Source organism: Molossus molossus, unplaced genomic scaffold, assembly GCF_014108415.1.
Source record: "Molossus molossus isolate mMolMol1 unplaced genomic scaffold, mMolMol1.p scaffold_m16_p_1, whole genome shotgun sequence".
In the NCBI taxonomy this organism is placed as follows: domain Eukaryota; kingdom Metazoa; phylum Chordata; class Mammalia; order Chiroptera; family Molossidae; genus Molossus; species Molossus molossus.
This window is the reverse complement of record NW_023425344.1, coordinates 52,203,628-52,275,716: the sequence shown is the minus strand read 5'-3', so window position 1 is coordinate 52,275,716 and position 72,089 is coordinate 52,203,628. Positions and strand designations below refer to the sequence as shown.

Below are 72,089 nucleotides of genomic sequence, written 5' to 3'. Positions count from 1 at the left end.
CTGGTTGGGGCTCAGACAAGAGACAACCAATTGATGTTTCCCTTTCTCTCTCTCTTCCTCTCTCTCTAAAAGGTGACACCATGTCCCCAGAGAGCCTGTCATTGTGCCTTGTGTTAAGTATTGTTGCTATAAGAGGCAAAAGACTTAAAATGATCATAGAAGTTTAGTGTGGGGAAAAATGACATCTTGTTGTTTCTCTATCCTTAGTCAAATAATTTAGAAACAAGAAGCAATGGAGATCTTTGAGATATTATATGTGCTGAAATAAGCATGACACGAGCTAGGAAAATGTAGGAGAATCCAGAAACATAAAATCTCTATTATACTATTACTATTCATTTCATTCATGTCTCTCCTTTTCCATATTTCAGGTTCTAACATGTTAAGTGTGACTGACTAAAGAAGATACATATATGTCTGAGTACGTTTGTGTGTGTAACTATCATACTATATAACAGCATCCTTCCGGACTGGGGATTCTCTGTCCTAGACAAGGCAAACCACTATGGTGTTTGAACCTGAATGTGGACAACACAGTGTCAAGTGCTTAATCTCACCAAGAGGAAAATAGGTTAACTTTTATTTTAAAATAACAATAATATTTAATAATATTCTCCAAGATGATGTTTTCTAAATCTCCAGAGGACATTCAGTTCCCTGAGGGCATCAACATGGCTCCTAACCACCTGTCCAGGGCTTCCAGCTGGTCTTCTATGCATAAATACCAGACAGCCCACTAAGTCCACACCTGGCAAAGGTCCACAGATGAGGCTCTGTGAATGACACCAGGGCTTTAGTGTTTGATAAACCTGGGACTGTCTTTTTCTTTAGGAATTAGAGGCACAGTGCCCAGGGATGACATGCTTTCCCGTAAAATTTCTGAAGCCAGAAAATATATTATTCTCTCAGCAGGAGCAAAATAAAATCTATGTATAAAATAAATAAATATTTAGCAGTCAACATAACATCACTTTATGTTAGCTGCATTATTATTCAATTTAGTATTCATCATATTTCTATTATACTTGGAAACTAGTAAATTAGATTTCTTCAGTTTGCAAGAATTTCCATAGGCACATGGTGATTTGAGAGAATCGAAGCTAATTATAAAGTATTTGAATTGCGTATAGTCAAATAATTTTATTTTATTTTTATTTATTTAATTGTATTATGTTTTTATAAATTTTTTTGTTTTATTTTTGTTTTGTTTTTTAGAGAGAGAGGAAAGGAGAGATAGAAACATTGATGAGAGAGAAATATCCATCAAATGCCTCCTGCATGCCCCCTACTGGGAATTGAGCCTACAGCCTGGGTTTGTGCCCTGACCGGGAATCAACCGGGGCATCACAGTCCATGGGACAATGTTCAATCCACTGAGCCACAGTGGCCAGGCATAGCCAAATAATTTTAAAACAATATTATAAATATCCTTTTAATAATTTATGTCAAGTATTACATGTAGTGTGAGTGCTGGCTACGTTAACATACTTAATACAGTGTGGAGTGAAGCCAGAAATCTGCCGAACACTCTCATCTCCTTCCTTTTTCTTCATATCCTTGTGTGAGGATTTTAAAAAAACAAGAAAATGATTTCCATCACATTTTTTGAAATATAAAATTGAATAAAGCAAACAAGTGCTTTATTTAATGGTGAATTTGAAAAGATGAAAGCTAATCAATTTATGTGTTTATTTGATTTGTGAATGCTTTTCACATGTTAATTTACTCTAATGTTTTTCCTAAAGCCACTAAAATGCTTTTTGGTAATACACCTCTAATTGAAGGTATTCCCCAGGGCAAATGACTGCATGAAAATAATTCTGGAATTACTCAAATTAATCATGAACATTTTTTACTTAAAATGTCCTATTCTTTGAGTAAGAAAAAATAAAATAAACAACTCTAGACCTACAGAAGCTTCCAGGCCAATACAACAGCCTGCTCACAGGACTCATGTTCTCTTCAAAGCTCCCATCAGAAGTTCTAACATGTAAGCAATTTCAATACATTTAAAATAGAAGTTATGAAAAATGCTTACAGGAGAAGTTATAGTTGCAGGCTGCTAATTTTGGATTACCTGAGAAACTCAAATTAAATCTAAACACTAAAAATACTATCCAGGGAAACAATTACAACTCTGGAGAATTGCCTTTCTAGCTTGTTTTGAAGGACTAGCTTGTAGCTGACCAATGCCCCCAGTAATAATGGAAAAGCTGAAGGAAAAAACAACAAAAACAATCAAATACCTCATCTATCAATTTGGGCTTTATGTATTTTGGGGCTATATTGCTGTCTTTCTGTACTTGAAAAAAAAATTTCAGTGTTTTAAGAGAAGGACCTGAAGGCAGCATTCTTGGTTTCCAACCTTATAGTGATCCAGAGGAACTCTACCAACGCTTATTTAATTTTAAAAAATCTTACCTTTGGAGAGGGTCGTTCTTCTGACTAGTATTCCAAAAGAGCAGAGAATCAGAAGGGAAACTTTTTATCATTCAGGGCCTGTAACCTGATTGTTTCGTGGTCTGACTTAGGTGGCCCATGCAATTCAAGAACTGCGGGACTCAACCCATTCTCTTACCAGAATTGTTGAAGAAATAAAATAAAAACAAAATCTGCCAAGCCAGAAAAGCTCTCCAGAAATGTAGAGGAGAAAGAAAACAGTTTTGTTATTTAATAAATTAAACCAGAGTGTTATATTGTCGCCGGTAATTCACTCAAGAAATTGCAAAGAGAAGAAGACATTCCATCCTTTTATATAGCCGACTACATACAACCCACAGCACTCATGTTCTCACAATTAATAACATCTAGTCCTCAAGGAAGAGGACTTGACAGCACCTTTCGTCATGCAGCTCATCCTAAATCTTCTTGGAAACTGGGGTGGCCACCTGGTTAGCTAATTAGCTTTATCCAATAGAAAAGGAAACTTCTCACTTATGACAGGAGGCAGTGTTAGAGTGAGAGCTAGACGGGCTTTTTCCCTTGACTACATACAATTCAAAGAGATGGCTCCCAGGACTCTGACAAAGACATTTCTGGGTTGTAAATCAGCAAGAGGTTTATTTAGCTTTTAAAAATAATTGCATACATTTCAGAGAGTCAAAGGAAGAATTTACAATGAAAAGTTTTTTTTAAGTAAATCTTCTAAGAAAAGGAAGTGGGGAGAGTCTCTTTATTGTCACCTGGGAGAATTCAGCCTCTTGTTTTTAATTTGTATTTCCTCTTGCACATGCTAGAAACCCTAGAGGAGATGAATTGTGTGATGATCAGAAGGACACAGTTAATTTAATGTAAGTGCTTCATGTGATCTTGTTCTCGGGAAGCTAAAATAATATTTAGGAAGTAATGACTAAACTGCTGGCTCGGTTATCACACACAATATGCATGATTGAATAAAAAAGATTCTTGCAGTATAAAAAATGCTATGGAATCTGATGTCTTTGAAGGTAAATGGATACGGGTGTTAGCAGGCTGGGCCAGTAGGTACATTTGAGGGAACATTCTGTTAACCTAAGTTATGGCAGGATGTCACTGACCAGTGTGGTCTTTACGATTTTTAACTAATGACCCAATCACTAAAAAATGTGTCTTCTTTGTGGTTATCATAGACAAATAAAGGGACAACAGAATGATGTCTCTATGAGGATAACTAAGCAATGTTATGCCATAACATCCGGAAGCTAGTAACTATAGATTTTAATGTCTCTGTTACAGTGGAACAAAAGCTTAATAAGCTCATGGGTAGATGTTTTTCGCTCTGATAGAGGCAAAATTTAGAGAAGATTTTATTTGAAGGTTAAAATTATATAATACCCAAAGAAAATGATCAGAAACAGAATGTAAATGTTGTATTGAAAAAATTATACAATTGATAAAGTGCCCCCAACAACACATGTAAAAAATTATCAATTAGATAATAGAGCATAAAGAATGATTGAACTATTAAGAGAATATTAAAGATTTGTGAAGGATCATGATCATGACTAATATTCTTTGTAGAGGGAATCTAATTGTAATAAAAATGTGCAGATGTTGTAAGACAAATAATGACGTATACCTGAGAAATATGTGGCAAAAGAATATTCACATAGGTCAGAGTATAAGCTGGGAATTAAATGGTTAAGAGGCAAGTCTGCATTCCATTTTCTCCTTTCACTAGGAGTAATGATGGGGACAGTGTCTCCCAAAATTTCATGTTCACCTGAGACCTGTGAATGTGCCCTTATTTGAAGATAGGGTCTTTGTAGATGTATTTAAGATATGTTAAAACAAGGTCATATTAAATTTGGGTGCACTTGAAAACCCATCACTGATGTCCCTATAATGAAAGACAACAAGACACATATAAAAAGCAGAATGCCACAGATGGAGGAAGACACTAGAATTATGTTGTCACAAGCTAAGGAATGTCAAGGACCACCAGAAGCTAGGAGAGAGGCATGGGACAGATTCTCCTTCAGAGCATCCAGAAGAAGACCAACTTGCTGGTACCTTTATTTTATCCTTATAGAAGACAATATAAGACAATACATTTTCATTGTTTTAAGTCACCTAATTTGTGGTACTTTGCAACATTGAGGAAAAAATGAAAGTAAACTCGTCAAATTTTCTTGTACATACAGTACGAATGACAGACATCCTCTTGAATAAATGATATCTGTAAATGGGGGAGTTCCTAACTATAACTTACGACTTTGATTAAATTTAGTTTTAAATTCTAGCTCTAGAAATCATCTCTCTTCTCTCTCTCTCTCTCTCTCTCTCTCTCTCTCTCTCCACACACACACACACACACACACACACACACACACCTCAGAGACCTGGCCTTTTCTCAGAATTATTAGCAACCCTGGAGGCAGCCAAAGACAGCAGCCCAGACCTGATTAATGGTCACACAGTCTGGACTCTGGCAGGCTAAAGATCACATCTTGACCTAAGTTGTGTTTCAGTTCCTGAGCCCTAAGGTGGAACGGCTCCTTGGCTACTCTCCCATGAGACTGGACAAAGGGATGCTGGAAAAGACCTCAGAGCTGTCCTCAAGACCTAAGAAATAATTTATTACTTTACTTCACCTCTGACCAATTAGCTCCCAGCACAACCTGAATCCCTAAACCATAGTGTCTTGAGATTTCGCCCTACATAATCTGTAACCTACACACCATCAGGGAGCTGGGTTTGAGCATTAGCTCCCCATCTCCAACTGGCCAATTCAATATTAAACTATTTGCTTCTATACTGCACACTCCTGCTCCTGAATTTCTTTGTCCAGTGAGAGAGCAATGAGGTGGACCCAGGGAAAAACAATGGAGTTTCAACAGCAACTATAAAATGCTTTAGCGAGATGTGCCTGATTTTCTGGGTTTGCTTATGGTTAACAGCCCTGAAATCTGTGGGTACAGGGGCATGGATTCCTGGAAAATGTTATATAAGCTATGTAACTGAGTACAAAATGGCAATGGTCCATGACTGAAATGCCTCCCTCTGTGTAAGTGACTGACAGCCCACAACACTGAGAGGTCTTGGATGTTGATCTGGGGCCGCAGCACAGGCAGACGTTGCACTGGAGGATCAAGGCCTTTCCTGTTTGCTTAGGTCTCACAATTCATTGTATCTTTTAAACTATTAGTAAACCTTGATTCTCAGGAAGATCTGATTTGTAGATGTCTGATTTGACAATCTAATTCTTTATATTATTTTAGATCATGTCTTAGAAATTACCTAGTTAAAATTCACTCTTATAGATAAAGAAACAGGGCAACACTACTTTTGTTTTCTTCATTAGAATTTTTACTTCTTAATCATTACTATTGTTGCATATAAATCAACTCATTTAACTCTTCTGAACAACCTACCTTTGATCTGTGGTTATATTGCTATTTTAAGTCCAATGTCTTTATCTCAGTGATATCAATGATTTATTATTTGTCAACAGGAATAACAATTTCAAGTTCAGGTTTGTTTTTACCAGTTGTCATATGGATTTTTTAAATCCCCAATTATTGCCCCCTGGTATGTGGCTCCTTTGTTTCCTACTGAGAATTACTTGGAAAACTTTTTTTCCTATGTTGCACTGTTGCTCTCTATATTAGGTTCTCTAGAGTAAGAGAACAAATAGGGTGTGCATATACATTTATGCGTGTGTGAATGTGTGTTTATTTAAGAAACTGTCTCAAGTCCAAAATTTGCTGGGTGGGCTGACAGGCTGAAAACCCAGGGAGGAGCCAATGTTGTAGTTCAAGTCTAAAAGCCATCTACTGGGAAGAGTTCTCTACTGCTCAGGGAAGGTCAGTATTTTGTTCTATTCAGGCCATCATCTGAATGGATAAGGCCCACCCACATAATGGAGGGTAATCTGCTTTACTCAAAGTCCACTGACTTAAATATTAATCTAATGAGAGACTTCCGGTCAAGATGGCGTGTAGGTAAACGCGGTATCGCGTCCTCACACAACCACATCAAAGTTACAACTAAACTACAGAACAACCATCATTCAAAATCGCCTGAAATCAAGCTGAATGGAAGTCCTACAACTATGGAAATAAAGCAGCAGCAGCATCTAGACTGGTAGGAGGGGCGGAGGCGCGACGGGCTGGTCCCACACCCACGTGTGGCGGATAAAAATCAGGAGGATACCTCGGATGGGAAGGTCCCTCCCTGAGGACTGAGGGGTCCCCGTCCCACACCAGGTGCCCCGCTCAGGGTTCCAGTGCCAGGAAGAGAGTCCCCAGAACTTCTGGCTGGAAAAAGCAGCGGGAACTGAGGCTCAGGGAAGCTGACACGCTGGAGACCCAGGCAGCTCCTTAAAGGGCCGGTGCACAGACTTATCAGACTCTCTCCCTCTAAGCTTGGAGGGGAGGCAGCTTGAGGGGCACCAGAGACATACACGGAAGAACTGAGCTGTTTTGCATTGGATCGAGGGCTGGAGAGGGGCCTTTCTCCAGGACAAACATGCTGTCAGAGGCCTTTGTTCCTTCGGTGAGCCCTTCCCTGGGGCTGCAGACAGAAGCCATATCTGGGACTCCAGCAATCTGGCTTACACTGGTAGCCCCGCCCTGGTGATTCCCTGAGGCCCCGCCCCACCCAACTTTCAGGCCCACCCAAGCTGTGCCACTTGCTTAACCACGGGATCCTGCTTCAGGTTTTTCCTAAATTCTTTCAAACAAGCAGCATCTGGTCTCAGCTAGCCCCATACCTCTCATTAAGTAATACACAGAAACAAACACAGGGAGGCAGCCAAAATGAGGAGACAAATGAAAGAACAGAACAAAACCCCAAGAAAAGAACTATGCGAAATGGAGATAAACAACCTAACAGATGCTGAGTTCAAAATACTGCTTATAAGGATGTTCAATGAACTTAGTGAGAACCTCAGTGAACTTAGTGAGGGCCTGAAGAGCATAAAAAAGGACGAGTCAGAAATGATGAATGCATAGTCAGAAATGAAGGAGGCATTAACTGAAATAAAGACTAATTTACACAGATTCAACAGTAGAGTACGTAAATCCAAGAAGCAAACCATGGATTTGGAATATAAGGAAGCAAAACACGCCCTATCAGAACAGCAAAAAGAGAAAAAAATCCAAAAAAATGAAGATAGTGTAAGGAGCCTCTGGGACAACTTCAAGCGTGCCAACATTCGCATCTTGGGGGTGCCAGAAGAAGAGCGAGAACAAAAAATTGAAAACCTGTTTGAAACAATAATGGCAGAAGATTTTTCTAACTTGGTGAAGGAAACAGACATACAAGTCCAGGAAGCACAGAGAGTCCCAAACAAGATGAACCCCAAGAGGCCCACACCAAGACACATCATCATCAAAATGCAAAAGGTTCAAGACAAAGAGAAAATCTTAAAAGCAGCAAGAGAAAGGCAGCTAGTTACCTACAAGGGAGTTCCCATAAGGCTGTCAGCTGATTTCTCAAAAGAAACTTTGCAGGCCAGAAGGGAGTGGCAAGAAATATTCAGAATGATGAAAAGCAAGAACCTACAACCAAGATTACTCTATCCTGCAAAGCTGTCATTTAGAATCGATGGCCATATGAAGAGTTTCCCAGACAAGACAAGAAAAAGTTAAAGGAGTTCATCACCACCGAACCGTTATTATATGAAATGATGAAGGGTCTTTTTGAAGAAAAAGATAAAATATGAACAAACAAAATGGCAATGAATACATATCTATCAACAACGGCATCTACAAACAAAATGAACAGGCAAAACAGAAACATTCTCATAGATACAGAGAACATTTTGTTGGTAGCCAGATGGGAGGGGGGTTGGGGGAATGGGTGAAAAAGGTGAAGGGATTAAGAAATACAAATTCATTGCTAGACTGACAAACCTCAGAGGGAAAGGGGTTGGGGGGGTGGGAAGAAATAAACCAAAGAACTTATATGCATAAGCAATGGACACAGACAATAGTGTGGGAAAAGGCGGGAGGGGGGTAGGAGTGGGGAGGATGGGGTCAATGGAGGGAAAATGAGGAACATCTGTAATACATTCTACATTCAACAATAAAGATTTGAAAAATAAATAAATAAATAAATAAATAAATAAATAAATATTAATCTAATGAAAACACACCTTCATAAACACATCCACAATAATATTTAACCCCATATCTGGGCACTGTGGACCTGCCAAGTTGACACATAAAATTAGTTATTGCATTCTCCATAGTACCCATCTTATATTTTTAATTGTTTATTTTCATCTCTTTTGTACAGTTTTTATTTTGTAGCTTTATTGATCTTTTGGAGAATTCTCCAAACAAACATATTTGTTAAACAAACATGTTTTTTAAGCAAACATTGAAGATCACACACAAAATCCTATAGAATAATACTTTTGGGGGACACTTGCAGAGAGAGTAGCAACATCAGGTATGTGTAGATACACACTGTTCATAGAATTTTAGAATAGCTCACAGGGATCTAGTTACACCAGACATCAGACTGCAGGAGAGGGACAATCTCTCTCTCATGATGTGAAACTTCAGCTGCATGACTACCGAAACAAGAGACCCTGCTCATTTTTAACCATGGGTTAGGATCTAGTCCAACTCTGCTACTTCATATTCATTGCTTAGAAGATTACCAGCCCATGATCTGGTGTGATGAGAAGCCTAGGATTTAAGTCTTGCTTTTTTAGCTATATAGCACAATGGGACAGTGGTCTTATCTTGGTATTCTTCCTGAATTACTTGCCTTAAGGATTTGGATATAGTTGGTTTCCATGGAGCTCTGTTGGTGCCCAACATCATAACCTAGAGGGAATTAGTTATGGATAAATGAACAATTATCTAACTTTTAAAAAGTATTTTCATTCTTATGAGATGTACTTTACCCATGACTAACAGTACATGTATTTGTTTTCATAATCTGTAAAATAAAAAATAAAAATCCTTTGAAGCATTCTTATAAGCCATCCACATCTTCATTTTTCATCGTTAATGTTTTTATATTTCTGTCTCCATACGACTCAGTCATCCATTTGTCAGAGGACTTTTGGCATCATCAGATATTTGCTTCAGAATGTGAGCACACATCCCATTGAGGTTTGTCAGATCGCTGTTAGTGACATATCTGCTTTCCAACAGTGTCTCAGTCATTAATCACAATGCATAGCTCTTCCCCTGGGGTCACACTGAAACATGCCTTCTGTTGAGTTATGCCCTGGAGACCTTTTTAAAAGCTTTCTTGAGTATAAGGTTTTCTTTTTTAGTTAGAATAATTGTTTTCACCCCTGGTTGCACATTTAATCACCTGGAAACTGTACAAATTTATAAAGGTCCCACTTTGGATCAATTAAAACAAACTATCTGGGGACGGTGAGCACGTGTCAGTGTAACACTCTCCAGCCAGTTCTAATGGGCAGCCAGAGCTGAGAACCATTGCTGAAGCACAAAGCTTCTCAAACACTAACATAAAATGAGTCATCTGTACATCTTGTTCAATTTCAGATCCTGATAGTGTATGCATGAGGCAGGGCCTGAGCTCTGTATGTCTGGTGGGTGATGCTGCCCCTGGAGGAGCAAGGCTTCTGAAGTTTTGGTTCCCTCTCAGTGGTTCTACCCTTACGTTGAAACATGCCTTTTCTAATGTGTTGGGTTTCTTAATCAGTATTCATGAAGTGTAAATTTTATGGACATAATCTTTCTCTCTCTTTCCAGTACAGTGAGTCATAATCCTTGTGAGGTACAGCACTGGGCATCTATCTGAAGGCTAAGGTCTAAAAGATGGTTTGGTCTGGTAATTTCAGATGTGCCTCCCAGGGCTGGGCCTGCGAGGTACACTTGGAAGGTGTGGGTGCAGACAAGGTTTAACCTTGTCTCCGTTCCAATGAGGAAACTCCACTCTTTTATTTGTTTTATCCTTCAATGTGATATTTCAGTTGAAACTATTTTTCAGTTGAAAAAATAGTAGGAAAACCACTCATTTTGAAGATGAAAAACCAGAAACACAGGTAGTAAATTGTGTACCTAAGTTCATTAAATATTCAATAAAAAATTCATGCAGTTCTGATAATAAAAAAAAATCACTGGCAACATGAAGTGATGGCCCCTGCTAATTTGACAGTGTGAAATAGGATAAAATAATCCCATGGTCATTTTGCTTTTAGTGTCCATTAACATGCCTGTCACTTGGGTGTTTATTTGTAGGTGATTCATCAAAGATATCATGGGAGCATTTCACAACAATACTGGTATGGCTCAAAGCACATAGCAAATAATGTAATAAAAAAGACTAAATTATCTGCAAATACCCAACAGCTCAGTAAATGAGCATAAACAAAGCACATATTATCATTCCCTTCCATTTATTCCTCCCAGCTGTTCTAAGTAACTCATAGAATTATATACTAGTTAGAAGTTACTGTATATAGTATTTTTCCTAAATTTGTAACTAACCTTGATTCTCTCTTTTCACTGGAAGAAAGGAAAAGATAGGACATTAAACTGCACAGCAGGGGCAAACATTTGGACTTGTCTTTCTGTAGTTACCCCCTGGAGCAGTCAAGAGCATCCTTCAGTGTGGCTATTAGGCAGCAGCCAGCAAAGTCATACTTAAGTAAGTACCATAAGCAAAGGAAACTTAGTGAGGGATTAGCAAGGGCAGATTCGGTATACTGCTCCTCCTTGATGCCTGGGATGGGCTTTGCTCATGTTCATGTTTGGAGGAAAGGAATGGCAAGGGCTGTCTGCTGACACCTAGAACAATTCATTTGGAGCCCTGGTTTCAGAAAGTGTATGAGTAACTTTCTAAGTACTAGTGAATCCAGGGCAGAGTAGAAACAGGCATGTCTGTCTTCTGTGGTCCACGACTTGTTATCATTACATGTGCTCTTGGACCTCAGTTCCATCAATTTTATGTTCCTTTTAGAAATGTGTTTTTATGTTTGAGTGCATAGGGAATTAATCTTTAAAACTATCTTATTTGAACACACTTGATAACATTAAAACGAAAATATTTTAGTTTATATTTCTGTTTCAGTCAACAGCATATAAATAATGCAAATATAGTTTAGCTCATAGGCAGATGCCTTTGTATTTGGAGATAGAAGGAAAGGATATAAAAAATGATGGGTGGGTTGACAGGACCAGTAAACCCTGCTTTTTCAGAGAAAACATTTCTCAACTCTGCAGTCTTTCTCTATGTGTATTCTGTATTTTTTTGTGATTCACCGATCAGTGTGACTCTATTCACTTTTCATCTCCTGCGAATTTGCAACAATACTTGATATGCTGGTCACCACCTCCTATCCTCAACAATGTTATGTATGCATTTATTCCTTTTTGCACATTTTGGATTTATAACTTCAAGCGTGACTAAGAGAGAGAAGGGAGATAAGCAGACTTGCTCCCATAAATCCTTAAAATCTTTTATTATTATTATTATCATTATTATTATTATTTTGGTGGTACATGCCCCTAGTGGGAACCAAACCCAGGACTCTTTGGTTCACAGGCCAACACTCAACCGCTGACCCAAACGGGCCAGGGTAGTTCTGTGAGCTCAAGAGGGAAGTAGGATTCCTCACTCCTCCCTTCTGCTCTAATCTTTCTTGGCACACAGGTTCTAAACAATGGCCCCAAACAGAACTCTCCTTTCTCTCCCCGTTTTGCCTGTTTACGCCGCACAGAGCTCCTTGGCAGGCCTTGTCTTAGGCCTGCCCGCCTGAGCAACCTTTGCCTTTGCCGCCCGGAGTTCATAATCTCAAGGCTCTTCACATCTATCAAATGATTTTCTTATGTGAAGTCAGAGTTCTTACAGACTCTGTGGCTATGTGATATTTATTTAACCTAATCCTATAAATATTCATAATGTTGTCCTACAGGAAACTTAATTCTCATTCCCCCTTTTTCACAACAGCAGATATTAGGAGGTTCTGAGGAAAACATCCCAAAGAGGACACACGCAGGGAAGTTTGCATTTCTACGATTTTACCCCATTCTGTTCTGCAGTCTGCAGTTATGCATAATTCAATTCAGCACAGGCCGACTCCTGCTCTCTGTTCAGCAGGGATGGAGGGGCAGGGCTACACAGACTGTAAACCACGGCACTAATCAAGCTTACACGTTCACGAGGGAAACAACAGAAACCCACAGAGTGGCTAGGAAACATTGCATGACAGCATGCGATTACATTCTTATATGTCTGCCAAACACAACACGTGCTGTAACAATCCACAAAACAAAAAGATCACTTGTTTCTGGGTTTCTCAGGGAAAACATTAGATGGAATTGGATTTTGAAGGGGAGGATGTGAATTAGGTGTCTGTGGAAAGGCAAAAACATGAGTCCAGTGTAAACGCAATTAAAACGGGAAAAAATAATTATTTTCCATGCTACCTTATGTGGACTGGCATTGCATGGCCCAAAGCTTGAGCGGAAGCAAAGGGACACTGGGCTAAGGACCAACCGGACATCTAATGGAACTGATTGGATAATAGATCCAAGAAGGAGGGACAGTCAGTGGAAACCCATTGTCTCTGGAAACGATGGGGAATAATTAATTACAAGGCCCCCGTTTCTTCATTCTCTAACCTGGAGACAGAGAGGTCAACAGATGTCAGACTTAACATGCTTTGCAAATGCAGTCAAACAAATGAGCAGTGATTTAGAAAACTACCCCAAGCTCATGTTAGTCTGTACGCCAGAACTCATATCTGACTTCCACTTTATACTGAAAGACTCTCCCACCATTTCTCTAATACCCTTCAATCTTCGTTGTTTCCCTTTGCCAACAACACGGTATTTTTGGTCAGAATGACCATCCGCCTCAAACTGAGAACTGATACAAGACAGTTTCAAATTCTCCATAAAAGCCACAGAAAAGAGCCACTGAGGCTCTTCAATGTCTGTCCTGAATATCTATCAAGTGTTGGAGACAAACCAAGATAACACAGCCAGTAAATTAACCACCTGCAGGTCTCATTGTAGGCTTCAAATGACAGCAGCAGAAACGATACCAAATGCTAATCTTTTAATAAAAAGGCAGTAGGGGCTTTCATTAAAGTATTCCTTTCCCTTTCGACCCCATATATGTTATTTGCAAAATTCACCGAGACCCATCTCTTCCACAAACCAGTCTGCCAAGGCCATTTAATCTGTTACCATGATCCTGTTGACTACGAGGGATCTTCCTCTTCGAATCCTTTGCCACAATGACTGTTTTATTACTGTAAAGTAATGAAGCGCTTTCTTAAAATGTTTTAAATCATGCAAGGTACTCATATTGAATTTGCTGCCACTGCCTTTCGGTCTCCAAATATTATAATTTTTTTTTTCTCTGTGTAAACTTTCAAGTAGGTATCTCTCCATTTTAACTACAGCCACCACAAAACAATGTAAAAACTATCTTTTTCCTGGATTGGGTGTTTGTCCAGTACTTCCATATAAACTAAAATAATCTTCATTTTTCTAATCATCTCACTTTCATAGTGTCCCATATCACTCTGTTAATTACCAATACATTTTCTATTGTTTGGCAACTAACGTTTAAGTTTCAGGAAAGAAATTTGGGTTTCTGCTCTTTATCAGGAGAAAGGTCCCAGAAGGATAGCAGGAATGTGTTGTGAGTAAGGTAGAAGAGAAACTCCTTGGGAGTAATAATTCAAAAGCTAAGTGAAGGGAAAAAAAAAAGAGTGTTTTCAGAAAAAAGGAATGACTACTCATCAAAAATGCTGACAGGTCTAGCAAAATAAGGCCACTGCATAGCAATGTACCGGCCAAAGGCAACCTTGACCAGAGAGCACTTGGGTGGACTGGTAAGGAAAAATGCTAGACTGAAGTGGTCATCATGGAGATTGACTAGAAGTGGAGACACTGTCTTTAAGTAACCACTTGAGGATCTTGCTGGAAAGAGATGAAAGATCAGAAGAAAGATTTTTTTTTTTTTAATTGCAGATACTAAGTGCTTCAGTCTCAAGATACAGGCCAGTAAAGAATGTGTTGGGGAATTTACGATGCATGAGAGAGCGAGAATAACCTCAGGATGAAAGTCCTTGAGAAGATGAGAAGGATGAGAGCCAGTGCTCAAGTGAAAATTGCTCTTCGATAATTGTACATGAGCAGTAAATGACAGGAAAATTGGTTCATTCTGTGGCAATTGGACATGGAAGAACTTTTTAGTCCCTTAATTTTGCCTTCAAAATAGAAAACTAGATTACTAGCAGAATTACTAGTTTCCATGTGTTCTAATATTAAAAAACAAAAACAACTTTATTTTTCTTAATCATTTTTTGGCTTGTTTGTTGTTTTGTTAAGAGACCATACCATGCCCTGGCCGGTTTTGCTCAGCCGTTAGAGCATCGGTCTGCAGACCAGGGAGTCACAGGTTCGATTCCAGCCAAGGGCACGTATCTTGTTTGCGGTTCGTCCCCGATCTTGGTTGGGGTCATGCAGGTGGCAACCAATTGATGTGTCTCTCTCACATCGATGTTTCTCTCTCTCTCTCTCCCTCCCAATCTGTCTGAAGATAAATGCAAAAATATCCTCGGCTGAGGATTAAAAAAATAATAAATAAAGAGACCATACCATGCCCTGGCCGGCATGGCTCAGTGGTTAGGGTGTCAGCCCATGCACTGGAGGTGGAGGGTTTGATTGTCAGGCAAGGGCACATACCTGTGATGCAGGTTTGATTCCTGGCCCCAGTCAGGTCTTGTGCGGGAGGCAACCAATCAATGAGTCTCTCTCACATCAATGTTTCTCTCTCTCTCTCTCTCTCTCTCTCTCTCTCTCTCTGCCCCCAGCCTCCCTTACACTCTCTCTCTAAAAAAAAAAAAAAAAAAAATCCTCAGGTGAGGATCAACCAAAAAAAAAATAAAAAGAGAGACCAAATCATAAGCAGAAAATGTAGGCACATGAAAGAGCTCAGGATTGTTCAGAGAAAAGCTAATTATCTCTGGGGCTGGGCTAAACTTGTACATGGCAAGAAACAGCAAGAGGTGAGCTTTGGGAAGTCGTCACCAATGGATTGAGAGAAACCTCGTACATTCGAATGCATGCAGACTTTGGGCTTCATTATGCAGATGCTGGGGAATTATCATTAATTATTAATTAGGGAATGGCCTGGTCAAATACATATCTTCAAAGGGGATTTACAGACGTTTGAAAAGAAATCAGAAAGCAAATAAAATTTAAGATATCTTCAATAATCTCATATTAAAGCCTTTTTATGTTGTAAAACCAATGGAGTCTTTCACCTTAGGAAGGTATTTCTGTTAAAAATGTTTTCTTCTAACAAAGATACTAGTAGATATTTGGGGATTATTTAGAAAAACACATGCATGCAAACACACACAGCACTGTGAAATTTCAAGTCAACTGAATTCAATGTAATTTCCATAATTAGCTCATCTTGTTCTGTTACAGATTCTCTGCTAAGCACAACATTTAAAACAAAGATGTCTCTTTTGGTGTAAATTTGTACAATTTCATCAAAATGTACACAGAAGTAAATTGGGTTTCTTGTACTATTATTTTGAAAGCTTTATTTTGGTTTATTATAATGGCAATGGTATCAAGGAAAGAAAATATGTATGTGATTTTGTAAATATATATAAAATCACAAAAGCTGTCAAAAATTTGTAAACATTTTTCACAATTTAGTTTTAAAGCATAATTTCCCCAGTTTACTCTTTGAATTAAACCTGTATGGAACATTTAACATGTCTGTGTGTGGAAGGAAAGCCTGGTTTTGGCACCGCTGCAGGAATGTCACGGTGGACCTGCTCACACAGGACTGGAAACAAACACTTTGTTGAGGCGCCACTGAGTTCACAGGTCTTGGTTGGGAAAAGAGTCTTCAATTAGGCCCAGTAAGGTTCTGGCACACCAAGACTCCTCCGAGTTCCTAGACCTGTAGTAACTTCAGCTGGTTAGAACAGTTGTAATGAAACATAGAATTCGGGTTTGGTATCTTCAGGGGAAGCGCTCTGTACATGGGGTAAGTGTCCTTACAAGGCAAGGGAACAAGCTATGAAGCTCCAAAGAGGAGACTTAGAGGCAGACAGAGATAACAGCTACTGGAAACGCCCAGAGGCAAGAGTGTGGACATTTTTTCTTTTCCATTTAAAATGCTCTTTTAGTCCATAGACATAGGTTTATAACAGCAAGCATTATACAAAACCATATTTCTATTCCATTCAATAAATATCTATTGAGTGGCATCACGCCAAAGAAGATGAGGCTGGATAGGCAGGGTCAAAGCAGAATCTGAGCATGCACAGAAGTGGCTAGAGGGACGAGGCCTCGCTCTAGCCAGGAAATAGCCATCTGTATTCTTTTTTTTTTTTTTTTTTAATCCTCACCCGAGGACATTTTTCCATTTTTTGTTCAGGTAGAGTGGGAGGGAGAGAGAGGAACAGAGAGAGAGAAACATCGATGTGAAGGGACACATCGAGTGGCTGCCACCCGCACAACCGACCAGGGCCGGGGACAAACTGCAACCGAGGTACGTGCCCTTAGCGGGAACCGAACCCGGGTCTCTCAGGACCGCAGGCCGACGCTCTAACCGCTGAGCCAAACCGGCCAGGGCAGCCATCTGTATTCTTTATGGGACTAAATTAGCCAATAAATTGGCCCAAACTGTGTATCTCTCACACAGAAGGTCCATGAAGCCAAATCACAGCAAGACACTTTCACACATCAAGTAAGTATTTTCTGCTTCCCTACCTCTTCTCCATCCCAAACATGTTAATCAGTGTCTTCTTACCCGATCCTGGGGGAGCCACACAGCAGCTGGCCAGTGTGGGAGATGAAGGAGGAATCGAGTCAGATCACACTTCCACTGCCCACTGTAGGTTTCCCTGCTTTGGGTGCACATGAGCTGGGGGAAGCAGTCATATTTAAGAGGGTTTTAAAATTATACTTGATTAGACTAAATTTTTAATACCCAGAAAAACAGGTTATTTATTAATTGAGAATGACCAGAGATGGTGTGGGACCTACTAGAGATGCTCTCAGAGGATAGAGAAGAATGAGTCCACAGAGTGAGTCTGCAGGCCTCTGGGTGCAACAATCACATTTGATCTGAGCTCAGCTCACTGATTAAATATACAAGGTGGGGGCAAAAGTAGGTTTACAGTCGCTTGTATGGAAAATAACACAAGAATTAATAAACAATAATGCAAAAATAAACTCTGTATTTTGCATATTCACAACTGTAAACCTACTTTTGCCCCATTCTGTATTTCATTTTTCTTTAACTGGCGTCACTTGGCACAGACCATGGTGGTCAGCTATGTAGCTGAATGCACTGCACACTCCACTTGGAAAGGGGTTTAACTGAGGTTGGCTGTGCAAAGGCAGCAAGTGCATTTTTACCGAATCAAATCCACTCTGCAAGGAGGGTCAAAGTAAGCAAAGTGCTGTGACTAAATGTAGCCATGCTTTATTCTGAAAAGATCTCAAGAGGAAGAAAAGGAGAGGAAGATAAATATGGAAATAGTAAAAGAAAAAGAAAAAAGTAGAATAAGACTACACACACTGGGAAGACGATGTGTCTTAGCCGGTATAGAAGGCCATTTAAAATCTGGTTCTAACTTCCTCTCAGACTGATTCCTCCTTCTTCCTGTCATATTCCTGCCACAGTTCACTTCTCCCTTGTGTGAACACACCAGGATTCTTTCCTATGTCCTATGTCCAACTCATTGCTTAGCTAGGATTGGCTTCTCCTGCAACCTATTTATGCCTCTGTTTCTTTTGCCTTCAGCATGAGTTAAATGCCCCCCCTTTGGAGAAAATGTCCTTACCTCCTTCAGGAGGAGCTAGACATTCTGGACTCTGCCTCCTCTGAGTAATTCTTCGTCTAGTTCACCTGAAGGCACTTCCCCTCCTGCACTACAGCTGTCTGCCTGCCTGCTCATCGTCTCCAAGCACTCCGAGCCGCTTGGACACCACTCTGTGTTTTATTTATTTTTTTAATCTCTGGAACCTGGTATAGTTCATTCTTCACACATATTAGTGATCAGAAGTGTTTATTTATTTAATTAATTAAATTATCTTTGAGAAGCTGAATAATGGTGGAATAAAGAGGAAATAACACTACTGTTATTTGTCAACCTTAGGCACCAAATTCCATTTAATTCAGAACTTTTTCACGGATTCTCAACAATAGGAATAAAGAAAAGAGTGGGATTTCCAGCCCAGAATTATTAGACAATGGCACTGAACTTTTTCTGCTGTCCTTCCCAGCCCTGAGGACCTCTTCCAGGCAGCTCAGCCTAGAGGTGAAGCAGCACTTCAGGAAGGACATGGCACACCGCTCAATTCACAGTTCAGTGAATTGACTAGGATGTCCAGAGGGGTGATCTAAAGAAATAACAGTGCTGATGAAGTGGCCTTGCAGTACATAACTGAAGACCTGCTCTGCACATGCTCTCTATGCCAAACGTTATAATGATGGTCAAGGAAATCCTTAGTTTTCTAAAATTTTTCTTTGGTGGAATGCTTCAACTTCTTCTTTCTCTATAGTTGTTTTGCTCTCCTTAAAAAAAAAAGTTTTCCCCAAAAAGATACAAGGTGCTTTAATTCAGAGATTCAAGTTTGTAAACTACACCAATTCGCATATTTTTGAGACTGCGTCAAATTTTATGGGAGTTGCAAGGACACACATGAAATAGTCTATTCAGAGCACCAGGCTGTACAATATCACTCTTAATTATACTTTTCTTGCAATTTTTAAAGACAATCATGTGGTTTGAATAGATTGCAAGATTCTCTAGTGTTTCTTTTCATTATATCTCCCACCCCATATTTTAAAAGTTATATCATGCTCACAAATTAATTAAATGAATAAGTCCAATAACTTTGGAAACAGAGCATCAATATAATCCTAGATCACTAAATATCCTGTTAATGAAAGTGTCTTGTTTTCTATTCTAATTTAGCAAACTTCAGTATTTGAAGAGGTTTTATTTAACTGTAATAATTCTTGTTGCAATTTTAAAGGATTTTTTTTTTTCGTTTTCTAGCCTTAAAGTCCACATTAGAGTTTAAACTAAGGACAGATTATTAGACTTATCAATAGGTCACAATCCACTATTCCAGTGCCTTTAAGCCTTTACTTATAAACTACAGGGCCTGCTTTCTTCATGATATTTTGCAAACAAGGAAGTTTTCTTTATAAAAAGAAGAAGCTATCCTTGGTTCTGTCTAAGCCTTTCTCAGAGTCCTATACTCTGTGATTCTGTTTCTACATTTCAACAAAGGGATGCACTGGTTATACACAATTCTGGCAAGTACCCCAGAGGGGCTGACTAACATGTCAAAAGTTGTACAATATGTAAGCAGCAAGGCTGGGATTTGAATTTATAGTTTCACTACAATATATTTTTCTACCCTTAATATATCACTGAGATGTTTTCTTTAATATTTCCATTACTTACACCATTTCACTCTACTTTTTTTTTGTTCGCTGTGTACCATGGTGAATGACATTACTTTACAAATATATATGTAAATAATATATAATTACATATATATTAAAACTATATATTCTGCCACATACTACTGCATTTATTTGGAATAATAAAATACTTGACCAACATTAAGTAATGTTACTAAATTTTATTATTATGTATCATATGATAGCAAATTTAATTAATTGTCTATTTCTTAAATTTGGTCTTGTTTTACTTACTCTTGAATGATTTTCTAATTTTAAGAACTTGCAAATTGTTTTCACTATTTTAGATTTCAGAATTAGAATAATTTACGTGTGTATTTATTTCTGATAGGTTGAGATAATCTTATTTCCATGTCTTAAGACTTATATTAAAATGTTTCCACAACAGTGTGCTTGCTAGAGTAATAAAACTTCACAGAGATGTCTTGTAATTGTCCAAGTTTCCTCAAAACTGTCTTTATAAAGAATACATTAGAATATTTATCTAATAACATACACACTTCCTATAACTTATGAGCTGCACCATGACAACGGAATGAAATACACTCAGTCCAAAAAGAAATCATATGAACATGTAAAGAATAATTTTCTTTAGAGAACTAAAATTTAATAACTAAAAAGGTGAAAAAATGTTTGAATATTACAAGATGAGATGTGCTCTAATAAAAACATGGTTGATTTAAGTAATTAAGACTGTAAAACATTTACTTATGTTTTATTAAGCTTATTTAAGGCTTTTAAATATTGATAAACTTAATGGACTATCTTTACACTAATGTCTGTGGTCTTTGGGTATAAATAATAAAGTTGGTATAGCCTTATGTACATACAAACTCAAGTATCTTGAAATTATTTGCTACTTATATTGATAACAGCCACAATCTTCTATATGTATCAGATAATGTTAGTCTCTATAAATAATGTTATAAATGTACAATTTCTTGTTCATCAATAAGAAAAATGAGTCATAGAAAAGCTTAGTAAATTTCCCATAGTTATATAGCTAGCAAGATGCAGAGTTAAAATTCCAATGCTTAAAACTTTAGTCTCTGCTCTTGATCTATACTGAACTGCCTCAATGAGCATTAATGTTATTTTTAGTTTAGGATACTTGTTTACCAGCAAACAAGAATTCTTAAAAGGATATTCTAAAATAAATGGGTTATTTCCATAGGTTCTGTCATTAGACACTCCTGAGTTTAAATATTGGTTTCAAAATTATTTGTTGGGTGACTTTATTTGGACTTTCTGGTCTTCATTTTTTTCATATGTGAAATGTAGGTAATATATACTTTTCAGTTATTGTGAAAATTAAATGCAGTAGTGAATATAAAGTACTTATCACACTACTTGTCACAGAGTCAGGTCTTAATACAAGGTAACTATCACTTCAAAATGGCCTTTTAGATTTTTTGTTAACAACTTGGCATGATTTTTGAATAGTTTTCTTCTATTATATATTATTAAGCATTTAAAAATATTCTTTTAAAATAAATAACCCTTATAGAATAGTGTTTTCATAAGTACCATCACTAGATTAAAAATCAACTAAGATAATATAGTTTCTTAATTACTTAGAACATGCTATCTAGTGTGATTCAGACTGTCTAAATCGGTTGAATTGCAGTCTTTGGAATGAGGACAGGATTCTGTATGGTTTGCTTAAGAATTCCTCGTTTTGAAAATTCAAAAGTATCTCAGGCTAGGTTTCTCTGTCCATTGGCTATCAGTTTTGACATTGCCACCCTCATCCCTGTTAACATTCTTCCTCGCTCAAAATAAACATCCTCTGAGAGGAGGGAGGCTGGACCGTGAACGCTGATCTCCCAGCAGTAATCCCGGAAGGGGACCGGGTGCATCTGTGCTACCGTGCGGCTGGCAATGTGAAGAAGCACATTTCCACGTCTGTGATAATGATGGACTTCTGAGTCTGTCCTCATTGGTTCCACAGCTGAGAGAAACACTGGATAATATGTGGTTAAATGCCTATTTAAGAACAAAAAGTACTATTTTCCTATAGTAAACTATTATTTACCGTCTTCATTGCCCCTTGAAGGAACATAATCCTAGGAGAGTTGAGTATGAAGTTACAAAGTGAAGAACTTGCCCAGCCGGTGTGGCTCAGTGGTTGACCATCAACCCATGCAGCAAGAGGTTGCTGGTTCGGTTCCCAGTCAGGGCACATGCCCAGGTTGTGGGCCTGATCCCCATGGGGGGCATGCAGGAGGTGGCCAATCAATATTCTCTCTCATCAGTGTTTCTATCTCTCTCTCTCTCCCTCTCCTTTCCTCTTTTTCTAAAAATCAATGAAGAAAAAAACCAAAAACAAAGTGAGAAACTTATGTTTGTCATAGGCATTTATTATTTGTTCAGCATTAACATCTATTTCCACTTTTCTGGTAGTAATGTCACACTTTTTTTGGTGGTGGTGGTGGGCAGGGCATGTAGTAGAAGGCATTCATTTTAAGGTCATGTGGTTTGTGTGGGGCTAGTCTCACACAAGGATGGGAATGAAGCTGTCAATGTTTAATCTCACCAGACAAAATGCTTTATCACAAGAAGAATATGAACCTGGATCCAATCTAGTAGGATCTAATTATCAGATTTATATGAAAACTATTTCAGAAAGACACAATGTTCTTATTTATTAAAATTTCCATGTTTTTAAGGTTTGAATCTGGTACTGTCAGAATCCAGCTAGCTGCTACAAGGAAAGTGTGTGCCTGAGAATTCAGTGAACATGGAAAAACCAGAGCCAAGAGATAGACAGATTTCAGCCAACATCCTTTGTGCTCCTGGATCAAGTCACAACTGAGTCACCTACCATTTGGATATTCAGGTGATATGAGACAAGAAATTCCCTTCTTTCTTACAGAAAGGTTTTATTTATTTTTATTTTTTATTGTTATTATTTTTTAATCCTCACTCAAGGACATTTTTGCATTTATCCTCAGATAGAGCAGGAGGGAGAGAGGAAGGAAGAGAGAAAGAGAAACATCGATGTGAGAGAGACACATCGAGTGGTTGCCACCCACACAACCCCAACCAGGGCCAGGGACAAACTGCAACTGTGGTATGTGCCCTTAGTTGGAACCGAATCTGGGACTCTCTGGTCTGGGGGCCGATGCTCTAACTGCTGAGCCAAACCAGCCAGGGCCAGAAAGTTTTGTTTTTTTTTAATTCCATCTTTATCACCCCCCACTTTCCTTTGTTACTGTCAGGATTTAAAAAATCCTTAGATCCTATATGCCCAACCTTTCCTATCTCTTCAGTTTCATCTCTTACTATCTTCCCACTTGCTCCAGTCACATCAAAATACTTGTAGTTTCTTAAATATACTAGGCCTTCTGCACCTCTATGCTTTGGCCTTTGCTGTTTCTCTACCAGAATGTAAACTTCCCAAAGGCCACATCTTATTTATCTTTATAGCCCACTCATCGGATGGCTGAATTAGTGGATATATTAGGTTTTGCTTTGTCTCTAAAGAGTTCATGAAGCTTTTAAAGAATTCAGGACCAAATTCTTGTTCATGTGTGTTATTCCAATTAACATAGGAACACCGCCTATATCCCAGGTTCTGTTCTGGGTGCTGGTGTATAGTGGTGAATGAAAGGCGAGGTCTGGAGCTCACAGTCTGGTGTTCAAATCTGAACTGATAAATACGTTCCAAGTGAAGCAGCAGAATGTAGGATTGTGGTTCTCTGGTTCACTACTACCTCTCTGGTCCTTACAGAACATTTTAAGTGCAGTTTCTAGTTCACTTGCAACATAAAGAGATCCAACTAATACAGAAATATATTGGAAGAGGTGAGGTGTTTCAAGTGTTCATTAAGCTAAGGGTTAGGAGAATAAAAGAGACCAGAAGCCGAGGAACTTTAACGTGAGAAAACCTATGGCTTTGGTTGCTAGCCCATGGAATTGTAAGAATGTAAACAGATAAAAACCTTATGTCAAATAAATAAATGAGCTGAGGTTGTTAAACCACTAACATAATTCCCAGAGCACACTCTCCAATCTATATCAATAAGAATTAGGCTGCTTTTATTATGTATTTTTCTAGTAATAGAAATTCTTCAGATTTGGCCATAAAGTATACCACAAAACAGTAATCACTACATGTTATTTTTCCCTTACCTAAATAGTAATTTTATGATGTATTCTTTTCCTTTAATCATTGTATGTTGTATTTATTAGATATTGTTAAATTTATCTCAGCTATTGGTCACATGACATGAAGATCCATGATTAAAACTTAATCGATAGTCTCTTGGGGGAGTCTCTTATTTTTTTATCCTCACCAGAAGATATTTTTTGCATTTATCTTCAGATAGAGTGGGAGGGAGAGAGGCAGGAAGAGAGAAAGAGAACATCAATGTGAGAGAGACACATTGACTAGTTGTCACCCACATGACCCCAACAGGGGCCAGGGACAAACTGCAACCAAGGTATGCGACCTTAGCGGGAACCAAACCCTGGATTCTCTGGTATGCAGGTTGATGCTCTAACCGCTGTGCCCAACTGGCCAGGGCTCTTGGTGGTGTCTTTAAGGTTTTATATATATATATATATAAAATCATGTCATCTGTAATAGTTACAGTTTTTCTTCGTTCCAAATTTGGATGCCTTTTATTTCTTTTTCTTGCCTGACATAGAACTTCCAGTACTATGTTGAATAACAGTGCCTAGAGTCTTATTCCTGATCTTAGAGGTAAAGCTTTGTTTTTCACAATTGAGTATGGTATTAACTGAGTGTTTCTCATAGGTGGTCTTTATTATGTTGAGGTACTTTTTTTTTACACTCATTTTGTTGAGTATTTTAATTGAAAATAAATGCTGTATCTTGTCAAATGCTTTTTCTACATCTATTGATATGATCATGATATTTATCCTTTATTTTGTTAATGCGTATATCACATTGATCAATTTGCAGATGTTGAGTCATCCCTGAACCCATGGAATAAACCATACTTGGTTGTATTTATTATTCTTTTAATGTATCATTGTATTCAATTTGCTAGTATTTTGTTTAGGATTTTTGTATCTATGTTCAGCAGAGATACTGGCCTGTAATTTTCTTTTTAAATTGTTCTTGCCTGGTTTTGGTATCAGGGTAATGTTGGCATCATAAAAGAATTTAAGAAGTAGTCTCTTTTCTTCATTTTTGGATGAATTTGAGAAGGATAGGTTATTAAATCTTTTTCTAATGTTTGGCAGAATATGTCAATGAAGTCATCTGGTCTAGGACTTTTGCTTTTTGGGAGGTTTTTGATTACTGTTTCAATTTCCTTACTAATGACAGTCTATTTAGATTTAGCAACTCTTCATAAAAATCCTAAGCAGTACTAGTAACAATAAATAAAGACAATAAAGGTGCAGGCTACAAAATCAATATGTAAAATTCTGTAGCATTCCTATATACTAGCAATGAAATATCAGGAAAAGGAATGAAGAAAACAATCCTATTTACAATTGTAACACGAAGAATACATTACCTTGGAGAAAAACTTAACAAAGAAGTGAAGAAGCCATACACTAAAAACTACATGAGACTGTTGAAAAAATTGAAGAAAACACAGAGAAATGGAAAGATATTCCATGTTTATGGATTGGAAGAATTAACATTGTTGAAATTGCCATATTACCTAAAACAAAATACAGACTTAATGCAATCCTAATGCAGTCAAAATCCCAATGGCATTTTTGCAGAAATAGAATAAAAATGCTCATATTTTTATGGAACCACAAAGACCCCCAAATAGCCAAAGCAATCCTGAGACAAAAAGAACAAAGCAGAATGTATAACACACACTAAATTCAAACTAACCACAAAGCTACAGTAATCAAAACAGTATGGTATTGGCAGAAAAACAGACACATACACTAATGGAACAGAACTGAGAGCCCATAGATAAATCCACACATATGTGGGCAACTCGTTTTCAACAGAGAAGCCGAAAACATACAACAGGAAAAAAATTTTCTTCAATAAATGGTGTTGGAAAAACTGGAAAGCCATATACAAAAGAATGAAACTAGACTGCTATCTGATATCATAAACAAAAATTAATTCAAAATGGATTAAAGACTTGAATGTAAGACCTCAAACAATAAGATACATAGAAGAAAACAAAAGCACTAAACTTACGGGCCTTGGCCTCACATGGTGTCTTTGTAAACTTGACCCAAGGGCAAAGAGAAAAAAGCAAAAAGAAATAAATGGGACTTGCCCAGCCAGTGTGGCTCAGTGGATTGAGTGTTGTCCCATGGACTGAGAGGTCCTAGATGGATTCCCGGTCAGAGCACATATCCAGGTTGCAGGCTTGATCCCCAGTGGGGGACATGCAGGAGGCAGCTGACTGATGTTTCTCTCTCACATCAATGTTTCTATCTCTCAACTTCTCCTCCCCTCCATTTCTCTCTAAAAAATCAATAAAAACATTAAAAAATAAAAATAAATGGGACCACATCAAACTAAAAACTTCTACACAGCAAAAGAAACCATCAACAAAATGAAAATTCAAACAATCAAATGGAAGAAAATATCTGCAAATGATACCTCTGATAAGAGGCTAATATTTAACATAGATAAAGAACTCAAACAACACAACAAGAAAAAAAACAAACCATCCAATTAAAAAATGGACACAGAACCTGAAGAGCTACTTTTCCAAGGAAGACATACAGAGGCCCAACAGACACATGGGGAAAAAAACAAAGAAGCTCAATGTCACCAGTTATAAGGGAAACGCAAATCAAAACTACAATGAGATACTGCCTCCCACCCATTAGAATGGCTATCATCAATAAAACAAGAAATAAAATGTGTTGGAGAGGATATGGAAAAAAAAAGGAATCCTCATACACTGCTGGTGAGAATGTAAACTGGTACAGCCATTATGGAATATATGTAAAACAATGTGGATGTTCTTCAGAAAATTAAGAACAGAGTTACCATGTGAATCAGTAATCCCTCTTCTAGGTATTTACCTAAAAAATTTGAAAACACATATTCAAAAAGATATATGTACCCCTATGTTCATTGCAGTACAGTCGGCCCTCATTCATCATGGTTAATCAGTTCCAAACTCTACCGCAATAAATGAATTTCCACAAAGGAGGATTCTTTATTTATATACAGTCATCCCTCGCCACTTCGTGCTTCAACTTTCAAGGCTTCACTCTATTGTGGTTTTTTCAAATACTATACCATACTATATATAGTGAAGTATATATAGTATATAGAGTGATGCTGTGAAAGTTGAAGTGCAAAGTGGCAAGGGACGACTGTATTATTTATAATAGCCAAGACATATAAACAACCTAAATGTCCTTCCACGGATGACTGGAAAAAGAAGTTGTGGTACATATGCACAATGAAGTGCTACCCAGCCATAAAAAAGATGAAATGTTACCATTTGCGACAACATGAATGAATCTTGAGCATATTGGGCTAAGTGAAATAAATCAGACAGAAAAGAACAAGATCTTCATAAAATATTCTATATACATTGTCCTCATGAGTAGTTAACTCATTTTTTGTACATTATGGTGTTAAAATGAATCATTGTGCTTTGATAGTAAGAGTCTCTTAGGGAAAAACACCTGTTAAGTACTCACTGGCCTCAGGATCAGCTAATTATCTCAAACAGACCTGGCTGGCAGTTCTCCTACTCTTTCTTTTGGGGCAGCCATCTTTTAACCAGGAGACAAGTAAATATATCAAAGATGAGAGAGTGGAAAAATACATGGAACCTTTGATGACATTGTCAAATAGCTGCACCAAATGTGGCAGCTCTCAGAGGAAAGGTAAACTGTGCTATCCAGAATGTTTCACTGGTAGTTTTTCAGGTGTAAAGGAGAAAAGATCCATTACTTGCTACTCAGTATTGTACAGCTCCATATGGGCTTACACAAAGGTTTCTGAATTAGTCAGACAGTACTGGCTTTTCAGTGGAGAAGACACTCCGAGTAAGGGTGTCATCATAAAACAGTAACACCAGTTCACCTGGGAAGCTTATGAAGACAGCTGCATTACTTTAAAGATCGTGTCTCATGTTATTGGAATAAAAGTTTGTTTATAAAATGGTATCAATTCTCAGCTATCCCTAAGCTCAATGGAAAATATGTCTACCTGAAGTTCAACTGCATCAAATCTCTGTCATAAAGTCACTTTTCTTTCTTCCTGATTTTCTTTAATTTCTTCGCTGTCTTTGTAGTCTTTGACAGAAGTAAAATGGATATATATTAAAAAAATGGTCTAACAGTGTATTTCTAAATGAAGTATCTAAGTATTCTGAAATGTGTTATGCATTATTCATCATTATATTGTTTCCCTACAGTTTTTATGAGAAAACACATCATTTCTTTTCTTTTTTTGGTAACTCTGCTGCTTGTGGGTACATGTTTATAAAAGACGTTTAGAAGTGAAAAAACAAGTCTGATGCAGAACATTCAAGGAAGCTCCATCTAGAAGTACAATCTGATGAAAGAGCACAGGTTTTGAACTACATGGGGACCTGTGTTCTGTTCAGAGCTTACTCAGAATTTGGCTATACAATTTTAGATAAGTTACTTGCTGTCTCTGCATTCTAGTTCTAACACCTATAAAATGGGAATAAACAAAACAAATGTATGTAAAATTTTTGGCATACAATCCTCAATAAGAAACTGAGTTCTTATTATTGTTGCTGTTGTGATCCACACTGTAGGGCATCTAAATACCAGTAAGACTTAATTCATCATATCCCTTGAATTTATTTTGTAGTTGCAAGGATAAGACAGAACAATTACAATACAATTTAAGTTGTCATACAAGAGGTGCACAATGCTTAAGGGAGGGAGTCAATGTCCTTGAGAAATTTATACTCTAGTTGCAAGACCAACACAAAGTAATTACAATACAACTGAAGTTTTCATACAAGAGGTGCACAATGCTTAGAAGAGGAAGTAAACACCTCTGCTGTAAGAATACAAACAGACTTTCTGAGACATAGCTTTGTAATAGATCTTGGACAAAGGGTAGATAGGCAGCTGGGGGAATAAAGCAGAGAATAAATCATAAATGAAAAAAAATACAATAATCTAGGCTGACCATCTTGGTTTAACTGGAGAGCAGAAAACAGTTTGGGTTGGAGACACAACCAGGGGACAAGAGTCAGGCTGAGGTGAGCTTCAAGTGTCTGTAGTATGTGCTTTATGGGACAGAGAGCTTCTGAAGGTATTTTTACAAAGGAAAACAAATTAACCCTCCATTTCAGGAAAATGACTCTATAAAAGGAATTGAAAGAGAAAACTGAAAGCCAAGATGGGGTTCAGTGAAAAGACTTTTGCAACCTTTAGGAAATAGGTAATAATTGGTGGTAATAAAATGGTAGATAGGTAACAGACAAATGTAGGGGATTTAATTAAGATGGTTTTCAGGAACCGGTAGAATGTGAGGATACCCATCAGAAAGTGATAGTCTCTAACAAAATAATCTTCAATATCTAAGTACACCAACTGTAAACAGTATTTCAGTACATTGGGGCAGAGGAATATGCTCAAGTTCTATACTTGAAACTAGAGTTGGACTCGTGATAGTTCGCTTACACATGTCAACTGTTCTCCTTGCCAAGCACCTCTTGTTCTCATAATACAATTGTACGCTGCTGACATACTGTTTCTGTGTCAAGCAGGAGGCGATAACTCCAAGGTCACGAGGAGAATGTATGAGTTTATTGTGCAGAAGGAAAGCCTTTAAGAAAGTTGCAGTCATCTGCTCAAGTCCAGAAGTCTGGTTGCTCGAGGTGTTTTCTGAGACAGGAGAAACACAGACTTCTCCCCCAGTTCCCTAAAACACCCTCTGCCCTGCTCCTAGCCACCTAGAACTCCCTGCTTTTGAACTTTGGGGAAGATGAGTCTTGGAGCTCTAGCTCTGCAGGCCTCTCGCTGTAGCCTTCTGTGTGGCCCAGCACTAGTACTTCAGCGTATGGTTTTAACTGCTCCTCAGACACACGAACCACAATTTGGAAGACTGGACAATAAAACTTCAAAAAGTTTCCCTCCTTCAGTGCAGAAAATAACATTTGCATATTCGAATATCACAAATCTCAAATCAATTAAAAACTCAACAATTATTTTCTCCAAGGCCTATTAATATTGAAAAGGTTTTAGCTTGAACTACATAAATGACTGGAAAAACACAATAGTTCCAAGACCAGAGATTGATTTTTATTTGCCAGACTATTTGCTATTATATAATTCCCAATTTTCTAGGGATTTATGTCACCCTAAAAGCTAGCATTTACAACTATTATCAACATAATTGTAACATAGAAGAATCCAGGGGGTTGCAATTCTCTTTATAACAGTAGCACTAATTAACTAAGCCAGTAGGAGTGCTGGATTTAAATGTACTCGGTAGAAAAGTTGGAATAATTGGTTTTGCTCTGCACAGACTTATGGGAGTCTTAGCACGACTGCTGAGTACCTCTGATTAAGCTCTTCAAAGCAGAGCTGCCATTCTGCCAACTGCTCCATTATTGAAAGACTTGCTTTTTTTATGTCAGCGATGCTATTAACAAGGGGGTTAAAGTGGGCCCTGAATCACCTTTATAAGGAAGATGGGCTCAGCTAGGACATAAACTTCATTTATAAAAATATTTTCAAAAGCAACAATAATTTCTATGGAACAATGCTATGATTTCACCAATTATAGCTGTATTCTTTAAAAGAAAAAAAGTCAACTTTTAATACAAAAAAATACAATGTTCCTTTATTTGCTATTGTAGTTTTTGTTTCTAAGAAAGATAAGTACATTTTAAAAGCACAGAGATAATTTTTTGTCTAAAATTTCAAATACAAAAGCAAAGGGAGAATTGACGGAATGTACTCTCATGCAAGGAACTACAGATTTATCACCATATGGGGCCCTTGTGTGTGTGTGTGTGTGTGTGTGTGTGTGTGTGTGTGTGCGCCTATGTGGATCAATAGATATAATACACATGCTTGTTTGTCTCATACACAAATAGTTAAGCTGAAAAGGGTCAGGCTTTGAAATGTTATCCTAGAAAATAGATTTATCCAGGCAAACATATATTAGTCACTTTATATATTTAACATACCGTAAGATTGGTTATGAACATAAGACCATTTTGCTTACATTTTTTTTCCAGAGAGGGCTTTCCATACATCTTTTCTTTAAAACGTCCTTAGAAACAATTGAACTACAAAACCATAGGTATCAATAGTATTTCAATATAACAGTAGAGTTGACATCATCACACACTAGCTCTTTTTTTAGTCTCATCGCTATTGGTTGCTCCTGCTAATTCTTCCATCAATTTCTGTTTGGTGTTTTCAGCACTTTCTCTAAAGCAAATTTTCCTCATGTGGGTTTTGGATTGTAGGTTCATGGGCTAACTGATGAGATGTATTTATGACCACATGATTTTCAGCTCTTAGGGCATGGGTTTCCTTGGACTGTGCTCTCTTTCGGCAGAACTGGAGGTGAAAAGCATCTTCGAAACCACGGCGAAAATTCTCATTGAAGAAACCATAAATGATGGGGTTGATGCTGCTATTACAAAAGGCTAACCAGTGTGCAAGAGGGTAGATGTAGATATTGATGACCTGCAGTTCATTTGAGGACAGTTCGGCATAGTCTGAGAGCATCATCAGAGTCCACAAGGGCAGCCAGGAGAGAATAAAAAGTAGAGCCACAATCAGAAGCATCTTGATGACCTTCTGCTTCTTCTTGGGCACCACGTGCCACTGCTTCTGGTTCTGCTTGCCTATGTGAGGCACCGTCCTCTTGAAGAGTGAAACTCCGATCCTTCCATACATGATGACAATGAGGGACAGGGGAGACAGGTAAATTGTAGCAAATAGCACAGTGGTATAGATCTTTCTCATTTCCTTATTTGGCCAATCTTCCCGGCACCAGTAGACTGGCATGGTTTCATTCTGAGAGTTGAGTCTCACTCGGTAATATTTTTCTTCTTGTACATGTAACATTATTGCAGATGGAGACATAATGGCAATGGCCAGGACCCAGATGATCACAATAATGACAAATGCTGTCTTGATAGTGAGCTTTGGTTTAAAAGGGTAGACAACACATCGAAACCTGTAATTAAAGGCAAATATCAGTTGAGGCAGTGCCTCATAATTTCTGACTGACTTGTGAATTAAATTTATTTAAGTAATTCCCACATTCTTTTCAAAAATATAGAAAGTTAGCATTAGCAGAAGAAAGGCATGATTGCCAACTTCTGTAATTTTTATGAGATAAATTTCAATTGAAAATATGAATAAGTAAAGTATATCATACACTGTTCTTAACAAAAGTAATAGTGGTAACTATTATATATTAAACATGAATATGTAATATGCTGTTCCATTCTTTTCCATTGATTTGCATGAGTTATCTCTTTAAGCTTCATCATTTAAAAGATGGGAAAACAGGCTTAGAAAAGGTAAAAATATTGCCCATAATTACACATAATTTTTATACAAGTAGTTGACTTCCAGAGCCCATATTCTTAAATGCTTCTTCTTCATGCCCTTCTGTGGTCCTCTCCTGTGTATTCTGTGTGCTTGGCCATGTAACTTGCCTTGGTCAATGGGACATTAGCAAGCATGACATAAACAGAAGCTTTTTTATGAACTCGCATATTGGGGCTTGGACTTTTGAAATATTTCATCTTGAAAGCTAGCTACCAGGTTGTGAAGAAGCTTGAATTAGATGAGAGACTGTGTGGAGAAAGACCCTGGGGCATGAAAGGCTGGCCATCTAGCATGTTCCAGCCCCAATTTAGCTCCCAGGGTAATGCTGCAGCATGACTGATTTCAGCTACAACACACTGAGCAGGAGAACCACAAGAGGTACTCAACCAGAATCATGAAAAATATTAAATAATTATTGTTTTAAGCCACTATGTGTTTTGGTGGTTTGCTTCACAGCTATAAGAGTCTAAGACCTTCCATTATGAATTCTGATTATGCACCTTCCCAATGTCCTGTGGTGAGAACAGAAATTCAGTAGGTAGAGCAAGTCTGATTTATTTTACCTCTATTTTGTTATTGTGATTCTTGATGTTAGTATTACTGATACTTATTATGTTAATTATAAGATAATCATATGATTAAGTAACTGTATAACATTTTATAATTTTCAAATTACTGTCACCTATTTAACCTTCTTTGATTTTTGTGATGACTCTATAAAACTTAAATGTTATAAAAATGATTACTTTCTGGATCTTCCCCTAAGAAAACTTAGAGTTTTTACATGGTCCAGCAGCAACTCCAAACTAATTTATCTGATATAACTTAATATAATGACTAGTTAGCTTGAGCTTTGACTGCTCTGTTGTCCTTTAGAACCACGTCATCGCATGTATAAAGCCTTCTGTCTTAACCTCCAAGTTTTCTTCTAGTCTTCTGATCAGCAAATCCTCATATTTGCTCACTATTATATTATGGATAACTTCATAGGCACAATTCTAGATATTTTGCTCTTTTTGTAAACCAACTATAAGAACCTCAAATATTTTATTTATTTATTCATTCAACAAATATATGCATATGTAAATGTATTCTCAGGGGAAAAGATGAACAAGATAGAAAATGCTCCCTGACTAAAAATAGTCAATGGAAATATTGTGTAATTTTTCTAAAATTGTGCTAGAATATAAACTTGGCAAGTACATTAGTCAGGGTTTTCCAGGAAAACAGAAACAACAGGATGTGTAAATATATTGAAAGATGTTTATTATAAGAATTGATTCATGCTATTATAGAGGTTAAGAAGTCCCTAGAAGTCCCTTCAGTTGGCAAAATGGAGATCTAGGAGAGACAATAGTGTCATTTCATTCAAGTCAAAAGGCCTGGGAACCAGAGAGCCACTGATGCGAGTGCCAGTCTGAAAGATAGCAGGCTCAAGATCCCAGAAGAACTGATGTTTCAAGTCTGGATGAAGGAAAAGACTGATGTTCCAAGTAAAAAAAAAAAACTAAGCAGGAGAAGTTTTCTTTTACTTGTAGGAAGGTCAGCCTTCAGCTGATTAAATAAGGGCCAGCCATAATAAAGAGGGCAGTCTTCTTTACTCTGACCATTTACTCTACTCTTTTGATTCAATCTCATTAAAAAAACAAAAAAAACAAAAAAAAACCTCACAGTTTAAAACACTGGTTATAAGGATGCTCAATAAACTTAGGAAATGAATTCAGTGACAACATTAACAAAGAGATAGGAAACATAAAACTGGATAGAAAACATAAAAAAGAATCAGTCAGAAATAAAGACTAATAATAGCTGAAATGAAGAATATGTTAGAGGAAATCAACAGATTAGATGAAGCAGAGGACAGAATCAGACAAAGTAGTGGGGAAAACCAATCAGAACAGCAAAAAATAAAAACCAAATAAATGAGAATACTTTAAGGAACCTCTGGAACAACATCAAGCATAACAATATCCACATCATAGTGGTACCAGAAGAAGAAGAGAGCAAATGATTGAAAACCTATTTGAAGAAATAATCACTAAAAACTTTCCTACCCTAGCAAAGGAAATATTCATACAAGTCCGGGAAGTGTAGAATTTCAAACAAAATAAACCTAAAGAGGCCCACACAAAGACTTATCATCATTAAAGTGCCAATGGTTAAAGATAAAAAGAGTATCTTAAAAGTGGCAAGAAAAAAGCAGTTAGTTACCTACAACGGAGTTCCCATAAGACTGTCAGCTGATTTCTCAACAGAAACTTTGCAGGCCAGGAGGGATAAGTATGAAATATGTAAAGTGATAATTAGCAAAGACCTACAATCAAGACTACTCTATCCAGCAAAGTGAACATTTAGAATAAAAGTAAAGATAAAAAGTTTCACAGACAAGAAAAAGCGAAAGGAGTTCATCACGACCCAATCAGTATTACAAGAAATGTTAAGATCTTAAACCATAAAATTTCTTCAAGATGACACAGGCAATAAAATATTGGACATTTCTCTTAGTAATATTTTTTATGACATATATCCTCAAGCAACGGGGGGGGGGAGTATAAAGTTTATATGAAAATAAGAAAGACCCCAAATAGCAACATGGGAACACATCAAGCTAAAAAGGTTTTGCAGCCCTGGCCAGTTTGGCTCAGCGGTTAGAGCGTCGACCTGCAGTCCGGAGAGACCCGGGTTCGGTTCCCGCTAAGGGCACGTACCTCGGTTGCAGTTTGTCCCTGGCCCTGGCTGGTCGTGCGGGTGGCAGCCAGTCGATGTGTCCCTTCACATCGATGTTTCTCTCTCTCTCTCTCCCTCTCTCTCTCCCTCCCACTCTATCTGAACAAAAAATGAAAAAAATAAAAAAATAAAAAAAATAAAAAGGTTTTGCACAGCAAGAGAAACCATCAACAAAAAGACAACTTACTGAATGAGAGAGGATATTTTCCAATGGTCTATCTGATGAGGGGCTAATATTGAAAATATATAAGAAAGTCATACAACTTAACACCAAAAGAATAAACAATCTGATTAAAGAATGGGCAGATGACTTGAACAGGCATTTCTTCTCCAAAGAGCACATACAGATGGCCAATAGACATATGAAAAGATGCTCAACATTACTAATCATCAGGGAATTTCTAATTAAAACCACAATGAGATATCACCTCACACCTGTTAGAAGGGCTATCATCAGTAATTCAACAAACACAAGTGTTGGCAAGAATGTGGAGAAAAGGGAACCCTTGAGCATTGTTGGTGGGAGTGTAAATTAGTACTGCCACTATAGAAAACAGTATGGAGGTTCCTCAAATATTAAAAATACAACTACCATATGACCCAGCAATTCTACTTCTGGGTATTCATCCAAAGAATACTAATTCAAAAAGACAAATGCACCCCTCTGTTCACTGCAGTTTTATTTACACTGGTCAAGATATAAAAGTAACCTAAGTGCCCAATGATAGATGAATGAATAAACAAGTGGTACATATATACAATGAAATACTACTCAGCCATAAAAAGAATGAAATCTTGCCATTGCAACAACAAGGATGGACCTAAAGGATATTATGCCAAATGAAATAAGACAGAAAAAGACAAATGCCATATGATTTCATTTATATATGAAATCTAAAAAAGAAAAAAAAATAAACAAACAAACAAAACAGTAATAAATTTATACACAGAACAAACTGATGGTTGCCAGATGGGAGGTGGTTTGGGGGGATGGGTAAAAGGGGAAAGGGATTAATAAAATGTACAAATTGCCAATTTTAAAAATGGTCATGAGGATGTCAAGTAAAGCATAGGGAATATAAGCAATAATATTGTAATAACCAAGAGTCAAATGGGTACTAGACTTATCAGGATGATTACTTTGTATGTTATACATGTCTGATCGCTATGTTGTACACCCAAAACTAATATAATATTGTGTGTCAAGTGTAACTAAAATTTTTTTTAAAATTATTTTTAAAAATATCTTCAAAGATACCCCACGTACTGTTTGACCAAATATCTGGGCACCCTGTGGCACAGTTAAGTTCACACATCACAGCTATATAGAAAAATAATATCAGTATTCTATCTCAAGCAACAAAGGATAGTTTCTGAGTCAGGACCATTCTGAGTCAGCACCCAGAACCGACGGGATTTAAAGAATAACTGGATAGAAATTGAAGAGAAAAGGAGGTCTCAAGGATAAATCTTAGGTTTTCACTTGAATTGGGTGAGTGATCCTGACATTCATTGATTGGGGAAGACAAGAAAAATGACCTAAGTTTTTCTTCTGTTTTTTTTTGGAGGGACTGTAGTTCAGAGAAGTTCAGTTCTGGGCATGTTTAGTTTGAGGTGCTTGTTGTTGGGTATACAGGTGAAGTTATCCAGTCGGTATTTTGAACATAAGAATAAAATTTATGACAAAGGCTTAGTCTGGAGAAATAGGTTTGAAAGTTTTTGTTTGTTCGTTTTTATTTTTTGTAGTTTGGCTTCCTCCAAGAGCTGACCCTGAGAAAAGCATTCAAGTACAAGTAGTTGAGATAGACACAAAGGTGTGGTGGCCTTACAAGATGCAATTTCTTTGACATTCCTTCCAAATTCTATTCCCTTCCGCTTGAATTTGGTTTGGCCTTAACAATTCATTTCTAATGAAGAGAATGCAGAAATGACAGTGCATGCTTTTCACTGGTACTTCCTCCTAGGACACAGATGTTTAGAGCCTCGGACCGACACAAGAGAAGTTCAGCTACCTGGAAGCTGCCATGTTGTAGAATCCAGGTGGAGAAACCAGTAGAGACGGAGGGCCTGAGAGCCTCAGTTCTATCTCCTCATTGTTCAGGTCTTTCCAGACTAGGCACCAACATGAAAGTGAAAAGCTTTCAGCCCTGGCCTTGGAGCACTCTACCTTGTGCCAAGCGAAGCAGAGAGAATCTATACTTGCTGAATCTGCTGACATCACAAATTCATGTGCATAAGAAATATTGCTGCCATTTTAAACCACTGAGTGGTTTGTTTTGGAAAGTGACTTGTTATATGGCAATAGATGACTGACTACAGAAGAGAGATGCATGGGTGCGAAGAGAGGCAGTGACTGTGAATTAAACCATCAGTCGCAGCAAGTGATTGTATTTTCATCAGCTTTTAAAAAAACCTAAAATGTTACAGATACAGTTGAAATTCCTTTGGTAAATCTACTTAATCCCAGTCATCTTTAACATTATATATAGCCCGAATCTATAACATTTTAAGTTTTATAAAATGGCACCATGTTGTATGTATCATTATGTAACTTCTTTGTTGAGATTGCATGTCTTTGAATTTAGGTATTTTAGTATGTGCCGATACCTATCTTATTAATTTTAACCACTGTATAGTTATTCATCAAATAAATGTAGCACAGTTTATTTATTTTTCTAACCTCATTTACTTTTTATAATGAAGAGCAGTGTTTATTTCTAAATCTCTATTCAGGAGGCATGCTAGAAACAGTGAAAGGGGAACTTAGGGACATTTAATAGTAAATGTAACGTGGAAATGAACCTGATAGGCTCAAGATTCAAGGAGAAAGTGAAAAGGATATTATAGGTTTTTATTTGCTCTAAAGATGGCATGTATATTATATGATTAAGGTATAAATTTTATTATAAAAATCCACATCAAAATAATTTAGCAATAGTACTATAAACAAATAAGTAGTATGCAAACATAATTTAGTATAATAGTAACAGGACATAGCAAATTTGGAAACGTAATGTAAAAAAACATAACTTTGGCATAGACTGGTTAAAGTATGTTTAAATTCTATTCTCTTTACCTGTAAACCAAATAAACTAGGTTGATGTGCTAGTTCTTAGAAATAGATTAAAACATTGTAAATAATGATGGAAACAACAAATTACTATTAAAAATAGAATCTATCAAGGTTTTTGATGTCAACAATTATACTACATTTCATGTTTTTTCATCACTCTCTCCATATATATTATCTCTATATAATATCCTATCTCTTTCTCATGTACACACACAACCCAGCTAGGCGGATTGCACGTTTTTCTCCAGTTAGGGGGACTGGCTGTGGACACGCCCACTCTTCTGGATTCAGACCTTCGGGGACTCACCTATCCACGGCGATGGCCACCAGTGTGAAGACTGAAGCTGCAACTGATATTCCCTGAACCAATCCACTGATTTTGCACATTGTGCTTCCAAATGGCCATCCTGAAAAGGAAAGGCAACCATTTAGTGTTTGGAAAAAATCACTTTTAAAAATTTCACTGAAAATATAAACAGAAAGGCATGGAATCAAGACTGATATAACTTTTCTAAATGATATCCATGGAACAATCAATGTTTCCCATTGTTTTCATCGGTATCTTCAGAGCTCTGTTTTGCAGTATAGGAATAACAATGTAAGACATACACAGTAGTTACACTGTAGGCAATGTAATAGTGCTCTCTGCCTATTAACACATCTAACCCCCACAATAGGCTTTTGAAGCCTCTATTATTCTCCTCTTGATATAGACTAAATAACAAACACACAAGTATCACAGGCCTTGCCACACAGCTGGTTAGCATTATATTAAGGATTTAAACCCTAGCAGTATGGTTCCAGAGTCTAGACAAGTCTCTCTTATACAATAATGCCCTTTAAATGAATAAAACAGGAAGAATATGGTATTCTAAGTTGGGAATGTACCCCATAAATTAGGAGCCATTACAGGTAAAATAAAGTTAATATTTATTTACATATAATGTAATGAAATCACCACCGAGGTACTTTCTTATGCAATAAATGTTTGCCCCCTCCCCCACCAGTTTATATATTGAAGCTTTAAACCCCAATGCGATGGTATTTGGAGATTCAGCCTTTGGGCAGTAATTGGGTTTAGATGAGGCCAGGAGGGTGTTGCCCACCTGATGGGATGTATCAGAGGAGGGAGAAAGAGAATGACTCTCCACATGCATGCACTGTGGAAAGACCGTGGGAACACACAGCAAGGGGGTGGCTGGGTACAAAGCAGGAGAAGTCCTCTCACCAAGAACCTGACCATGCTGGCACCCTGATCTCAAACTTGGAACCCCCAGAATGGTGATAAAATAAATGTCTGCTGTTTAAGCCTCCGTCAATGGTATTTTGTGACAGCAGCCTGAGCTGACTAAGACACACTATGAGAATAAAGAGCACTTTGCATGAACAAAAGTCGTCTATTTGAATTCTTCATTAAGTGAATCTCAGTTACTGGAATGTTTATAAAAAAAAATGAGTAAACTTATCACAGCAGTTTGATATTCTAAACATCCACCTGCTATTATAGGAAAGTAACATTATTCTTCTACTAGCTAATATTCTAATTTCCCAAAAGATGAATGCTACATATTTCTCAGATTTTAAAAATGTATCTCTTAAAAATATCCTGTAATTTATTTTTTAAAACATTCTTACCTAATTAAAAATATTCCCAGTAACCTAAATAATTCAAGTATATCTTTAAAAAACAAACACACACTTAGCATCCATTCAGACCATTTGTGTCAGGAGCTTGAGTAACTCTAATGAATAATAAAAAAGAGAGCATGTCTTCCCAGCCCTAAAATGTGTGTGTTTGTTACAGTATTATTTTTCAACAAAAATGCAGAGTGTGAACAGCCATCGGCTGAAAATGGAAGAATAAGCATACGATTTATCTTCTTTCTCTCACCAAACTCCACTGAAATGATAGTACTAGGACAGAAAGAACAGAAATCCAAAGAAACTGAGATGGCAGATGAACTGAAAGTCAAGTTGGGCAAACACCACGGTTGGCTGAATTACGTATAAATGCAATCAGATTTTTCCTAGGAGGCTACTCGTTAAGGTGGTGGAAGCACAGTGTCTCTAGACTCTGAGTCACTAGGTGCAGGGGAGTGAGTTTCCCAGAGATGCAGGAGAATGAAATGAAAGTACACTCTGCATGCAATACCGCTGGCCCCTCAGTCTGGAGTGCAATGGTCATTCAGCTTCATATGCCTATGGCAGTAGATAGGAGAATTTCCTTCTGGAGAAAGTGATTCTCCCGAGAACAGTGACATGCAGATGTTCATGGTTGTGAATGGCCCAGACTCCGGAAGCTGAGGGTAGTCCTAACCTGAATCATCATGCCCACAGAAGTTCAAGGAAGCCACACAGGGCCTCTTTCTGAAACACAAGCAGCTAAATAGCAGTTGACATTAGGAAAACAACAAATATAAATGAGTCTCAAACAAACTGGAAAAAAAGAAATTTAGGAGAAAACCAATATGAATCAGGTAGATGAAATATGAAAGGCAAATACATTATTATTATTAATAACCTCAAAGGTATAACACATTTTATCCATGAAACACATGCATGAGGATATAAGAAACACACAGAATATAAAAGCAGCTCAAAGATTTTAAAATATGATAACAGAAATGAAGAACTCAACATAAAGTCTGGAAGAGAAAGTTAAGAAGATCTTTGAAAGTAGAACAAAAAGAAACAGAAAATGGAAGACAAAAAGATTTTAAAAAGGGGAGGGCAACTCAAATCTCAACTATCTGATTAAAAGGAGTTGAAGAAAGAAAAACAGAAAGGAACTCTACAAGAAAATACCCCAGGGTTGAAGGGAATTCATTTTCTTTGCTTGAAAGGACCTATTTATGTCCACCACAATAAATGAAAAAGAAAAAAGACACTCCAAAGCACAATGGCCTGAAGTTTAAAACACTTGGGGATAAAGCGAAGCCCCAAGAACTTCCAGGAAGAAAAACAAAATACAAGTCAGGAGTAAAAGAATCAAGAGTCAAACGGCATTAGATTTTTCTACAGTAACATCAGGTTTCTCCAGAATAACAATAGAGTAGTCTCTTTAAACATTTTGAGGGAAAAAACGTCCAGCCTAAAATACTTTACATCGCTAACTCGTCGAGTATGAGGGCAGAATAAAGGATATGTGCAGATCCACAAGATTTCAGACTTTTAATCTCAACTCACCCTTTCTTTGGAAGATAACAGAAAAATAAACCAAGAAAAAACAGGTGGCATTCCGACAACAGAGGACTGGTCGAGGTAAAGGGATTGCCAGGGTCTCAGGGAAGGGACAGTCCAGAGCCGCAGCTGAGCTCCCTGCCTGGAGAGCACTGTCTGGGTGGGAACGAAACTCCGAGCATCTGGAGGGTATCACCAGGAAAAAGGATGCGATTTACAGGTTACCTACTATGCTTGAAAGTATAGACAAGAAATTAACACACTCCTGGAAAAGAATTTGAGGGTACATTACCACCAGTTATACACCCCAAACTAAATAAATCAAAATATGTAACCCCTATTAAATCCAGGAAAACAAAAAACTAAGAGAAAAATTGCTATCATAGCACTCCTCTTGGCTCAGCAGGGGTAAGATATGTATAATAGGAACATATATTCCAAATATTGATTCAATCAAAAACTATTGATACAGTTGTAGTAACCTGGTTATTAATTAACAGAAAAGGAGCAAAGAGAGGCTAGATAACATGGGCATGCCATCTGTACAGCTTTGCCAGAAAGCTGCAGTTTAACACTGTCTAGGTCTGTTCCCTGCAGATCAGTGGGGGAAGGGACCAGACAGAGGCAGTTTAGATGCCTGCCCAGTAAGGTCTGGGTGACATGGGAAGGTGCTTGCCTGTCAATCACACCTGGAAACAGATAATCGGCCAAAAAAGGCATGGCCACTGCAGGAAATGAAACCTGAGATACTTAAGCTCCTGAACAAAGGGGTGGCCTCCCTCTTGGCCCTCCTGCCCTTTCTGCTCTCTGGGGGCTCCAGCCTGACTCCTGGCTTGCAGGGCTCATGCTCCTGCAGTTGAGCCATGTGGACCCCCCACAACAACGGACTGATGGACTGTGATTAGCCTGATGCTACGCTGGACTCAACTCCACCATGGAGCAGAAACTCCAGACACTGGCTCTGCTTTTAGCCCTGCTGAATTCCCAGCTGCACATCTTCCAGGACTGTCCTAAGGGAATTGGGATTTTGCAAACCGAGGGATATAACACCATGAAAATAAAATTCACTCATTCTCCCATGCAAGTCTTAGAAAATTATTTTTCTCAAGATATTGTAAGAATCCCACTCCCAATGGCAATGGAGAAAAGCAATCCACGCAATTCTCTGATTACACTGATCTAATTATATTGAGAGGAGAGGAGGAAAGAGTGTGAATGTATATTTGTGGTTCTGTATACATGTGTGTGATTGTACTTATACAAGACTTCAGCCAGTCTTGTCACATTCAATAGCATCTGACACGTAGTTTCTGGTATTTTTGTTTTTTTGTCCTTGTGCTGTCATTTCAGGGCAGTCTGTTAGGGAGAACAGCCTTATCTGGTAGAAGAGGGTTGTGATAGTAAAGTACAGCTCTACAGTTGGAAAATACCACCTAATAATGAAAACATGGTGGTTAGAAATATGATAGTCATTACCAAGAATAAAGGCAAAAATTGCTGAATGAGGCTGCCTCCTGGGAATGCAAACCAGAGGTAAGCAAGCGTAATGCATATGAAAATTTTTAAATAACAATTTTAATTATATACATTTACAGGGAATACTGCATTAGTTATTGGTGAATAGGTTTCTTGAGAACAATAATGATCATTTTTTATCAATTCTTTCATTCTCTTTTTGTCTAGCAGAGTCCCTTGAAATTGAACATTCTTGATAAAGATCATTATTTAATGATAGAAAACACAAAGACACAGGACCTATAAAGAATAGGCATTCTGAACTCCTACTGCAGAGAAAGGAAGGAAATGGGTAAATTCTATAGGGAAATCTCTTATTCTTCTGTCAACTAATGTTGAATGTTATGAAAAAAACTATGATATGGCTCATGCTGCTCTAAATGTTTTGATATGTTGCTATTGTTTCATTTATTCTTATAGATTAGGAATATGAATATCTTGAGTACTATTCATTAGTTACTATAACAAATACTTGTTAAGCAGGCACTATGTATCAAAACTGTACTGGGAGTTAGAGACATACTCTTCTTGTATTCCCCAAGTACACAATTAATGCAAAAGTGTAAATTACCCCTGATGAAACTTCTATCTTTGAGAAATCATTAGGACGGCTGCTCCATCTCCCATCAAAAACCATTGGAAATCTCCCTAGCTAATCACAACAGGGTCTAAATATCTATTTATATTGGATAGAAGACAATTCCCCAACTGAAACCAGACTTACCAGTTCCTTGAAATTCATGGTCTATAATATTCTCAATAATATTTCTATCACATTCTATGTGCCCTGACCTGTATGAAATAATTCAAAGTCTTTGGTAATGTGTGCTAGATCTCATTCTCTAGTGACCTTCAGTTAATACTCTAAGGAGAAGTAGTCAAGATGTACAAATTGGCAGTTACAAAATAGTCACAGGGACGTACAATACAGCATAGGGAATACAGTCAATAATATAGTCGTAACTATGTATGATGTAGGGTGGGTACTAGATTTACGGAGGGGGAATAACTTCATGAGTTATATAAATGTGAATGAACAGATGACCCAGCCATGGCTGCAGGGAGGTAGGACAAGCCTTTTCTCCTACCATCTTTGCACTGCACACAAGTCAACATACCTGCTATAATGTTGTCCAGAAGTGTGATAGGCATACAAAATATGCCAACTAGTAAATCACTTATTGCCAGGTTCAAGATGAAGAGATTAGTGACTGTGTGCATATGTTTGTTCCTCATTACAATGAAGCAAACCACTGTATTGCCCACCATGCACAGGAAGAAGATCAGAAAGTAGGAAATAATGAAGATCGCTGCCACTTGAGCATGATGAAGGTAGTAGTTCACGTAGGTAATATTGATGTCTGCATCCAGATAAGGCTTCATGTCATTGAGACTCAAATTATGATGCCAGTTCTCTGAAGAGTTTGAGTCCCATTTCTCACTCATGATGGACCTGAGCAAAGAAGAGGCAGAAGAGAAAAAAACGTAATTAGGGACCAGTAGAACATAAATTCTGTGCCTGAGTTTAAGAGTAACACTTTTAAAGTGCTTTAGAATTTTGTTGGGCCTCCTATAATAATCCATAATTTTTGCATGGAATTGAGCTATACGTGAGTCATTTAAAGTATTCAGAGTTTAACCAAGAGCATTTGAAAATTCCACTTTGTACCATAACTAATACTTATTATTCTATTTTATTTCCTTAATATACTCTATATTTCACTTCCTTATCATACCTTCTATACTTTTAAAAATTTAAGTGAAGCATATCTTGTGTCTGGCTCCTTAGCCCACTTGGCCATCCCGACTCCCTACCAGTAGGGAAAAGACTGACACACCTCGGAGGGGAAGGGGGTGGGGTGAGAAAAGAGAAACCAGAGAACTTATATGCGTCTATGCGTAACCAATGGACACAGGCAGCAGTGCAGTGAAGGGGGTGGGAACAGGGAGGAGGATGTCAATGGCGGGGTTGGGGAGAGACATCTGTAATACTTTCAATAATAAAGATGTATAAAAAAATATATTTTATTTACAAAAAAAGAAGTTTCAAGTGAAACTGTAGAAGAGAAGCCTTCCAAAACGCTCCTTCCTCCTCCTGCCTTCAGATATCATAACCTGCCCAAACCTACTTGTTCCCTTAAGACTAACTTTCACGTCTCTAGCCTCCCTGATAATTTGAACAAGAGGAAGTGTTCTCCATTTGCAAAACTCCCATTGAATTGCCTTCTTGTATTTTCTTGTTCTGCTTTGACTCCATTAATTGAATATTCTTTTTATACACTTCTGGGTGCAAACATAGTCACCATACTTTGAATTTCTTAAAGTAGGACTAGGCTACATGTCCTGGTTTCACTGAACATAATTCTATCCACATAGTATGTATTCAATAAGTATTTTTATTTGGAATCTATATATCTCAATATAGACATTTTGATCCGCTCTGTGTGTCAGAGGTCCCCAACACTTCCAGGTTTGGTGATTCACTAGAAGGATTCAGCATATAGTGCACTCAAAGCTAAAATACTGATGACAGTGAAAGGTTACAACGTAACATCGGTATATGATGTGGCACCTGGGGTAAAATCTGCAGGAAACCATGTACAAGCTTCAGAGTCCTCTCGCAATGGAGTCACACAGGACGTGCTGAATTCCTCCAGCCATGAGTTTGACAACTTGTGTGAAGTGTTACCCACCAGAGAAGCTGATTGGAGACTCAGTGCTCAAGCTTTTCTGAAAGTAGCCAGGTGGGCACCTTCCTCCTAGCATGTGCTAAAATTCAGACTCCCAGTTGGCTAGTAGGTATGCACCATGAAATATGTTATTTGTACAAATACATTAGGCATAGTGAGCCACATATCACTTTAAGAAACTTTGTATCAGTACTGGAAACTGTTTATGACTTAGTTTCCAGTCTCTCACCAAGGGGCAACCTGCAAGCAAGTCTTTGTAAAGACAGCAACCTCAGACCTGCTGGTTAACTCTGTTCTGAATCCCTTGAAAATTGATTGGGCAAAAGGTTCTACGTGCCTGCAATTGCAAATGAATTTGATAGTAGAATTATACAATTAAGCTTTCACAACCTCTTATTTTGGAGTAGTTTCATGGACTTTGAATTGGTGAGAATAAATTCAAATGAGTATTTATAGGCAGATAATCAGGCTCCAGTTTGCAAAAGATTAAGGAATTTTATTTAGTGATCTCATTAGTAATTGTATTTTTTAGTCTTTCATAAAGTATACATTTATATCATCTTAGGGGAGCATAATTATTCTTGTAAATATGACATAAGAACTAAGGTATGTATTATTTACTTCTAATACTTGACTTTGAATAGTTTTCTCATTGTATCTTTTATACAGGGAAGAGTAAACAATATAAGTTACTATTATAAAATAAGTTCAAGCCTCTGATTGATATAAAACATACAAATTGATTGTACAGAGAAGAAAGTAAATGACTTTATAAACATTGTGCATTTGATTAAATATATTCATCAAATCAAATAAAAAGATATAATTGAAGATAAACAGTAACTGAGATGACAAAAGGATATAAAAAGACCTTGAAAGAGACATGGTCATAAAAATAATAAATAAATAAAGAGACATGGTCATTATGAATACGTTTTATTCCCAATTCTCATTGGATGGTCCAAATTGAGGTAATAGAAAGATTATTCTTTTTTTTAATATTAAAGACAATGTAATAAGACAAATAATAATAGCCTGAAAAATGTGTGGCACAGAAGTATTAACTGAGGTCAGAGAGTGAATTGCTTGAAGGTGTTAAAGCAGCTGGTTGGTAATCCATTTCTCTCCCAATCATCAGGAGAATGCCCTCGGGGAGAGAAGAGAAGACAGATAATTCGGACCTTGCAGACATAATACTTGGACTTCAAGGTAGAATGATGATATTTGCTAGGATGATGAGCATTATATATTTAACAATTTTAATAGAATATTACTATATAAGTACTGTTTCTAGTAAATAATTACAGAATCTGTGGATTTATGAGGTGTGACTAAGATCACTAATGTTTATTTTCGTGTAAGCACGTGTCCATTCTCATGTTTGTGTGTGTCTCATACAGACACAGCACACGTCTGTTCTCTAGGTATAATAGCATAACAAATTATTCCAATAAGCCTCATTAAAGTAATAAAATGTTGACTTTTACAAAGAACATATGGTCCTATTACTATTTCCTAAAAGATAAAATAATGACAAGGCAAATTCCACTTTCTCTTGTTAAATTAATTTTTAGCAGATGTATCATGCCAGTGTCAGCAGTCACTGGTACAGTATTTACAATTTATCAGAAGGTGAATGGAATAAGAGCTCAGCAGAGATTATTGTGCATGTCATTGTTATGACATGCTTTCTTTCCTGAAAAGAATATTTTAGATATGTAGCTTAATGATACATGAAAGAGCATTTTGAGTATACTGACAGAAATAAAATCAAAGAACTGTACAAGTTAACTGTTCTTCTTTAAGTTGCCTGTACAAACTGACTTAATACTTACATTTGGCAACTGAGCTGGAAATAATACGTTATGCTATCCCAGGAAGGCATTTCTGAGCTTTCTGCATCTAGACAGAGTAATAAGATGAGTTTTAGCCAAATGAATGTGACAAGAAGTGACAAACGTCTCTTCCAAATCCTGTCCTGAAAAAGATTTTTGTGGTATTTTATGCTCTCTCGCTCTCTCTCACGCACTGTGTAGACAAGGGCTCTGAGTTGGCTGAAACGCGTGATGAAAGAAGCCCAGATCGTGGGTCATGGTTTGAGGAGGAGTCACCCAGTGAAGTTGCCAAACCCAGCTCAGACTTGAATGAATGAGAAAATCCTATGTGGTAAGCCACTGAGAGCTGAGGATGTACTTGTTACCAGAGCGCATCCTGCCCTTCCTGAACTAATAAAGCACCACTGTTGTTTGTTTACCACCTTATCTCTTCCCATGTATTTAGCTTTTAGACAGGCGAATCCTACTTCTTACTCATCCTTGTATGCCCTTCAGCATATAACATGATGCCTTACATATTATTTGTTTAAATTAATTCCATAGAATTCACAAAACCTTATACAATTTCAATACACATTCATTGAGCTTCTATATTTAATTAACACAAATCACAGTATCATCTGTCATCAGAACTCTTACAGTCTAAAAAGCAAGATACATATATAAATAAATATATGCAACATAGGTCCGAGAGATAAATTCAAGGTGTGGACAATGGAAGAAATTGTCAGCTCTATTTGAAAGATCAGAAACTGCTTCCAAGAAGACAAGTAGTTTGAGCCTAATCTTAAGGATATATTGGTGATCATTAAGTGACATTACAGACCAAAAAGTGGAAGATTTGAAAAAACTTTGCTCACTTGAGGATTGCACATTATTCATAGTTCTCTAAAGCTAAAAGTCCATAACATGCCTCTGTTGGTTATTTTGGTCTTGTCTAAAGCTTTGTCATCTTATACTCAGGTGTGGTTTATATATGTGATTTTTCTTCTAGATGCGACAGTGCTGTTTAAAATGTGAAATGTCAAAGAACAATTCCAATTCACAAACACAGAATCAGGATGAAAAAGAAGAAAAGCTTCCGACAGTTTAAAAGGCTCCAGTGAAGCCTTTATCATAAAGTCCATGTTCTGCTTCACTGAAAACAACAGAATCACCACAGAAGTGAAAAGGGCCATTTGAAAACCTTAGAGCAAGGAAGAGAGAGGAAACAATAAAAACACTGATATATTTAGAAAGGCACAGAAAGCTGGAAAATTTCCATGTAGAGACCATCGATATCGCATAGATATTAATATAGTATAGTCATGAAAACGATACTCAATGATTCAAGTATTAACGTTGAATAATTAAATTTAAATATAAACTTCTATCTAAGATGAAAGATTAGTGGAATAAACTTTATAAATGTTATAAGTTAAATAAGTAACCCTTTACAAAATATTAATACTGTTTAGGGAAATTTTTCAATTATATGGAAAACTGATATGAAGGATATCTAATCTTCCATAATACCGGATAAAAGAGAGTATATGTTACGATTATATGTTATGATCTAAGTTTTTTACATAACAGTTTAAATATTTTAACAGTGAGAGTTATAATGATTAAAATTTATTTGCATTTATATAAAAACATATTTATTCAAGACAACAGGAATATACGAGTGAACACAAATTTGTAATGTGTACAAAAGTGATGCTAAATTGGTTCATGCAGAATTAAGTAAATTTTACTCATCCAGAGATGAATAGATTTCATTGAAAGCATACATTTCTTTAAAAAAGAGACTTGGTTGACATTAATGAGCTCTTTTTAAACAATATTAAAAAATATATATTCAAAAGTTTTTATTGTGATAAGTATTCTCAAAACTAGGAATTCACTAATGTACAGTTTTCCTATCTGTACAATTGAACAATACTTATTGTCTTCCATTTACTAAACACTGTGCTTGATAATGAATGTACATTATGAATAGCATATGCATTACTATTGTTGCTTAATAGAACATAAAGGATTGTGTACTCTGTGTATGCTAATACAAAAGCAGTAGGAGCATTCAATTTTCACTTCTAGTTTCAAAAAGGACAAATACAGATATCATGGTCTATTCTAAAGCCAAAATATATGCATATCACAAACCTACAAATAATTTTTTCTGAAAATTACCAATATTTAGTAGGCACCTTTCATTTTATCAAGTATGCACCATCTAATATTTTATGAATGTCTCAATTATTTCTTTAGAAGGTAGAGAATTAATGAAGCAATTAAGAAGCAACCCTAAACCATCTACAGTATCAACACAATTTGAGAAATATCTTATATTTGCATAAATATCAAGTTGGAACTCTTGCTTCTGGCCAAGACAGATGACAGAGATTAGATGTACTCTCCCACCTTACACAACCAAACAATGGACGAAATAGATAGAAACCATGATTTGAAATACACTGGGCATCAGGCAATAAGGACAATCTTACTGAGAAATGGGTAAAAAATGAGGTGAGCCCTATAATTACCTGCCCTTGCTTACTGTTTTGAGAGCGTTTTGAGGTTGCAGAGCAGAGAATGGGAACCCGGGCAGAACCCTGTGGACGCCCTGAGTTAAAGAGATGGAGTTGAAAATCCAGGGAGACCAAGGGGGTGGCAATCCTAAGGACAGACTACTGGAAGAACTCTCTCTCTCCTCCCCCTTCCAAAGGATAAGAATTCCCTGGGGTTACACAGGGACTAGAACAGCATTTCTTCCCACCAACCAGACAAAAAATGTCAATAACGTTTAGCAATTCCTTTAGTTCCACTTCCCTTTCTTGTTATTCTAAAATTTAAGAATAGTTTTTAACACATTTTATTTTAAAATATTAGGTATGCCATGAAGTGGTTTTTTTGTTTGTTTGTTTGTTTGTTTTTGGTCTCTATATGGAAATATCTGTCTGTCTTTCCATATCTCTTCATGTGATATATACAGTTCTGTATGTGTGCTTGTAAATGTTTAAAAACTGGCTGTCAAAACAACAGTCAAAATACAGTTAAAGCCCTGGAATGGAGCCTATATCTATGACGTAAATATTCCGAGAATGGCTGATTTCAATCTACCAAGGTAATGTCTCTGAATGCAGAATTGGGAAGAGATGCTCACAATTTGTTCTCTCAAGCCAATGGAAGCCGGATCCAGCACACCAGATACATACAAAGTTATATCTGCCCAGTATTAATAGTGGTTGCTTCTTGTGTTGGGATTTTGGATTTACTTTCTTCTTAGTACCCTTCTAAAAGCTAATTTTATGGTTAGCATGGTTTCATACATTTGTTTTTCATTATGTAATCATCAAAGAGGAAAAAAACTCTAAAACGAGAAAGATTTAGAAATACAATCTTTAACAATTAAAATTGTCTATAACACATAAGAACATAAATAAATGAGCAATTAACTCTTCAAATATGTATGAACAAATATACATTTATAAGAATCTGTTTCCTTAAATTGCCTTAAACTTCATCTTCCCTTAAATGTCAAAAAATAGATACTTTCATTAATACCTTAGAAACACTGAGATAAGAAAATAAAAATAGGATGTTGTAGAAATAAAGACTTGAACAAATACGCGCAATTCAGTTTACAAGTAAGGCAGGCAGTCCAAGAAAACCACATACTAATTGCTTAACTAACTGACTTATAATCAAACAAACCATCCAAAAGTGTGCTTTATTTTTCTCTACACTTCTACGATAAGCCTTTATGTTAATGTCTACTTTAAATGGCTAGAGCTCTGGACCATGGTAAATCCAGTTCTCTCTCTTGGACTTTGAAGGTGTTAAAAACAAGACAATAAGTCCAAAATGTGTTGCTTATATTAAGTCCCACGTCACAAAACTGAGACTTAATTTGATCATAGATTCGGCTCTCCCAGAAATGAAATCTGAGGCCAGTCAATCAGGAATTGCCTAATCAACACTGATTAGGTAAATCAGCCTTCTAGACCCCTGTCATCTCCTCAAGGAAAATAACCTTGCCATAACCAATCCACTTTTTTGCCTAGCACAACTTCCTTGTTCCTGTCTCCCTTCTGCCTAGAAATTCTCTTGCTTTGGATAGAGCCTTGGAACACCTTTTTTGATCTGCTAGACTGGATGTTGCTATGATTTATAAATTGTTGAATCTAGTCAATAAGATCTTTAAAATTTACTCCGTTGAATTTTGTTTTTTAGTAGGGGGTTAAATGATGAAATGGGGCATCTGTTTCTCAGATTCTGCCTCTCACTAAATACTGTTCCTTCTGCTTTCTTTGTGTCTCCCTTTCCATTTTCCAAAGTATTCTTTTGGTAGGCTGTTTGCTTGGGGATGATGTCAGGGAACTGCAGCAGAGCCAGGAAGGGAAACAACCTTAATTGAACTTAAGACATTGTTTTGCCCTGCCTACAATGAAGAGATGTTTTCCTGTGGGGGGGGGGGGAGTGGGGGGTGTTCTTTTTTTAACTTCCATGGGAGGGAACTGCTCTCCCACTCCCACTCCATCCCTTCCGTTTTCCCTCTTCCACCAGTGCCAACCACCCACTTCCAGAAAGCAAACACATCGCCTAGGGAAAATTCTCAGATTTTTAATAATTTATTATTCATAAATTTAGCTATTTGCTCTGAATCTTCTTCCAGGTCCTTCTTCCCTTGCCACAACTGAAAAAAACTGGTTATGTAAACAAGATAATCATTTGCTGATGCTTAAATTCTAGCACTCGAAGAACCAGCAAAATTTCAAGTTTGGTATAATTTGGCCTAGATTATACTTTTACCTAGTCGGTCTGCCCCTGCAACAGTCTCTATAAGTGGAAGGCAGTGAAAATCATATTTTCCATCTTTCTCAGGGAAATAGCAGGGGTTATGGAAATTTCTTTCCATATAGATATATTTTAATTTCTTTCCCGGAGCATTGGCAACAGCGGCAAACAACAAAGCTTTTAGCAGAGCATTTCACAGAATCTCGAGTGGGTCTTCAAACATATAGCTAGCAAGCTGCTGGGTGGACTATAACTCAGATCTTTCAGTGCTCAGAGGTGAGGGTTAGCAATTGAACTCATACACGTTGTCATATACCTTCAGAGCACAATCTCCACATCTGAATGCTCGTGTTCATCACTGCAATCGTTAGCATGAAATAGTGTTTCAACTCAGGAGGGTATTTCTGGTGGAGTCTAACACTTCTCTAATGCTTTAGTACTGTTTCCTATTTTCTCCAAATATTTCTAAGAATGTTTATAAGGAAATTACAGACTTGTAAAAAAGATTTACTAATTTTCTTGTCATTAAACGTCCATGTCAAAATTTATCAACAGTTTAGTCATCTAAAAGATATATTTTTGACGGGGATGTAAAGTACAGCGTAGGGCATACAGTCAACAATATTGTAATAACCACATATGGTGCCAGGTGGGTACTAAACATATCGAGGGGGGTCACTTTATAAATTACATAAATGTCTGACCACTATGCTGCATACCTGAAACTAATATAATATGGACTGTCAACTATAATTGAAAAATAAAAATAAATTAAAAATAAAAGATATATTTTTGTGTTCCCACAGGACGCATAACACTTTCTTACGCCATTTTATACTGTTTATACTCAACTCAATTATCTACCAACAATCATTTCACTGATTATTCTGTCTTAGCAATAAACTGTTAATACTCTTTGAAAATATCTTTTTTTAAAGATGATCCACTTTTGAAGACTATCATACAAGATGAGTAATATGATTTTAAAGTATTCTGAATATTAAACCTAACTAATGTAATCCATTAATTGCATTTTTTTTCTCTGCTAATCATTTTAAATTGTTCAAATAAAGAGCCAGATTGGAGGGGGGTGAGGGGTTGTGAATCATTGTTAGAACTTTGGTTTTGCTCAAGTAAAATGAGAAGCTACTTCAGGGTTTGGAGCTTTGGACTGTTAAATGATATTAACAGCTGCTCCACTGAACATAGATGCAAGGGGTGTGGGGCAGGGCAGAAGCAGTGAGGCACTGAGGAGCTATCACAATAATCCAGGTGCAAGATGATGGTGGCTTCGGTAGTGCCCTCCCTCACATTTATTATCCCATGATGACCCACGGTTGACTCAGAGAGCGGTGTTGATGAGTCAAGGCCAAGGGATCTTATGAGTATCCTGAGCCTCCAGGCCTTTGGAGGTCCTCAGCTGGTTTGTACATTTCAATACTCCCGAAGGAGATCATTTGGAAAGTCGCTCAGGCTAAAACATGAAGTTTATTTGCAGTGGGCTGGGTTTGCATTACTCTGGCTTTCTATACTAGTCAGAAGGTCAATGCCTGTCTTTAAGTTCTTTTCAGAAGGAAGATAAATGCATGCTTAACAAAATAAACAAATAAATAAATAGTTCAAATAAATAGACATAGAGTTATTTTCTTAAAATCAGTAAGAAAATTTGAAAAAAATACTTAGATTACTTCTCTGTACCTGAACTTCCAGAATGTCTTTAAGACTTAATTTTTAATTGTCAGTTTATCAACTGACATGGTAAGAAGCCTAAATAGAACATTGCATGTGACAAGAACAGCTTAAAATAATGCAGCTGCCCATAGTTAAGACCGAAACACGGTTGTCCCTGACATCTGTGGTTTGAACCATCAGAGCGCTACTTGCTTCTAGTAGAAGACGTTAAGGGCTTCATAAAGCTGAAACCATTTCCATATTGCAAAACAAAAGGAGTCTAAATCTTTGTATCCTATCTAAGCTAGTTCATGGAATATTTTTTAAAATTACGTTGAACCTCAAAAGGGAGCAATGATTGATAGTTGATTACCAAGCAAAGAACAGGGGATACACGGAAAAGATATTTATTTTATACTTACTATGTGCTCGGTACTCAATCATGTTATGTGCATCATTTCATATACAGAATGCTCACAATAACCTTGTGAGGGCACACTGATAGCCAGCAGTCATTGTGAGCAGCTTCCTAGTATGTATCATGCAAGCCAGACACAACCTCTGCTCTCTTCCAGCTTATAACGTGAGGACATCACCTCTCCGCCCCATTCTTTCCTCTCTCAGGTTTCCCTTGCTGAGGCATTATGCATGTACTTCTACACAGGTGCTCTTAGGAATTACCCAAAGGTCATTTGACTTTTGCCCATTAGTTTCATCTTAAAATTTTAGTTTTCTCTACCAGGAAGTCATGAGCTGCAGAGTGGAGTGACAGGGTAGTTGGTGTCGGTGGGTCCAGAGGATTTTTTGTAAATTAGATAACAATGAACATTTCTTTATATCCAAATTGTCTCGTGGACCTAATTCATTAAACCTGACATCATTCAGTTGTTCTCCTTAATCAGTAATCATGTCAATAAAAAGTAGAAAAATAAATAAGACATCATTTGCCCAGGCAATTATGCTCTAGAATTAAAAGGCGTGCTTTATGCTATGATCATCTCAACATGGAATATACACAGTTGAACAAAAGAATATAGATTGTAAGAAAAAGGGAGGAGTTGTTTTTTTAAAAAATGCTGGGGGGAAAAAAATCCTACTCCTCTATCTTGAAATGTAAAATGTTAAAAAAGCAAAAATCCCAGGTATAAACCCTTTGTTCCAATAGACTTTATTCCCTCCTCTTTCATAGCTGAAGGTTATTTGGATTTTATAAAAGTTTCAGATAGCAATGACATAAAAAATAATGTTGGGAGAAATTAATGCTAACTCTGTGTTTAGCTGAGAGTCACCTCATGCCAATTGTAATAACTGGGGGGGAAAAAACTGATAAGGTTACAGAATGTGGGAAACAGTGTTAACATTGTTGGTGTTTCTTTTTTGTCCCGCAGATTTATAATTATAGTCTTAGAGGACTTACAACTATTACATAATGACTTCAATTTCTTAGCACAGTGCATAATATTCTCAATTAGTAGTTTCTGAATGAAAGAGTAAATGATTCTCATCTTTGAATTCTACCTAAAGCAGAGCCTAAGACAAGGTAGTTCAATTGGGAGGCAATCCCAGGAAGTAAGAGTGAATGAGCAGTGTGCACAAGAAAGAAAAGAAGAATAACCAATAAAGATGAGCTATCAAGCTGGGTACCACTGTGAGAAAAGCAGGATTTCTGAAAAAAATGTGTGGCGAGGACTGACTCCAAATTCCTGTTACTTGGGTGTTGCTTGTCAGGACACTAAGTGTCCCACAGTCCAGATCAAGAGACCTGCTGCTTCCAGGAAAGAAATGAGCACAGGATCCAGAGAGGGAGCTGCAGATCTTGGAGGTGGGACGCTGGTATTGTGTACACACAGGAACTTCTACCTGAGCTGCGGCTGGAATCAGAGGAGGGCTGACAGAACGAGCGGGTCTCCCGTAACATCGGCTACAAAGATGAATCTGAACCGTTGTTTACATTTTATTATTTGAGATAAGAAAATTTGGGTTAGTGACAATCAGTTGATCTTAAAAATGCTCTTGTAATTTTTGATCTAGTCATTATATTGCTCAAATTCTTTGAAAAATATTTGAACTTCTAAATTCCTAAGTCCTTCCTAATTGGATTCTTCATATACTCCAGTGCCATCACCTTCCAAATTTCCGCATGCCTACCGTTATCCTCAACCATACTGAACTGTTTGCAGTTTCCCAAATGCAACATGCTGTTATGGAACTGAAAAGAGAGAGCAAAGATAAAATCAGGTAAGTCTTTATAAGCCACAGTAGAAAGATTGGATTTTATTATAATAGAAAGGGTTTAAGCTGGTGAGGATATGACCTAATTTGCATTTAAAAATATTTCCTGGTTGTTATAGTAGATAGCATGTATTGGGCAGAGAAAGGGCTAAGAGTAAAAGCAAGAAAGTCAGTTAAGAAGTGATTCCAGTGGTTCACTTGGAAGATGCTCATAGCTTAGATTAGGTGACAGCAGTGCACATACAGAAAGAGGGCTGGATTGGTGAACTTTGCTGATGGTAGTACTAACTGTCTGCCAATGAATTCGATATGAATTAGGTAGAAAGGAAGAGAGGAAGCAAACAGACTCTTGGTTAGGCATGATAACTAAATGGAATATAAAAACATTTATTTAAATAAGGAAGCCTATACTGCGTTAGACATACTATATATAGGTCTTCTAGAAGACCAAATAGAGATAGAAAGTACTTGGCTGTACATGTTGAAAGTTCAGAGGAGAGATAAGGGTTGATGAGATTAATTTGGGAATTATTAGCATATTGAGTATTTTAAGTTATGGAAACTAATGAAATTAAAAATGGAAATAGGGTATTCAGACCTGTTAGAATGACTATTATCAACAAGACAATTAATAACAAGTGTTGGAGAGGTTGTGGAGAAAAGGGAACCCTCATTCACTGCTGTGGAGAATGTAAACTGGTACAGCCACTATGGAAAACAGTCTGGAGGTTCCTCAAATAATTAAGAATAGAGTCACCATATGACCCAGAAACTCCTCTTCTGGGTATCTACCTGAAAAAGTTGAAAATATTTATTTACAAAGACATATGCACCCCAATATTCATTGCAGCATTATTCACACTGGCCAAGACATGGAAACAACTGAAGTGTCCTTCAATAGATGATTGGATAAAAACGTAATACAAATACCCTATGGAATACTACTCAACCATAAAAAAAAAAATTAAATACTGTCATTTGTAACAACATGGATGAATCTTGAGAATATTAGGCTAAGCAAAATAAGTCAGACAAAAAAAGACAGTTGTTACTGTCATTTGTAACAACATGGATGAATCTTGAGAATATTAGGCTAAGCAAAATAAGTCAGACAAAAAAAGCCAAGAACCATATGATTTCACTCATATTGGGATATAAAACTTAAAGCAACAAATGAACAAATAAGAAAAACAAACAAAAACTCATAGACACAGACAACAGTATGTTGGTTACCAGAGGGAAGGGGATGGGGGGTAGCAAAGGGTAAAGGAAGTTAAATATATGGTGATGAAAAGAGATTTGACTTTGGATGGTGGGCACACCATGCAATATACAGATGATGATCACAAAATTCTATGTTTAAAACCTACATAATTTTATTAATCAATGTCATCCAATAAATTTAATTTCTAAAAAAGAAAGAAAGGAGAGCAGTCTAGAGTTAAGCTCAAGGTCCTCCAATATTTAGAGTTCAGGCACAAGAGTTGAAACCAGAAAAGGCAATCGAAATGGGGCAGTTAGTGAGGCAACACAAAAAGCCAAGAGAGTGTGATGCTACTGAAGTCAAAAGAGAAAACTATTTCAAAAAGGAGAGTTGTAAATTATATTAAATAGTCAAATGCTGCCAAGATATTGAATAAGATGAAAACAAAGAGTGGCCATTGGATTTGGTAAAATAGATATTCTGGATGAACTAGACAAGATTTTTTGGCTAGAGTGGGTAGGAAGAAAGCCCTACTGGGATGAATTTGGAAGGAAGACTCCACCTGTCTTCTTATTAGATGAATCTCTTCCAATCTTTTTGCTGAGCTCCTCCTTTTCCTTGAAGGAAGCTGTTGTGGAAAAAGTTATTTCTAAACTGATGCCATGCTGATGTCTCTCCATCAGTTTCTATATATGTTCCCTGGGAAATACGTATCCCATTGAAATTGTTTTCGAAGTGCAGCTACTTTAAAAACAGTCACCTAGTTGCTACTATAAGCTGCATCTGCCAGCTTCTTGCCCACAAAGTCTGAGTCAGGTACAAGTGTTTGGACTCAAACTCATGGCAGTCTTCTTAAATCCACTCCACCCCATCCAAGTCCTGTCTTGGCTTGATGTTAGTAGGAACATTCCATCTCTTGCTTACAACGCGTGTATATGTGTGTGTGCAGCTGTGGGACGGCAAACAGTGGACAAGCGAAATGCCACAGCCCTTCACCAGTTTTCTCCAACAAAACTGCCTCTCCAATTGTTCACTGCGTTCTTGGCCTTTCTCAATTTTTCAGAGGTGGGTAATGGAAGGTCAGCTAGGAAGTACTAAATTATTAGCTACCTGCTTTATATGTCCCAGTTAGTTGGTGTATCAGTAAGAGTTCATTCAGGAAGAAAGGACCATATGGCACATGGTATCAATTATAAGAATTATACTGAACACCAGAAGTCAATGAACTTTTTCTGCAAAGAGCCAGATAAGTATTTTTTACTTTGTGAGCCAAAGGTCTCTGTCACAACTACTCGAAATCTGCTGTCTAGCACAGAACAGCCATAGACAATACATAAACAAGTAGGTATAGTGTTTTTCAATAGAAATTTTTTAAAACTCAGGCACTGGGGCTGTAGATGGTTTCCCATCTTGCTTTATGTAAGAGTGGGAGGTGCAAGGGGAGTGAACTGGCCAAGGGGAGTGTGGCGGGACCACAAAAAACGTCACTGACCCGTCATCCTGAAGCACTGCAGCAGGGGACATCTGGGAGCTGGAGGTGACATGCGGGAAGTCAGGCAGGTTGGGTTTTCTTATGAAGGTCATAGAAAGGGACTGGTAGGCAGGTCTATGGGAAGCTGTTGTTTCAGTGTGGCTGCTACCTCTGTTGGTCCTCGAGGTCAGCAGTTGGGAAGAAGAACGCGAGGTGGAGCAGAATGGAGTGGGGAAAGCTGACCACCTTCTTATCTGTTTGTCACTGCCTCTTACCCTAAGTCCTTCCAAAGTAATGGCTACTGCTTCCGTTTAACCTGTCATTTCATGACATCTCCTCTCTTATCTAACCATACAGGTTAAATATATTCCAGAAAACATTTTTATAAAGCTGACACTGCCACAGATCGGTACTATCTTTGGACCACAGATGAAAGAGAAGTAGAAAGAGTCTCATTTCAGCACAATGTAACTGTGGAAAACAAATCTTCTCTGGATTTCTCAGTGCTTCAGGCCCTTGTCATATAGAAGTGCATACAATATAAATATAGAGCATGCTTGTTTGTACTTCCCCTAGAAACATTTCGATTAGATCTGTATTCGGTTGTTTCCCTGATGATGAAGTAATTTGCTCTCATTCAAAAGGCTAATAAACTTTCTAATATCTCCCCAAGAGCCCAATGGTTACATCCTATGCTAGGCCGTAGGTTAACTCCAAAACGGAGAGACTATCCCTGAGATTCACAGGAAGGCTTTACTGTTATCTTCCTAGGTGTTTATATTTCAAAAGAGATAAATCCGAGACCCTTGGAGACATCTTTAGTTTGCAAAAGCTGGACATGCTGAACTTATTTGGCTTCTGAAGAGATTGATTATATATCAGAGCTGGAGCACAAATTCTTCCCATTGCCTCTCCAGGAGACTCTCTCAGGAAAAGAGGAGGAAATTGGTTCATTTTCTCTTTATAAACACACAAAAAATTATTTTTTGTTTCCCTCACCTACCAAACAAAATCTGTCAACTGTGTAAAGCATTTTTCCATCTGGCTCGTATCCTGCCAACCTGCCAGCATGGAGGACCTATGCTGCAATGTTCATTTGGCTCCTGCCTTTCTGTGATTGTAAATAAAGCTCTTTTCCCTGACCCCAGCCACCTCTCTCTGTGTGTCTGAAGTATTTCTATCTATGCACCTATCTATCTATCTATCTATCTATCTATCTATCATCTATCAATCAACATATATTTGTACAAATGGGGTAACATCTCAGATCATTTACAGTTTCTGATATCACAGTAATACATTATGTTTCATCAAATATAAAACATCATAAATTATAAGATGCAACTTTATTTTATATACTGCCAACAAATAAAAGGTTTGACAATTAAACACTCAAATTTTTCCCTTATAATTTTATTTTGAACTTATTAACATGGCACTTTTAGATTTAAACAGAAATGACAATAGACTGTTTGTCCAGTGTAACCAGTGACAACCATATCATGACTATCACCTCTCTGACAATGATTGTTAGGCACCACGAATTCTAAGATGTCCTCATTTATGGATATTCTAATATATTTATGATTATTGTTAGAATGGGTAAAATGCAGTATGGATAAAATAAAGTCATCAGTTGAAAGTGAAGCAGAGGGTGAAGCATTTACTAGAAATCCAAAGAGGGAAGAGGAGTTATAAAATTTTTATATGAAAAAAAGAAAAATAGAGCTTATCAGAGAAATGCAAAATGTAAGGCAAGGACTGAGTCTACCCATGGAATCTAGATTAATGAAATGAAAAGGTCAATCAGTTATAAAGCTATGTGATTCTTTTTCTCCAGCACACTCAGGCTATTCCATATATGACAGATTATAAAGACATTGGGTTTTAACTCTATGCAGAGTTTTTCCCAAAATAATAAACTGGAATAAAACTTCCGCCTCTGGGAAAATAAAGTAGACATCTTTCCCCTATTATTCCCACTAAGTACGACTAAGAACCCTGGACATTACATAAAACAAATATAAGAAAATTCTGAATAGTGGAGACAAGGCCGGCTAGCTAGGGGTATTGGGACTCAAGGAACAACACAGAGGAGAGTTCCACTCCCATGATTCTCTAGCAAGGTACCGAGGACTCCTCACCACGACAGCATCGGAGAGAACCAAGTGGAGCGTGGACTTTCACCACTGCCCAGCAGCAACAAGCCCTTCCCCTCCAGTGTAAGTGATGGGCGCTGCAAAACAATACTGAGGCAAACCTCGTTCTCACCATCAGGGAGGGCTATTGGGAGCCGGGACTCTAGCCTCTACTCAGAAATAAGCACCACCCATTCACCCCTAGATATAAACAGAGCTGAGTGGGAAAGCTGGACGCTATGTCTACCTGGAAGTAGAGGGTGAATTGGTTAGATAAACTGCGGTACATCTATATCATGGAATACTACTTAGCAGCTAACTAAATAAATTCTTGGTATATACAATAACATGGGTAAATCTCCATGGTTATTATGATGAGTTAAAAAAGCCAATCCCAAGTCTGGCCGGTGTTGTTCAGTGCTGAGCATCGACCCATGCACCAAGAGGTCACCGGTTCAATTTCCGGCTAGGACACATGCCCAGGTTGTGAGCCCGACCCCCAGTGGGGGGCAGGCAGAAGGCAGCCAATTGATGTTCTCCCTCATCCATGTTTCTATTGCTCTCTCCCTCTCCCCTTTTCTCTAAAATCAATTTTAAAAAATCAATAAATAAAATAAAATTTGGGGAAAAAAGCCAATCCCAAAAGATTATATACTATATATTTCTATATTTATAACATTCTTCAAAATACATGACTATAAAATGAGAGATCAGACTAGTGGTTTTCAGAGGTTGAAGGTTCCAGTTGAAATGGAAGTGGATATGGTTATAAAAGTGCAACATAAACCCTGGCTGGTTTCGCTCAGCAGTTAGAGTATTGGCCCACAGACCAAAGCATTCTGGGTTGATTCTCTTTCAAGGGCACGTACCTGGGTTGCAGGTTCAATCCCTGGCCCCAGTCCAGGCCATGTGGTAGGCAACATATCAATGTCTCTCTCTCTCTCTCTCTCTCTCTCTCTCTCTCTCTCTTTCTTTCTCTCTCTCATTCTCTCTCTCCTTCTTTCCCTTCCTCTTAGTCTAAACAAAAAAGTGCAACATGAGGGATCTTTTTTTGGTTGGAAATGTTCTGCATCTTGATTCAATCAATGTCAACATTCTGATTATAATATTGTACTATACAACCTTGAAACATGTTACAAGAGAAGCTATGTGAAGGGTATATAGGATCTCTTTGTGGATCCTCAAAACTGCATGTGAATTTACAATTATCCAAAAATTTAAAAAGATTGGAGAGATAGTAAATTAGTTAAGAGTATTTATAAGGAACTAATGATAATGAATAACATGGAATCAAGTCTAGACAATAAAATCTGTTGGGTATATGAATAATGAAAAAATCGGTAAGGTCATTGAATTAGAAATGGGCTTTTATTTTTATCATTTTTAATTGAAAATAATTTGCAGATAGAATTTACCTTTTTTTAGGGTATATATCTGTGGGTCTTGACAAATGTACATAGTCATATGACCATAATCATAATAAAGATATAAAACAATTTCAATTAGATCACAAAACTCTGTGTACCACTTTGTAGTCAGTTCCATCTCCAGCCACTGATCTGTTTTCTGTGACTATATTTTTCCATTTGCAAGAAAATCATATAAGTGGAATCATATAGTAAGTTGCATTTGAGTCTGGTTTTTATTAGAGTAATGCATTTGAGATTTAAAATAAAAATTATAAAAATAAAATAATCTATATTGTTGCATCAATAATTCATTCCTTTTTTATTATTCAATAGTATTCCATTGTTTGTGGATGTACCATGGTTTCTAGTTGAGGGACATTTGAATTTTTTCTAGCTTGAGGCGATTACCAACAAAGCCAGGATAACATTCCTGTACAGATTTTTGTCTGATTAAAGTTCTCATTTTACCTGGATAAATATCTAGGAGTGGGATTGCTAGGACATATTGTAAGTGTGTCTATAACAAAGAACCAAACTGTTTTCCTGAACAGTACCACTGTGTTCTTAACCACAATATATGAAAGTTTCATTTACTTTGCATCTTTACTAGCACTTAGTATTATTTCCTGTTTTATAAAAATTAGTCATTTTAATGGGTATGTAGAGATATATCATTGTGATTTTTATTTACATTTTCTTAGTGATAATATTGGTGAGCATATTTCCATGTGCTTATTTGCTATGTATATATCTTCTACAGTGAAGTGCTTGCTGAAATCTTGTGCCAAACATTCATTGAATTATTTATTTTCTTAATATTGAGTTTTGAGAGATTTTTATATATTTTGGATACAAGTCATTTATCACACGTGTAGTTTACAAAAATAGCCTCTGAATTTTTGGCTGGCTTTTTCATTCTGTCAACACAGGCTTTTGAAAAGTAGAAGTTCTTAATTATTATGAATTTCAATCTATTAATTTTATATTTTTCAAACCAAGATCACAAATATCTCCTCCTAATTTCTTCTAGATGTTTTACTATTTGAAGTTTTACATTTAGGTCTCAAACCCATTTTGAGTTAACTTTTGTATCTGGTATGAGGTATGGGTTGAGATTCTTTTCTTTATTTGCAGGTTTGTCCCATCACTATTTGTTGGAAAGATTAAGTTAGAAGCTTTAATACAGTGGAGGAGTTGTTGGAGTGAAGTTCTTAAGAAAACCACCTGGATGGAAGAGTGTTTCCTGAAAGAAAGCTTTCAGGTGGTGTAGTAAACGTAAAACATAAAAATGACATGGTACAAGCAGAAAAATGTCATTTCAGAAAAAGAGGTCAGAAACTGAGAAGCCACAATGAACCCTCTGTATTGTGTTGACAGCACCAAAAAATAAGTGAAAAGAATCTAGAGAAAGAACGAACCCGGTGCTAAAATGTCACTGCAACAGTGAGAGGTAATGCGCAGCTGTCTTATGACCTGAGCCTCAAAAAACTGGGGCTTTCCATTTCTTTATTGAATTTATTGGGGTGACATTAGTTAATAAAATTACATAGGTTTCAGGTGTACAATTCTATAATACATCATCTGTATATGGTATTGTGTGTTCACCACCCCAAGTCAAATCTTCCATCACCATTTATCCCTCTTTATAATCCCCTCTTCCCTTTCTTTCCCTCTTTCCCTCTGATAATCACCATATTGGACTTTTAAAAGAGGACAGAAGATGCCCCAAATTGATCTTTAAGTTTATTGCAATTTCTATCAAAATCAACAGAAGTGTCTTTTGTGGATATAGACAAGTTTATTCCATACTTTATATGAAAGGTATAGGACCTAGAATAGCTAAAACAACTTAAAAAAAATAAAATAAACTGGAAGGAATCCTCTCTCTGATACTGAGTCTCTCTAAATAGCTACATCCAAAAGTCAGTGTGGTACTGGTAAGGAGAGAGATACATAGACCAATGGGACAGAACAGAGAATCATAGAATAGACCCACCCAAACAGATGCTGATGAAGGTGCAGAAGCAATTCAATGAAACTATATTGAAATAGTTCAATCTCAATTTTCTATACTGTATAATTCAATTTATATAACGTTCTTAAAAAGACATAATTGTAGAGATGGAAAATAGATCAGAGGTTGCCAGCGTTTATGAGGCTGGGAGGGGGAAGTGGGTGTTGCTATAGAAATGTAGCACAGGAATCCCTGTGATGAGACTGTTCTGTATCATCACTGTGGAGGTGGTTAAATAAATCTACGCCGGCTATCAAACTGCACAGAACTATCACACCAGATGCAAAGCTGGTGCATCTGAATAAGGTCAGTGGACTGGACCATGTTAAATTCCCAAAACTGGGTGAAGGGTACATGGAATTTCTCTGTATTATTTCTTACAACTGTATGTGTTCTAGTTATCATACAATAAAATATATTGTGTTCTCTTTTTTTTTTTAAAGAGAATAAAAGAAAAGGAATTTGGCCTTAGCCATCTTTGTTTCTTTAGTACTTAGGAAAAAAAAAAATTATATATATATACACACACACACACACATATATATGTGTGTGTGTGTGTATGTAAGCTTTCAAATATTACTATTTAGATGTTAGACTTTTGAAAAAATTTATAGTATTATGCATGTAAATCATTACTCTAAAATAAAAATATGGTTGGTTAGTCAGTATAGTCAACTTTTATTACAAATCAGCTGCAACAATTAAGAAATAAGAACGTAATATCTCAGATTATTTAATAATGGACAAGACAGCCAAATCCTGAAGAACGCCACATAATCAAAGCATCATAATTTATGCCTGATAACCCATGGCATCTCTTATGGAACAAACATTAAGAGAGAACCAATTATAGATAAGAGATCAGATACCATTCTTTTCCTACTATTCATGTACTTTTTGTTGTTGTTATTAATCCTCAATTTTTTCATTGATTTGTTTAGAGTGGAAGGGAGGAAGAGACAGAGAGAGAGAGTGAGAGAAAGAGAGAGAGAATGAGCCGGACATAGATTAGTTGCCTCCTGCACCACCCCGACTGGGGCTGGGATGGAACCTGCAACCCAGGTATGTGCTCTTGACGAGGTCAATGCTCTAACCACTGAGCAAAACTGGCCAGAGCTATTTATGCACTTTTTTTTTTAATCCTCACCCGAGGACATTTTTTTTGTTCAGATAGAGTGGGAGGGAGAGAGAGAGAGAGAAACATCGACGTGAAAGGGACACATCGAGTGGTTGCCCCCCACACGACCCAACCAGGGCCAGGGACAAACTGCAACTGAGGTACGTGCCCTCAGTGGGAACTGAACCCGGGTCTCTCTGGACCACAGGCCAATGCTCTAACCGCTGAGCCAAGCCAGCCAGGGATATTTATGCACTTTTTAAAATAAAGATAGCTCTATCACAGAAAAGAGGAAATGTCACCACCATACAACCCCAACAACACAAACACACAACATAAATGTCCTTTAAAATCTCTACACTCCCTTTATCTGAGTACAATATCTTCTGAGGCAAATCTAGGTTTGATAAGAAAACATCAGTCAATATTGGCTCCCTAGGGGCTGAAATGCGTGAAAGCAGGCAAGTGGAACAAGTGAAAATTGAAGCCCTGTGGAAAGTCTGGCTCAAAAATCAGGACACATCTGTGCTGAGAGATTTGATGGTTGCTGATGAAGCTGTGGTCCGAGGGGTGAGCTCCTTCAAGTGGAGGTTGCGAGTGGGAGCCTGTGAAGGGCTGCAGCCCTTCCAGTTACGGTGTTGAAGATGCTAGTCATTAATCTAACGCCTTTTAAAGGAACTTCCTGCCCTGGCCAGTTTTCTCAGTGGTTAGAGCGTCGGCCTGCGGTCCAGAGAGACCAGGGTTGGGTTCCCGCTAAGGGCATGTACCTCAGTTGCAGTTTGTCCCCGGCCCTGGTTGGGTCGGGCGGGTAGCAATCACTCAATGTGTCCCTTTCACGTCGATGTTTCTCTCTCTCTCTCTCTTCCTCTCTTTCCCTCCCACTCTATTTGAACAAAAAATGTGAGGATTAAAAAAAAAAAAAAAAAAAGGAACTTCCTGTATTCCAGGGCTAAAATCCTGAATAGCATATACGTTTTATATTCCATTCATGGAAGGTCATCTGGAAAGAGAATACCTACCATGTGCACTATGTTCTAGGCTTTCTTTGGGGTACAGCAGTAACCAAACAAAAGATGTCCTGCTCTCAGAGGTGGGGAGAGATAATAAACAAGTAAATGCATAATAGGAAAGGTGAACTAGTAAGCAGGGTAAGGGGGTTAGGCATTGCAGGGGTGGTGATGATTACCAGCAGGGTGGTCAGAGAAGCTGGGAAGCTGATAGTTGAGCAGAGTCTTCAAGGTAGTGCAACAGTGAACCTTCTGGAGATCTGGCAGGGTAAACACAAGACCAGGTTTGTCTGGATGGTCCCAGTGTCCTGGTGCTGCCTTGGTGTCATTATCATAGCGCTCCCTTTGCCCTCCAATACAAACCGCTTAGTCCATCCATTTCTGGGAGAAGACTCCTCCCAGCAGAAGGAAATGGGACTGTGAAGGGTGGTGCACAGCGTTCTATGAACAGCAAACAGACCACTCTGGCTCTAGTACAGCACACGAGAGGAAAATGTATATCTTCTTGGATCCATTTTTATTATTTATACCATAATAGGATGAGAAATTATTTTTTCATCCAAATTCAATAATTATACTAACACATTACCAAGAGTTTCTTTAAAAACATTAATATTGGAGGTATTATAATATAAATAAATACACATATTCATATATATTTCTTCAGACCCAGAACCTATTTCTCTCTTATTTATTTAATGATTGCTTATTGTTCTTTCATTCTCTTTTCTCCTCCTAGAATTTATATTATTTGCATGTTAGTTATCTTTTGTTATTTCCATTCCATTCTATTTTGTCTCTGGTTTATTTTTCAGAGAACTACTTCTTTAATGTGATGGTCCAGGTCACTGATCCAGTTCTCGAATATTAACATTATCTCTTTTTTCATTTGTTTACAGAATGATTTGACTCTGAAATAATTTTCTTTTACGCAGTAGGTTCCTCCTCTAGTTAAAATTTTTAAATGTCCTTAATACTATTGTTGTGCAAGTTGCCTCTATCATGTCCAGTCGCTGTGTGCTTCTCTGAACTACCTGTGCTGGTTTTTTCTTTCCAATTTCTTTCTGGCCACCAGCACCTTAGATGCGGCAGTACTGCCCTCGCTCATTTGTCTGCTCGTGTCTTTGTTCACAGCTGGCCGGCCAGTGAGGCTGCGAGCACCCCTCGGCAGGGGCGCCTGGGAGGCAGGAGTGGGGAGCCAGCCCCAGGACTGTGGCTAGTGCTGTGTTCATCTTTGCTGAAGCACTCAAAGCCATTTTGCTCCTCCGTCCCTCTGGTGACAGTCATTAGCATTTCTTAGCCTCAAGCACAGGGACCAACATATCCCTCCTATGCAAGTTCTCCTACCATCCACAAGGACAACATAATGTCCCCCACAAGTTAGCACTTACCTACCTTAATCTTATTTTTTCTATCAGCCACCTCTTAGAGTACTGGTACTCCCGAAGGATAGAATTACTTTTACCACCCTCTGGAGGCTGTTTATGAAATAGCTCCCGATGACCTCTGTCTCCTGGCATCTGTGACCTTGCATTCTCTGCCCTCCCCTTTCCTTGAATGGCACCTGGACCTAATGACTTGTTTTAATGGACAGAATATGACAAAAGTCACTTCTGAGATGAAGTTACACAGGACTGTGACTTCCATCTCGCTCACACGCTTTCGTGGGCTCTTCTTGTTTGCTTACCCTGATGAAGCAAACTGACAACTGGTCAGCTGCCCAGGGAGAGGGGCAAGGAACTGAGGGGCCTCAGGCCAACCACCCACAAGGAACCAGATCTCCCTTACAACCATGGGGGTGCGCCTGGAAGTGGATCCTTCCCCTGCTGCCTCCAGATGAGACCACAACTCTGCCATTTACCTTACCTGCAGTCTTAGGAGATTGTGAGCAGAGGACCCAGTTACCATGCCCAATTCCAGAGATAAATGTTGTTTTAAGCAACTAAGTTTTGGCTTAGGGTGTCTGCAGAAACAGAGCTAATATTGCATCCCGACTACCAGATGTTGTCTCCTGCTCTTCTGCCCCAGAGCCTCTCTGCTCCACTGCGACTCTGCCTCCACATCTCCATGCCTTTGTACATGCTTTTCCTTTCACTGCTAAAATCGCCTCTTTTTCCCACCTGGTAAACTATAAGTACAAACTGAGACCTGGTCATTTATTTCTCCTCTGTTACTCATTCTCTGACCATGAAGGCAACTTTTATTGTTTATGTCACAAATACTTTTATTCTGCATTTCACACAGACTAATAACCATTTCCTTTGTCTCCTCAGCACCTGGTAGAGTGACTAACACACCACAAATGAAAGACTGAATTTTCCTGAACTAACTTGAACTCCCTGTTCTCAAAGTTTTTTCCACGTCCTGTTCACCCCAGCTGGGAAACTTCGCTAGGTCCTACACGAAGTGTGGCTACTGAGAAATAACTACTCTTGTCTTTTTCATGTAATACTGCAGGGTGTCTTTGTTTTTATTTATGCAACTCATATTTTGTTTTGAAAACTTGCAGGTTGACTGCTTGAAACTGTACTGCGTTCCACTCATAACATTTTTCTCTTACTTGTCCTCAGAGTATCTCTACATCCCCAAAATACATTAAAAAGTTCTTTCCTCTAGCTGTTTCAAAGCAATTTTTTAGAGGCTGACTTTCCTGCTGCAAAGCAGTACTAAAGAGAAACCATTCTTTTCTTCAAATTGTTTTGTTTATTTCAACATAGGCAGCAAGTAAGTGTAGAATATAGAATGTAAAGAATGAATAAACTCTTCTGTCTTGTATATGTTGCCTACAGACTCTTGGAAGAATAAGAAATGCAACATGCTTTTGGTTATAAAAGCAAATGCTATGAATTTTCCCTAAATTATGATGTTTTTAAGAGCATTACATTGTATATTTAGAAAAAGAATCAAAGATATAGGAATGCTACTTTTCAGACTTGGCTAAACAAAAATGCTTTTTGAATTTAAGTATAGTTACTGCTTTGTATTTTAATCCTTGTGTCACTGTGCATGCTTATCTATTGGGGGGGAAAAAAGCTGTGTAACAAACAACTGTGTAACCACAGAGGACTCCAGTGATGTTTTCCTCTCCAAAGGCTATTGGAAACTCCGCTCATGTGAACTGGGCTTGGCAGGGTTCACCCATGCATCTTTGCTCAGCTATAGCTCGGCTTTGCCAATTTGTGTCTGAGGCTTCTGTTAGGACAACTGGACTGTCAGCTCTGTTCCGTGCGTCTCTCTGAGTCTCATCTTTCGAAGGCTACCGGGGCCATGGGCATGTTCTCGAGATCAGGCAGAGGAGCAAGAGCAAGTCAAAGGCACAAGGCCTCAGGCCTGAAATATCATCACTTCCTGTAGACAAAAAACAAGTCACAAGCACAACCTAGATTCAAGAGAGAGGGGCAAGCTCCACCTCTTTATGGGAGAAACTATGATTTAATACAGGAAGAGGTGTAGAGACAGGGAGAGATGAAAACCTGTAACCTGTCATTTATTTATTTATTTATTTATTTATTTGTCAATCTAAAACAGTATGTCTACTTTTGAAGGAATTTAAAATATTAAGACATTATAAACTGAACCTGTGAAAGTGTAATTGATTAATTAAACTAATCAATGTGACTAGAGAAACATGCTAGAGAAAGTTACCACAAGATCATTAGGTTTTGTTCTATTACTTTATGGGTAAGGAGCAAACCTTTGAGGTATTTTAATTTAAAGATCCCCAGGATGAACATTACAAAACCACACATCTGTGATCCTACCTGGAAGAGAAGAAGGTAAGTATGAAAACATTAAAAAAATTTTCCTTGGCCTTCATGAGAAAGTAAAAAATAATGACATAAGTATCTTACTCCGAGTCTTCAGATGGTAGTACCTCCCTTACCCAAAAACAATATTAATTAGACCTAAACTAGCTGCTAGAAGATGTAGCCTTAAACATAAAGTATACCTGAAGAAGTTAATTGTAAGTCATATGGAAAGTAACACCCAAATTAGAAAGAAAGAAAGAAAAATCTCAGGTACTAAACAGTTCCAAACAGTTTATACAATGCCTGATTATTTTGTTTGGATTTGGAAAAACTATATTCTACATTTATAGATTTTAACAATAATAATTGCTTAATGCATTGAGTCTTCCTATATGCCAGGCACTACTATTGTTTATACACAGTCCACGTGCATTAACTCTCCAAGTCCCTTCGATGCAGGGAGATTATCTACACTTCATAGCTGGTGCAGCTGAGGCACAGACAAATGAGGTGGCCTGTCAAAGGTCACACACCTTGCTGGTGGTGGAGCCCAGATCTGAACCCAGGTGGTCTGGTTCATACTTTTTTTTTTTTTTTGATCCTCACCCAAGGATATTTTTACATTAATTTTCAGATAGAGATGGACGGGAAAAGGGAAAGAGAGAGAGAAACATTGACGTGAGAGAGACACATCACTTGGTTGCCACCTGCACAACCCCAACTAGGGCTGGGGACAAACCGCAACCCAGGTGTGTGCCCTGGGCTGGAATCGAACCTGGGACTCTTTGGTTCTCAGGCGACACTCTTACCACTGGAGCCATACTGGCCAAGGAGGTTCATACTCTTTTTTTTTCCTCACCCGAGGATATTTTTCCATTTTTTGTACAGATAGAGTGGTAGAGTGAGAGGGAGAGAGAGGAAGGGAGAGAGAGAAACATCGATGTGAAGGGACACGAATGGCCGCCACCCGCACGACCAACCAGGGCCGGGAACAAACCCTTAGCGGGAACTGAACCCGGGTCTCTCCGGACCGCAGGCGGACGCTCTAACCGCTGAGCCAAACTGGCCAGGGCGGGAGGTTCATACTCTTAACCACTATGTTAGTTAGTCTGATGACAGATTTGTACCATTCTCACCATCTTCTATACTCTCCCTGTATTGCAAGAAAAATCTTGAGCTCCAGGTTAGATTCAGCAGTGAAGGCAGTTACATGAGATTAGGAAAATGTTGGAGAGGCAAAAACCATATTTGCTCCTCCAGCAGTGACAGCTCTATGGGCCTGGACAGGTACAGAGTCTTCCATGAAGTACCTCCAGGTACTCTCTAATCGTGGGCTTCAGTGCTGCAGTCAGAGAGGATCATTGGTTCCACGTCTTCCCGATTTTCTACACCTGATAGAAAACCTTCAACCCAGCAGCCTCGTTCCCTGATCATTGATCCATCAGCACATCCAGTGCTTTTGTGAGCATAATTTCCTGAATTAAATGCCTTCTGGCCACTGAACACCTCTTCTCAGATAAACCAGAACCCTGATTCATGTCGTGCTTGCATACCTAAAAGGTTAGAGGAGACAGGAACTCAAACAAGCAGGGACTGATTGTTTTACTCAGTTTGGTTTAAAGCACTGATGACCTCACCATAAATGAAAAATGGAATTTTTGTAAGCCGTGACATGCGGTGACAAAGCTACTTATTATCGCAGGTGGAACAGCATGCCTGTTGCAGGCAAGGTTTACAATGGACAAGTGGCTGCTGCGTTGGGGCTCTATGGTGGGAGCCACGATTCCAAGGACTCGGGTGGGCTGGCTCTGACCTCACTGGAAAGAACCCACCCCACAAATAACGACAAGCTCAGGGCTTTAAAGTCTCATCTCAAGATATCAACAG

The 72,089-nt window shown here is 37.7% G+C and overlaps 1 protein-coding gene across 1 annotated transcript; it reads right to left on the bottom strand.

Annotated features, from left to right (window-relative positions):
• Window positions 1-31,181: 31,181 nt before the first annotated feature.
• NPFFR2 (neuropeptide FF receptor 2) lies at window positions 31,182-44,332 on the bottom strand. The gene is made up of 3 exons (XM_036282247.1): window positions 44,005-44,332; window positions 38,499-38,598; window positions 31,182-32,011 (listed from the first exon to the last, which is right to left on the bottom strand). Exons 1-3 carry the CDS (start codon window positions 44,330-44,332, stop codon window positions 31,255-31,257), a joined length of 1,185 nt encoding a protein of 394 aa, XP_036138140.1. The 3' UTR covers window positions 31,182-31,254.
• Window positions 44,333-72,089: the final 27,757 nt, after the last annotated feature.

Bases quoted from the DNA above. Each gene is read 5' to 3' on its own strand.
- NPFFR2 (XM_036282247.1), bottom strand. From the start codon at position 44,332: ATGAGTGAGAAATGGGACTCAAACTCTTCAGAGAACTGGCATCATAAT. The intron at 38,599-44,004 runs GTATGTTGACTT...TTTCCTTTTCAG, and splicing joins TCTGGACAACATTATAGCAG to GATGGCCATTTGGAAGCACA. The intron at 32,012-38,498 runs GTGAGTCCCCGA...CTTTAATTACAG, and splicing joins GTGGCCATCGCCGTGGATAG to GTTTCGATGTGTTGTCTACC.